Source organism: Pseudophryne corroboree, chromosome 2 (assembly GCF_028390025.1).
Source record: "Pseudophryne corroboree isolate aPseCor3 chromosome 2, aPseCor3.hap2, whole genome shotgun sequence".
Lineage (NCBI taxonomy): Eukaryota > Metazoa > Chordata > Amphibia > Anura > Myobatrachidae > Pseudophryne > Pseudophryne corroboree.
In genome coordinates this window covers 802144395-802216483 of record NC_086445.1, presented here as the reverse complement: position 1 = coordinate 802216483, position 72089 = coordinate 802144395, and the positions used below count along the sequence as shown (strand labels likewise).

General features: G+C 41.4%; 1 non-coding gene and 4 pseudogenes across 1 annotated transcript; 4 read left to right on the top strand and 1 right to left on the bottom strand.

Moving 5' to 3' along the window:
- Window positions 1-29022: 29022 nt before the first annotated feature.
- LOC135051781 (5S ribosomal RNA) lies at window positions 29023-29141 on the bottom strand (annotated as a pseudogene).
- Window positions 29142-32524: 3383 nt separating this feature from the next.
- On the top strand, window positions 32525-32643 carry LOC135052294 (5S ribosomal RNA; annotated as a pseudogene).
- A 5707-nt stretch (window positions 32644-38350) lies between these two features.
- Window positions 38351-38554, top strand: LOC135054076 (small nucleolar RNA U3; annotated as a pseudogene).
- A 10626-nt stretch (window positions 38555-49180) lies between these two features.
- Window positions 49181-49382, top strand: LOC135054075 (small nucleolar RNA U3; annotated as a pseudogene).
- A 315-nt stretch (window positions 49383-49697) lies between these two features.
- On the top strand, window positions 49698-49910 carry LOC135054056 (small nucleolar RNA U3). The gene has a single exon (XR_010243328.1). It is a non-coding gene; the product is annotated as a small nucleolar RNA U3 (small nucleolar RNA).
- The last annotated feature ends 22179 nt before the right edge of the window (window positions 49911-72089 follow it).

Sequence of the window (72089 nt, the reverse complement as noted above, 5' to 3'; positions counted from 1 at the left end):
TAACCCCAGTTGCTGCTATTAATAATGCATGAATAAATGTGCTGGAGAAATGGGTTTAATATATCCCAATATGATGTTAATCCACAATGTTTTACACTTTGTGTGTAAGTTAGTATTAGCAGCAGTCGTTACTGGTACTCAGCAATATTAAATCGTGTCCATGCAGGACATATTAATAGTACTTAAATATTGCTCGTTAAACTCAAGTAACTTATATTTTATATGGGTACCAGAGGATCATGCCCCTGTTTACCGACTAGCTGCGGTACACACACATTAGCACTAAATCTCCAATAGACACAGAGAAATTCTTGTATCTGGCATTAACCCCGTTGTTTCTCTTGTTTGATATTAATGTCAGCTATCCCACAGCATACAGATAGAATTTCAGGTGAATATAAATATGTTTAAAGATTCCTCTCTACAATGAGCAGGTTTGGCTCCTGATAATGCACCATAGGTCTCACATGTATGTTTGTATATCAATTGCACATTTTAAACAGTATTACTGACACGGGAACACATGGCTAAAGCCTATGGCTAAAGCCTATGCGCATTTCACTCGTAAAGAGCTTCCTCAGGGCAACCATTAGAGGAATTCCTAAGGGAGAACTGTTAAGAATAAAAAGAAACTGCTCCAATGAGGATACTTTTCACACAAGACAAATTGAATTGAGTGAACGTTTCAAAAAAAGAGGGTACAGTAATAGACTGATAAAAAGATCAATTCAAGAAGTTGAAACTTACCAACGGGACTCTTTATTAACACCAAAAATCAAATCCAAACAGGGAGAGCCTATTAGGTACGTGGGGACCTTCAATACACATTGGAGAGAAATCAATCATATTCTGGAGAAACATTGGCCTATTCTCCATACAGATAAAGATTTGGCCAGGATACTTCCTGATAAACCACTTACCAGCTGGCGAAGATCCCCAAATTTGAGGGATAAGGTGGTACACAGTCACCTATCCCAGATTTCATCAAACAGTATGACTAAAACGGGATCTTACCCCTGTGGGAGTTGTAAAGCCTGTAAATTTATGACTCCTACGAAGCATTTCCTTGATAAATACAACAAAAAATGGATTATATCCTCAAAAATCACATGTACCTCGATAGGAATTGTATACCATCTCGAATGTCCTTGTCATAAGAAATACATTGGCAAAACGACACGGCCATTGAAAGTCAGACTCTTAGAACATGTCGGCAGTATCAGAAATGCTAGAAAAGATCTAGCTAGATTTAAACCTCTCCCACCAGTAGCCAGACACTTTTTAAATCATCACAATGGAGACCCTATGGGCCTTAGAGCATTTGGCATTAAACATGTACAGCTTGGTATCAGGGGAGGGGATGTAGACCAAGAATTATTAAAATTCGAAACTAAAATGATCTTTTTATTAAACACTGTCCATCCACATGGCATGAACGAATTCAATAGTTACACTTCTTATTTGAACTGATCATACTATTTGGACTAATCTTTTCTAATTACGGAGGTATATCATTATAACCATTTATTATCACTCTATATATTAATCAGACAGGTACTCCTGTCCATAAAAGATACCTTCATCCTCCACACACCAATTTTTATTATTTTTTATTTATTTATTTTTTTATCAGTAAAATTCTTCTCACTGGTTTGTAGGCACATTTTTGGCTAACACTTTTTATGCACGTTTTAGTTGTTCACATTTTCTTTCATCAAAATGCTTTTCGTCATCTTGTTATATATCAGTGCGATCTCATGCACAGTGGATCTCTCACATATCACTATTTAATTTTTCACTCCCTTCTATTTGGGTTATCACGTATGTCTGCACATAACACTATGTGATAGTAATGGCTTTTTATTATCATGTATTCACTATACTGAATCACTGGGAATACTGTCCCAATTTATGTGATCATGGTCCTCCCAGTATCTAATATTGGCAATTTAGATTTTAAGATCCTGGAGATTATGATTATATATGGTGACAATTGATTAATATAAATATTCTTTACACTAATTCACACTTTTATATAACTGTACCTCCTTTATCTCCCTAACTGTCCTGGGATAATTATTTATGTGTGTACGTAATGCCATGTGATAATAAGGATTACTAACACTTACTGACCATTTTGAAGTATTGTCTACACCCCTATCTTCTGGAATATTGCCCAAAATCTGCATTATTATGACTCTTTATACTATTGAAAAATGATAGGTAATTGAATAAATCAAGCTGAATCATATTATCCCACTTTATTATCTCATCTTAGTATTACCTAAAGGGGATAATCGTATATGATGATAGGAAAATGGCTCCCCTACAGTGAATATATAATTCTTGGGAAGACACACTTCCCCTAATATTGAGATACTGTGAGAAATGAGTGAGGGATGGCCATTTTTCTTATCAACAAATAGACTATATGGGGAAACATTTATTTGGATACTTACCGCAGGAACATACTTACCTCCAGAACATACGTGATAATAGTTACTGCCGAATTTTATAATATCAGAAATAATTTTGAGTCCTTTTTACAACCACACATCTATATAGTGATGGGAGAAGGATGGACTGACCCAGGAATATGTATTTATTTGCTAATTAATTGTACCAACTACTGTACATAAGAATTGAAAAGATGATATCCGATAAATAAGCCGCTGTGAGAAATAAGAAGACAACGGGGTCACTTAATTTTGAAACATATAAAGATACTATAACTGGTCATGCAATGTAAAAATAGGATGAATTGATATACACAGATTCAGGGCCCAATTATTACTAAATCCCCTTCTTCCACGGTATACTACAAACTATCCCTTCACCCACAGGTTAGCACTATGATTGGTTAGCGTCGTCGCAAACTATCCACAAAGAGATGCCCAGTAATATGTGTTTATTTATGCCAGCACGCGTCACACAATGAAAGTAATAAATCCTAGACTTATAAAATATGATATTCGAAATGCAGTAAGATAGAGACATAGAAAGGGACAAGCAGTTTTTATATATATATATATATATATAACCTTCTATACTAAAACATGCTGCCGGACAACGGATGGATATATCATATACAGATACCGGGGTATGGTGATAGTGCGATCCCCATCCCCGTGGACCTAACATCAAAGTACCGCGATTGGCTTAGCGGTATGACGTGGTAATAATAAACACAAGCCGTAGGCTGATGGCTGCCTGTGACGTATCCCCATCTCCGTGGACTTTAACATCATAGTACTGCGATTGGCTTAGCGGCATGACGTGGTAATAACAAACACAAATCATAGGCTGATGGCTGGGTGTGACGTATCGAGACATAGCAGGAGTATGATAGGTGGGCGGGCCCACGTGACCTGAACATTAGTCGTTGATTGGACCAAGTGAATCTGATTTATTCATGCCTTCGGGAAGCGCTCTTGTTGCTCCCTGACGAAGCTGCTACTAAGCAGTGAAACACGCGTGTAGGGCACAGCGTGTCCACGTGTGTCTTAATGTCAAATGATTAATATAGATACTATGATTTGAGAATATCAGTTGGAAGTTTGTGTAATAGGGAACCTTTACCAATAGAGGGTTGAAGATTGAGATTCATTACATGCAGGGAAATGATGCCGCTAGAAGAATAATTATAGGAGGTCAGCCGCAAGTTCCCAGTGATAGGGATATGAGACTGCATAGGGCTGAATACATAGATTGTAGGACAAGATAAGTATTACTTAATATATAGATATCAATTTGAAATAGAGTGACAAATAACAGTCCTCAAGTTTAAGGAGACTGTATTAAGCTGCAGCTTAACCCACTCCAACTGCTTGGACAGCTGGAGATGTGTCAGTAATCTCAGACACTGTGCCAATAGCTACAAATCTCAGCAGCAGTTGTAACTGTTTATGATTGCAACATTTCTATCGAATTTAGAAGCTGAGATAAGACTAACACAATATTGCTACATAGAAGTGAGTTGGCAAATTTGTAAAGCCAGAAACAGTGATGCTTAACTCAATACATTGAATATAACATATTGTAGCAATTTAATTGGCAACACATAGGAGCCAGGTGATAGCTATATATTCCAAAAGATTAGTGAAACAGCTATCAGCAATAAAAGCTATGTTAAAATTCTAAACCCTATAACACACATGAATATCAGAACAGTCACAATGATCTGACTAGGATATAAGTGACAATTGAAATACATGATATTATGATACATATCTCTTAAAGACACCTATATAGGTCCTTTCACAGATTGGCTATATATCAGGATTTCCGATAGATGTAATAAATTTACTAGAAACGACTGATTAATTTTTCTATGTTAGAGGTAGCTTGAGTACAATCATATATATGTATTACACTATATGAATATTTAATAAAAACGCTATACTTGTCAATCTTTATTTTCATTCATATTGGTCTACTGTGTATGGGCCACTTTACATCCAGAGCTTTGATACAAATGTACAGGAAATAAGCTGCGTCTATAAGCAGATTGCTCTCTAGAAAATTGGGGTTGCTACACCCCTAAGAGAAGCAATTTCCTAGAAAAGTGGGGCTGCTAAACCCCTAGAATAGAATTGGGGCTAATATACCCCTAGAACATCAGCAATCCCTTATAAAATTGGGGCTGCCATACCCCTAATGTTTATATAAGTTATTCCTGGGAAAAGTGGGGTTGCCAAACCCCTAAACATAATTGGGACCAACATACCCCATGAACATCAACAATTCTTATATAAGTGGGGCTGCCACACCCCTAATGTACATTAGCTGCCTCTCATAAATTGGGTTATTATACCCTTAACATAAGTAACTTTTTACAGTAAAATGAGGCTGCTTAACCTCTAAACATAATCAAAGCTACAATACTTTTGAATTTCAACAACTTATTGTAAAATTGGGGCTGCCATACCCCTAACACATGTTGGCTGCCTTCCAAGGGGAGGATATCACTATAACCTTTGAGGGTGATCTGGCTCACATGTACAGTGTACTTTGCATAGGTATAGATGATTAATGTGAAGGACTCCTGATATATAGAGATCTATATCTTGCATAGAGACCTGTGATTCTAACTATAGGAAATTGAGATCATATCAAGAATACATGAATGTAACTAACCTCCTATATATATACACATATTTGACCCTGTAGTCTCCGCATCTGGAGAGTATCCTCTAGCTGATAACCTCTATGAAGTGAAGAATATACACACATGAAGTCTGCCTGTCTGAATTATTAATACAGTACAGTGGGTTCTAAACATTAATAACTTGTGATAAATCCTCATTATATTGGATAGAGATAATTAATACACAAGTTATTACAACAACTTCCAGCAATTAAATGAGAAACACACACGGACACGCTTTTTAACTCTTTATTCACTTATTTTTTCAATCTTTTCACTTATTCGTTGGTATTGTGATTTTAACTCTTATGTTTCACGGTAGCTCAGGACAAATATATAAACGTATTTTAATGTATATCGAATAAAGGTTATGTTTTAAATAAACTCATACTCTTTAAGTGCGTCAACAATACAGATTTCCTTTCTTTTTTCCTCCCTCCCACACTCTTGTCTCAATATACTGTAGTTGACAGTACCCCCTGACAATATATACTAAATAATATATGTGATATAATATTAGGGGTTCACCAAGTGAGTGGACGGTGATGAACCACCTACACTCACAGATAATATAATAAACAACATATTACGAGTGTGCAGATATCCAGTCTTTCCATCTAGGAGTGGCACTGCAGTGTCAGGCAGGATGGCACTTCAAAAAAATTGTCCCCAAACAGCACATGATGCAAAGAAAAAAAGAGGCGCACCAAGGTCGCTGTGTGACTAAGCTAAGCGACACAAGTGGCCGACACAAACACCTGGCCCATCTAGGAGTGGCACTGCAGTGTCAGGCAGGATGGCACTTCAAAAAAATTGTCCCCAAACAGCACATGATGCAAAGAAAAATGAAAGAAAAAAAGAGGTGCAAGATGGAATTGTCCTTGGGCCCTCCCACCCACCCTTATGTTGTATAAACAGGACATGCACACTTTAACGAACCTATCATTTCAGAGACAGGGTCTGCGTGTGGCTGTGACTGAAATGACTGTGACTGAAATGACTGGTTGGTTTGGGCCCCCACCAAAAAAAGAAGCAATCAATCTCTCCTTGCACAAACTGGCTCTACAGAGGCAAGATGTCCATCTCATCATCATCCTCCGATTCCTCACCCCTTTGACTGTGTACATCCCCCTCCTCACAGATTATTAATTCGTCCCCACTGGAATCCACCATCTCAGGTCCCTGTGTACTTTCGGGAGGCAATTGCTGCTGGTGAATGTCTCCACGGAGGAATTGATTATAATTCATTTTGATGAACATCATCTTCTCCACATTTTCTGGAAGTAACCTCGTACGCCGAATGCTGACAAGGTGAGCGGCTGCACTAAACACTCTTTCGGAGTACACACTGGAGGGAGGGCAACTTAGGTAGAATAAAGCCAGTTTGTGCAAGGGCCTCCAAATTGCCTCTTTTTCCTGCCAGTATACGTACAGACTGTCTGACGTGCCTACTTGGATGCGGTCACTCATATAATCCTCCACCATTCTTTCAATGGTGAGAGAATCATATGCAGTGACAGTAGACGACATGTCAGTAATCGTTGGCAGGTCCTTCAGTCCAGACCAGATGTCAGCACTCGCTCCAGACTGCCCTGCATCACCGCCAGCAGGCGGGCTCGGAATTCTTAGCCTTTTCCTCGCACCCCCAGTTGCGGGAGAATGTGAAGGAGGAGATGTTGGCGGGTCACGTTCCGCTTGACTTGACAATTTTCTCACCAGCAGGTCTTTGAACCTCTGCAGACTTGTGTGAAAGAGAGATACAACGTAGGTTTTAAATCTAGGATCGAGCACGGTGGCCAAAATGTAGTGCTCTGATTTCAATAGATTGACTACCCGTGAATCCTGGTTAAGCGAATTAAGGGCTCCATCCACAAGTCCCACATGCCTAGCGGAATCGCTCTGTTTTAGCTCCTCCTTCAATGTCTCCAGCTTCTTCTGCAAAAGCCTGATGAGGGGAATGACCAGACTCAGGCTGGCAGTGTCTGAACTGACTTCACGTGTGGCAAGTTCAAAGGGTTGCAGAACCTTGCACAACGTTGAAATCATTCTCCACTGCGCTTGAGTCAGGTGCATTCCCCCTCCTTTGCCTATATCGTGGGCAGATGTATAGGCTTGAATGGCCTTTTGCTGCTCCTCCATCCTCTGAAGCATATAGAGGGTTGAATTCCACCTCGTTACTACCTCTTGCTTCAGATGATGGCAGGGCAGGTTCAGGAATGTTTGGTGGTGCTCCAGTCTTCGGCACGCGGTGGCTGAATGCCGAAAGTGGCCCGCAATTCTTTGGGCCACCGACAGCATCTCTTGCATGCCCCTGTCATTTTTTAAATAATTCTGCTCCACCAAATTCAATGTATGTGCAAAACATGGGACGTGCTGGAATTTGCCCAGATGTAATGCACGCACAATATTGCTGGCGTTGTCCGATGTCACAAATCCCCAGGAGAGTCCAATTGGGGTAAGCCATTCTGCGATGATCTTCCTCAGTTTCCGTAAGAGGTTGTCAGCTGTGTGCCTCTTCTGGAAAGCGGTGATACAAAGCGTAGCCTGCCTAGGAACGAGCTGGCGTTTGCGAGATGCTGCTACTGGTGCCGCCGCTGCTGTTCTTGCTGCGGGAGGCAATACATCTACCGAGTGGGCTGTCACAGTCATATAGTCCTGAGTCTGCCCTGCTCCACTTGTCCACATGTCCGTGGTTAAGTGGACATTGGGTACAACTGCATTTTTTAGGACACTGGTGACTCTTTTTCTGAGGTCTGTGTACATTTTCGGTATCGCCTGCCTAGAGAAATGGAACCTAGATGGTATTTGGTACCAGGGACACAGTACCTCAATCAAGTCTCTAGTTGCCTCTGAATTAACGGTGGATACCGGAACCACGTTTCTCACCGCCCAGGCTGCCAAGGCCTGAGTTATCTGCTTTGCAGCAGGATGACTGCTGTGATATTTCATCTTCCTCGCAAAGGACTGTTGGACAGTCAATTGCTTACTGGAAGTAGTACAAGTGGTCTTCAGACTTCCCCTCTGGGATGACAATCGACTCCCAGCAGCAACAACAGCAGCAGTGCCAGCAGCAGTAGGCGTTACACTCAAGGATGCATCGGAGGAATCCCAGGCAGGAGAGGACTCATCAGACTTGCCAGTGACATGGCCTGCAGGACTATTGGCTTTCCTGGGTAAGGAGGAAATTGACACTGAGGGAGTTGGTGGTGTGGTTTGCAAGGAGCTTGGTTACAAGAGGAAGGGATTTACTGGTCAGTGGACTGCTTCCGCTGTCATCCAAAGTTTTTGAACTTGTCACTGATGAATGCGCTGCAGGTGACGTATAAGGGAGGATGTTCCAAGGTGGTTAATGTCCTTACCTCTACTTATTACAGCTTGACAAAGGCAACACACGGCTTGACACCTGTTGTCCGCATTTGTGTTGAAATAATTCCACACCGAAGAGCTGATTTTTTTTGTATTTTGACCAGGCATGTCAATAGCCATATTCGTCCCACGGACAACAGGTGTCTCCCAGGGTGCCTGACTTAAACAAACCACCTCACCATCAGAATCCTCCTTGTCAATTTCCTCCCCAGCGCCAGCAACACCCATATCCTCATCCTGGTGTACTTCAACAGTGACATCTTCAATTTGACTATCAGGAACTGGACTGCGGGTGCTCCTTCCAGCACTTGCAGGGGGCGTGCAAATGGTGGAAGGCGCAACCTCTTCCCGTCCAGTGTTGGGAAGGTCAGGCATCGCAACCGACACAATTGGACTCTCCTTGGGGATTTGTGATTTAGAAGAATGCACAGTTCTTTGCTGTGCTTTTGCCAGCTTAAGTATTTTCATTTTTCTAGCGAGAGGATGAGTGCTTCCATCCTCATGTGAATCTGAACCACTAGCAATGAACATAGGCCAGGGCCTCAGCCGTTCCTTGCCACTCTGTGTCGTAAATGGCATATTGGCAAGTTTACGCTTCTCATCAGACGCTTTCAATTTTGATTTTTGGGTCATTTTACTGAACTTTTGTTTTTTGGATTTTACATGCTCTCTACTATGACATTGGGCATCGGCCTTGGCAGACGACGTTGATGGCATTTCATCGTCTCGGCCATGACTAGTGGCAGCAGCTTCAGCACGAGGTGGAAGTGGATCTTGATCTTTCCCTATTTTAACCTCCACATTTTTGTTCTCCATTTTTTAATGTGTGGAATTATATGCCAGTATCAATGCAATGTCCTACTACTATATATACTGCGCACAACTGAAATGAAATCACAGGTATAGAATGTAGATGGATAGTATACTTGACGACACAGAGGTAGGTACACCAGTGGCCTTCCGTACCGTACTGCTATATATACTGGTGGTCACTGTGTCAGCAAACTGCAAAACTAAAATGAACCACAGGTATAGAATGTAGATGGATAGTATACTTGACGACACAGAGGTAGGTACAGCAGTGGCCTTCCGTACCGTACTGCTATATATACTGGTGGTCACTGTGTCAGCAAACTGCAAAACTAAAATGCACCACAGGTATAGAATGTAGATGGATAGTATACTTGACGACACAGAGGTAGGTACAGCAGTCGCCTTCCGTACCGTACTGCTATATATACTGGTGGTCACTGTGTCAGCAAACTGCACAACTGAAATGCACCACAGGTATAGAATGTAGATGGATAGTATACTTGACGACATAGAGGTAGGTACAGCAGTGGCCTACCGTACCGTACTGCTATATATACTGGTGGTCACTGTGTCAGCAAACTGCAAAACTAAAATGCACCACAGGTATAGAATGTAGATGGATAGTATACTTGACGACACAGAGGTAGGTGCAGCAGTGGCCTACCGTACCGTACTGCTATTTATACTGGTGGTCACTGTCAGCAAACTGCAAAACTAAAATGCACCACAGGTATAGAATCTAGATGGATAGTATACTTGACGACACAGAGGTAGGTACAGCAGTGGCCTTCCGTACCGTACTGCTATATATACTGGTGGTCACTGTGTCAGCAAACTGCACAACTGAAATGCACCACAGGTATAGAATCTAGATGGATAGTATACTTGACGACACAGAGGTAGGTACAGCAGTGTCCTACCGTACCGTACTGCTATATATACTGGTGGTCACTGTGTCAGCAAACTGCAAAACTAAAATGCACCACAGGTATAGAATCTAGATAGATAGTATACTTGACGACACAGAGGTAGGTACAGCAGTGGCCTTCCGTACCGTACTGCTATATATACTGGTGGTCACTGTGTCAGCAAACTGCACAACTGAAAAGCACCACAGGTATAGAATCTAGATGGATAGTATACTTGACGACACAGAGGTAGGTACAGCAGTGGCCTACCGTACCGTACTGCTATATATACTGGTGGTCACTGTGTCAGCAAACTGCAAAACTAAAATGCACCACAGGTATAGAATGTAGATGGATAGTATACTTGACGACACAGAGGTAGGTGCAGCAGTGGCCTACCGTACCGTACTGCTATTTATACTGGTGGTCACTGTCAGCAAACTGCAAAACTAAAATGCACCACAGGTATAGAATCTAGATAGATAGTATACTTGACGACACAGAGGTAGGTACAGCAGTGGCCTTCCGTACCGTACTGCTATATATACTGGTGGTCACTGTGTCAGCAAACTGCACAACTGAAATGCACCACAGGTATAGAATCTAGATGGATAGTATACTTGACGACACAGAGGTAGGTACAGCAGTGGCCTACCATACCGAACTGCTATATATACTGGTGGTCACTGTGTCAGCAAACTGCAAAACTAAAATGCACCACAGGTATAGAATCTAGATAGATAGTATACTTGACGACACAGAGGTAGGTACAGCAGTGGCCTTCCGTACCGTACTGCTATATATACTGGTGGTCACTGTGTCAGCAAACTGCAAAACTAAAATGCACCACAGGTATAGAATGTAGATGGATAGTATACTTGACGACACAGAGGTAGGTACAGCAGTGGCCTTCCGTACCGTACTGCTATATATACTGGTAGTCACTGTGTCAGCAAACTGCAAAACTAAAATGCACCACAGGTATAGAATGTAGATGGATAGTATACTTGATGACACAGAGGTAGGTACAGCAGTGGCCTTCCGTACCGTACTGCTATATATACTGGTGGTCACTGTGTCAGCAAACTGCAAAACTAAAATGCACCACAAGTATAGAATGTAGATGGATAGTATACTTGACGACACCAAGGTAGGTACAGCAGTGGCCTTCCGTACCGTACTGCTATATATACTGGTGGTCACTGTGTCAGCAAACTGCAAAACTAAAATGCACCACAGGTATAGAATGTAGATGGATAGTATACTTGACGACACAGAGGTAGGTACAGCAGTGGCCTACTGTACCGTAATGCTATATATTATATACTGGTGGTCAGCAAACTGTGCAAAACTGAAATGCACCACAGGTATGGATGGATAGTATACTTGACGACACAGAGGTAGGTACAGCAGTGGCCTACTGTACCATAATGCTATATATTATATACTGGTGGTCAGCAAACTGTGCAAAACTGAAATGCACCACAGGTATGGATGGATAGTATACTTGACGACACAGAGGTAGGTACAGCAGTGGCCTTCTTTACCGTACTCCTATATATTATATACTGGTGGTCAGCAAAATTTTGCACTGTACTCCTACTATATACTGTCTACAATGCAGCACAGATATGGAGTGTTTTTCAGGCATACAACGTATACTGGTGGTCACTGGTCAGCAAAACTGTGCACTGTACTCCTCCTATATAATATTATACTGGTGGTCCCCAGTCCCCACAATAAAGCAGCACACTGAGCATAGATATGGAGTGTTTTTCAGGCAGACAACGTATACTGGTGGTCACTGTCAGCAAAACTCTGCACTGTACTCCTGCTATATAATACAGCTGCTCCCCAATCCCCACTGCTCCACAATTAAGCAGTGTGAGCACAGATATATGCAGCACACTGAGCACAGATAAGGAGCGTTTTTTTCATGCAGAGAATGGATAAAACTGGTGGTCACTGATCAGCAAAACTCTGCACTGTACTCCTCCTATATTAATATACAGCTGCTCCCCAGTCCCCACAATTAAGCAATAAGTAAAGCAAGCACAAATATTTGCATCAACAATACACGGAGAGGACGCCAGCCACGTCCTCTCCCTAACATTTCCAATGCACGAGTGAAAATGGCGGCGACGCGCGGCTGCTTATATAGAATCTGAATCTCGCGAGAATCCGACAGCGGGATGATGAAGTTCGGGCGCGCTCGGGTTAACCGAGCCATACGGGAGAATCCGAGTATGCCTCAGAAACGTGTAAAAAGGGTGAAGTTCGGGGGGGTTCGGTTTCCGAGAAACCGAACCCGCTCATCACTAATTAGCATGTTTATGTTGTAATTTTTCCAACTGGGAGCTTGGACCTTGCAAGACATTAATGATTCATTTACTGTGTTGATGCTAGTAAAAATACTAATCCTGATTCACTAGACCAATAGAACTGCTGCTAGTATTCAAGAACTGAAATGCAAATTAATACAACTGATTTATTTTGATAGGAGATCTGCGATTGCTAATGTAGATTTACATGTTCTATTTAAAATGGAAATACTTTGTAGAATAGTTTACCTACAGACACTCAAAAACATATATTTAAATTTTTTGAGTCAACAGAGATTGTAAATGTAATTTCTGGATTTAGGTATTCTTGATATCTACAGGGTCCTATTTTTGAATATCAGACTATGATTAATATACTAGTTGATTCATCGCACCCTACGGGCGCTCTTCACACCGTCGTAAGGGGCTACGCCCCCTTAACCTTTGCATGTTCTACTGGCATGCAATATTTGTATTATATGGAGAATTACCTTCAATCATAATTGTGTGAGTGGTTAAATATTGCACGGACAAAGGGCGTGCGATGGTTAAGGGGTCGTAGCCCCTTGCAACGGTGTAAACAGTGCAACGCAGGGCATGATAAATCACCTAGTAGGTGCTGTGGTTGGGGAAGTGGCGTGTGTGGGGGTGATGAGGATGAGGGATGGGGTCTGGGGTTCCGCTGGTTGGGGAGTGGTGATTGCAGGGGTAATGCAGGTGGGGGAGGGGCTGGTGCAGTGTTGCCATGGGTGGGGTAGGGGCGGGTACGTGGGTGGGGGTTCGGAACCACCACGAGTGCGGGGGTGCCACAGGTGGGGAAAGGGTGGGTGCGGTGGTGCTGTGGGATGAGGGAGGGGGTCCAAAGACACAGTGCGTGGTGGAGGAGGGTGTGTGGGGGTGCCGCGGATGGGGCCCAGAGGTAGTACGAGTGGGGGAAGGGTGGGTAAGGCTTCTCCTGCTTCTCCTCCTGGAAGCAGCTAAGCTGCTGTTCTCCCTTTTGCAGTGGCTTTCCCGGAGACTTGCACAGCAGCCAAGCAGTCACTAACTATTGTTAGCACCGGTGTCCCAACGCGCCGCATTACAGGGAAGAAGATGCACTCAATAAACTACAGCTCCCAGCAGGTTTTAGCACTGGAATGCTTTGGCGCGAAGGGCTGCTGGGAGGTGTAGTTTATTTAGTGTGTCTACTTCTCTGTAATGCGGCATGTTGGGACACTGGTGCTAACAATAGTGACTGGCTGCCAGAACTGACTGACTCGCTGAATCAATGTAAAGGTGAGAGTGCTGTGCAGTGTTAGTGACACTGCACACCCACTGCACTGCACAGCACTATCACCTTTTACATTGATTCAATGTCCAGACATTACCCTCCATCAGTGTCGGACTGGTGCATGTAGGGTCCAGCAGGGGAATGCAGTGGTAGGGGCCCATGTTTAGGGGTGTATCCAGTTCTCAGAGGGGGTGTGGCCTGCCACCTCATTGGTTTGACTAACCATTAGAGAGTGCAACATCTGGGCCCCTTCATAAATATATACAGTAAATTCATCTGCTGGATGCATGATAATGTATCAGATTAATAACAGATTAATAACAGCAATGTACTGTAGAAAATACACCATAGTACAGTATAAGGTAACATATGTATGATGTATAATTCAAGTGCACAGTCTGGAACCTGATCCTTTGAGCAGGAGATGGGCCCCCAGGCAGTGGGACCCACTGGTGGTTTCCCCTGTACCCCTTTGGGCCAGTCCAAGCCTACCCTCTGTGATATCACCCACTCTATCGGGATTCATTAGCCATCCGGGAGGCTTCCAGGCTGGCAGCCCAGGTGCTGTGTTGCAGAGTCAGGGCCTCTGGGGATCTGGGCGGGGCTGTAGTGGTGAGGCACTTCTGTGACATCACGCGCAGAGGAGGCTCCAGGGCTCATAGTGTATGCGGCGCAGGGAGGGCTATGAAAGCCTTCTGCTGCGCCGTTCTCATACACATCTATGCTGGTGGCTGCAGCAGCTTTTTTTCCACCTGTACCGCGGCTAGGGAGTGGAGATTGTTGATGCCGGAGAGGGCAGGCAGACTGGCAGCAGGACATAGGATGCTGCAGTAAAAGGATTTTATTTTCCCTATCTACAGCGCAGAGACTTGCTGCAGATGCAATGGCATTCCCTCCAACTGTACCTTTTTGGCAAGTACAGTACCTTTTTTTTATGGTCTGTACCAATTTTTGGCTCTCCAAACTTCCATTGAAAGCATAGGAAAAGGTACGTGGCCTTGCCACTGTACCCATGGCTACACCCCTTTTCGAATTTGTACCAGTTTTTATGTGTAAATTGTTGGAGGGTATGTTGCTGCAGATGCAGTGGGCCTATTTTGGGGTGTGGACCTGGAGCTGCAGCTTCATCAGCCCCACTGTTAATCCTGCTCTGGGAACACACAGCAGCCAAAGGGCAGAGCCTCCCATTGGATGTAACCTGTGTGGGAGGGCGTTTCTCACCCAATCAGCTGTGGACTGGGTGTGATAGACATACTGCTAACCCAATGAGAGCTCCTAGCCACGCCCAGTGTTATCCACACAGTCACAGAGTGACAGATCTGGGCTATTATATAGGAGATGTTTTCACTTCGGACTATTAGTAATGACACCCCAAACATTTGGCATTATTTATCTGTATTTGTTGCTCAGGATGTCCCTTATCCATCCCCTCTCCCCTTATAATTATCCGGTATTGTTCCCCAATTCTCAAAGTTATAGGTCTCCTAGATAAGATACTCTATTTCTTATGTTCTTTTTATATGGGATATAGCCTTAATATAATTTATGCTTAACTTTATACTTATTTAGATACTACTCCCTACAAGATAATACAGAGCTGTTTTTCAAATGGCTGTTCCGAATATTATTGATATACTGTTATTCAATTTATGTACAGATAAGCCTTCAATATACATTGTACATGATAATTCATATTGATATTGTTTGCTTCATATGATATATGTGTATATCTCAAATGTTATGTACAACACTGAATGAAAACTCAATAAAATGTTTGAACCAAGTATTCCATGTAGCTACTACAAGTGCAAATTATCTTGTTGCTAAAAAATAAAAATAAAATAACATTTTATCTGCTATGAAGACTGGCTCATAATGTATACATCTGTCTATCCTCTCGGTAACCTACTGTAGTTGGTGAAATAATAAACCCCACAAACTATGTGCGCTCAAACTGGAAATTATTGTGTGCTTGTGTTGCTTTCTATATTACACAATAATGGGGGACTGCTTTTCAGGGAAATTTTTAGTACATAGATCTTTCATGTTCCAAGCATTCTTACAAGAGCACTGCTTTTAATATTATTATTGTTTATGTACAATTATATTTCTGAGATTTGACATACGATTTTGAATTTTGGATAAGGGATACTCAACCTGTATAATATTTTATAAGGCATCTGGTCCACACTACTGTATCTACCTTTATTTAAGTCTTTGCTGTTTTTTCATTTCCAAGTGCTGTTTTAGACTACATTTCTACATTTACGTTTGCAAGATGAAAAAAACTTGACATTCTCTTTTAAACAACTGCTACTATTAGCTTTTGGGTAGTGCCATCTAGGGGATCATCTTTTTATTTCCCTGCTCTGTTTAACCACTCCTCTGGTCACACTCCCAGTGAAAAGCCACACAAAGCACTTCTCTTTAATCCACATTTTCTTTAATACATAAACCTATTTTTTTCTCTTTAGTTTCAAAACCTTAAAATAGAATGCAGATTACCAGTTATACAGTAGTATATCATGGAAATAAAGGACATGATTCAGAGTTATCAGCAAATAAAATAGTAAAAATGTACACTTTGGAAAAACCACATGCCCTGCAGGTGGGCAGATTTAAAATGCTTGGGGATATAAAATTGACAAGTAATATGTTGTAGATTAATTCTGAATTTCAGTGTAGAAGCAAATCTGCACAGTTTTTCTTTCCTACTTGCAAATGCAGCCAGTAATTGCATTATTCCAGAAGCAAATTGCTCTTTCATCCTTTTTTGATTTAATCTTAATGATGAGTCAAGCCAAAGTTGGGATTTACTGAACATTCCATGTTTGTGAATTTCTATTTGACAATAAACATTATAACAGAAGTGCATACAGTATTACTTATATACAGTAGTGTAAAGTATTAAGAAAAGTGACCAAAAATGCATCGTGCCAATTGCTATTGATATACTGTATAAAATAGTTTACAGCTGTAGAATGTGGAAAGAATAGACAGCCTAATTTCAATTTTGTTCACTGCGGGAAAAAAGAAGGAACGGAAAAATTGATTGCCTATTTTTTCTATGCAAATCTATCATTAAGTATCAGCAGCTGCCATATTTCTGAAGCAGTACTTTAAAAATCAGTATCCCGCTTCACGTTTTCATTTGCTGTATAACACATTTCATTTTTGTTTTTGAAGAACAGATCAAGAGGTTGACTTGCTGTTCCTCATTTATGTTAAAGTTGGCTGCAAAGTGCATTTCCATTTTACTGAACTGGAATCCATAGGGGAAAAAAGAAAAATAAAACAATGAAATTCAATAATAACATTTAACATTATGACCAAAAACTGATAAATTTCTTTTCAGTGTTAACACATGATTCTCTGCCATTATTGTCTGAAAATAAGTAATCTGAGGATATTTGTACAGTAGCTTGGCATTGGTACAATTATCAGTATTATAAAATTTTCCATTGTGGTCGAGAAACATGATCTGTTGCTTCTAGTATAATTGTTTGCAAATTGCCTACATAACTCAATATGGATTATTATAAAATAGTATGCAAATGGTGAGGTTAAGAATTTATTGAGCATTATTTTATATTAATAGTATTTTAGGCTCATTCACTTAGTGCATGGCTTGCAAGATTACGCAGGATGTGAGGTCCATAATTGTTTTTATTCTGAAGAGAAGTGCTCAGCAGAGGGGGTGCACCTTCCTGCTGCAACAATGCACTTCATACTGCACAATAATACAGAGACAAGATTTTGTGTTGTGGAATAAGGTATTTTAACCACTTGCCTGGCTTTGTTGCATGTGATGTGACCAGATCCAGAAGTATGTTACATGAACAAGTCATATCATATGTGATGTGCTGCCCCGCTGTGTCCCTGTCTTTTAGATTAGGAGATCTGTACGGCACAATTGCAGAAAGGATCTTCTCTGGCTCCCAGGATACTCTGCAGTGATGCGGTAGTCTCTGACCATGGACATCACTGCCGCAATCGCACACCAGAATGCCGTGTGACTGGCATTCTGGAGTGAATGCACCAGGAGCCACACTGTGGGTTCCTTCCCCGGCACAATTCAGCTGATCTCTGCAGTAATAATCTGTTAAATAGTTAAATGATGCTAGAGGGGGGATAAAATAATAAAAAAAAAACATTGGTTACAGGGCATAAGGGAAGTGCAAAAAAGGGCTTTGTACAGTCGAGGTTATAAAACATGGATTTATTTTGCTACTAAGGGGGTGTGAGAGTACTATTATTAGGATTTAAGACCCCTGGGGTGTCTATTGCCAATGGGAGGTGGGAAGATATTTTATAATGGAGGCTGAAACGGGAAGGATGGGGGGGGGGGTGCCCCTAGTTATATATTTTTGAAATCTAATATTTTAATATATTATAAAAAAATACTTTCTAAACTATTAAGTAATTTAAAAAACTACAATTTCTAAGCAGTTTTGCAGGGGGAAAAATCATCAGTTAAGTGGTTAATGGGTTGAGAATGTTTATTTATGGATGTTGCTTGAGAGTGCCTTTGTTAGCTGGTCTGGACTGTGGCAGCATGCAGAACTTATCATCAGTCTGTTCACAATATTTTTCAACATCTTGCCAGGACAATTGGGCTATGACAGTTTGGTGTTTCTAATAATAATTTAGGACGAGTAATCACCACTGTAAGGGCCTGATTCAAATATGGGTGCAAGTTGATTTTGTATGCAGTTGAGCAATTTACTGTCTCACTGTGCATGTGCCGCGAAGGTCTTCAGACAGTCGTCACAGAGTGGATTTATTTGCAAAGTGATTGACACTCACGGAGCATTTGGGGGAGGTAAAAGAGGAGTAGTGATCCAAATTAAGGTGTGTCACAACCAATTTGGTGGCATGTGTCATCCTATGACTGCAATCCTGTATGCAGTAGAAATGGCTCCAGCTTCTTACTTCAATCAGCCGTGCTGTTTGACAATAGGGCTACTCAAATGGTCGATATTCATCTGAAGTGCAATCTGATAGTTGTGTTTTTGCTAGTGGTGGACCATAGATGCCAATTTGGGGCATCTGTACACAGGGTCTAATTCAGACATGATCGCTGCTGTGTGTTTTCGCACAGCGGCCAATCAGGTCTGAACTGCGCATGCGCCGCAGTGCGCCGGCGCATGTCAGATGGCCGATGGACATCTCAGCCCTGCGATCGCCTCTGCCTGATTGACAGGCAGAGGCGTTTGCTGGTCAGGAGGAGGCATTTGGCAGCTGTTTTAGGGGTGCAGTTGGTGCAACGGAGGCATGCCCAGACCGTGCGGGGGGCAGGCCGTGGTGGCTGCGTGGCGTTACATGCAGCCGTTGGGCCCCGGACAGCGATGGGTAGCTCCCTGCCAACGTGCATGAGTTGCACTGGTAGGGAGCTACTCGTGAAGTACAAAAGCATCGCTGTTGTGCGATGCTTTTGTACTTGTGCAGAGGGGGTAGGGCCTGACATGCGGGGTGGACTAGTCCTGTGCTGGGCATCCCCCTGCATGTCTGTGGGCCCACAGTGCCTAGTGACTGCAAAGCATCAAGGCATATGAAATAAAATACCACAACATGGTTTGTCCCCTTTTGGTAAAGCATCTACCTGATGGGGTGATTGGAAAGCAAATCTAACAGCTATGTCCTGGTAACATGTAGCTCACCACAGGAGGGTCCCACTTGGTAAGTACATATAATGGAAATAGACTATCAGGTCCATATTAATACATTCGACATGTTCTTTAACAAAAGTGATGATAAATGATAAATTAATAATTGCTAAATTAATTTAAATAAAGCACACTGGGAAATAAACATTCTCTGGGATCCAAGATTACCATGGAATTTAACTGGGTTAGAGACTATTTATGACATTTAATATGAAGTTGAATTACACCAGGAATTAAGTAGAGCAGTGATTTTCAACCTTTTTTTTACTCGCGGCATACAGAAAAAAACAAAAACACACACATTGGCCCTCACAGTAAAAAAAATAAAAAAATCCACACATACATTGGCCTACACAGAAAAAACATCACATTGCTCCCCACATAAATCCTATTGCTCTCCACATGAATTATTCACATTGTTCTCCCAATAAATCCATACATTCTTAGTCTCCCCACATAAATCCTATTGAAATCCTATTGTTCCCCACAGGAGAAATAAAATAACAAATATTATCAGCTGTCCTCCTCCCTGTCACTCAGTGGCGGGGGTTGTTCATAGTGGAGTGCTGCGAATACTGAGCAGTGGGCGGTCAGGCAGGTGTGGATGTGGGTGGGAAGGAAAGCTGTGTATGCAGGCAGGAACTGGAAGATGTATATGCAGGCGGGTGGGCTGGCTGGGTGGTGAGACGCGGCGGCTGTGACCTATGATATCAAATCGTTTTCAAGGCATAGGTCATGGCCAGAGCACGACTGATCCTCTAAGAAGAGTCTTGGCCAACAGGTGCAGGAAGCTGCTCTGGCTCCGCGGCACACCTTGCAACTGGTCGCGGCACACTAGTGTGCCACGGCACACTGGTTGAAAAAGCCTGAAGTAGAGGCTGGAGATATTGAATAATTGTTACGCACACCAGTGCTAACAGGAGTATACCGGTGTATGAACAGAGAGGGAAGCGAAGCAAACGAACTCACAGACAGTATGACATAACATACACAGGAGGTGATGGAATAACTAATAAACACAAAGTGAACGGAGAAGCCCAAAGGCTCAGGAATTGGGTGTCTCCCTAGTGTCAGGAATGCTCAGATGGAATAGAGCGGACAATGAAGCGATGTGTAGTGATTTAACATGTGGAGCACCTGAAATGATGTTGCTAAGAGCAACAGAAAAAACCCCAAAGGGTTACCAACGGGTGTGGGAATAAACTCCTTGGTCAGAGATAGAAATATAGACACAAGGAGAGTATCCACAATCCTAACCCCCACTTGCAGGGCACAGGTTCAGCTTACTGCCACTAAACTGACACCTGGACGCCCTGCACAGTGAGGGAGGATTAAGCAGGCAGGTCTGAGAGTACAGCCGCAAACCTGCTGGGTTCACAGAATAGCAAAAGAACCCCAGCAGGTCAAACAACTTACTCCAGTCTTACTGCTAGGTCCGGATTGGCAGAATGAAGTACCGAATCCCAAGGCCTATTCGCAGTAAGCAACAAGTAAATACAAAGTCACACAGTACTAGCTAACTCTCTGGAACTGACTAACAAACAAAGATTCAGCAGCATTTGCCTAGCCTGAGAGGATGGTTTATATAGCAGGTGCTGTCCACGCCCCACTCAGACCTTACAGACTGTGAGCACAAAACCAGCGCCGGATTCCCTGCCGTGCACAGAGCCTGTAACCACTACACAGTAAAAACCCGGACCGGAGTATAAGCTGCGCTCAGGTTACTTCGCTAACACTTGCCTCCCGGTTGCCATGGCGACGTGGCAGCACAGAGCAGGAGATCCTAACAGTACCCCCCCCTCTGACGAGGGGTCAAAGAACCCCTACCACCGGGTTTATCGGGGAACTGCGAGAAGAAAGAGCGTATCAGTCTGGGGGCATGAAGATCACAACTGCGCACCCACGACCGCTCCTCCGGGCCATACCCCTTCCAGTGCACCAAAAATGACAGCCGACCCCGAACCATCTTGGAGTCAAGAACCCTTTCAACCACAAACTCCCTCTGACCCCGTATCAGAAGAGTAGAAGGTCTTCCACTGGAAGAAGGATTACTAACTGCCAGTTTTAAAAGGGAACAATGAAATGTTTTATTGATACCCAATGAACGGGGCAGATCTAACTGAAATGCCACCGGATTGATAACCCTGGTGATCTTATAAGGGCCGATGAACCGGGGGCCAAACTTATGAGATGGCTGTCTCATCTTCAAATTCTTGGTGGACAACCAGACGAAGTCTCCTAATTTGAAGCTGCAGGGTCTTCTCCGCTTATCAAAAACCCTTTTGGTCACTAATGACACAGACACAAGGGCTTTCTTCACTTTCCTCCAAATACCCCTAGGGACCGAAACAACAGAGGAACCACCAGGCGTGGAATCCAGGGGGTCAAAAGAATTGGCCTTAGGATGATGCCCATACACACAAAGGAAGGGAGAGATCCCTGTAGCAGAGTGAGCCGCGTTGTTATAGGCAAACTCCGCCATGGACAGATGAGCAACCCAGTCAGTATGACACTTGGAGACATAACACCTGAGGAACTGCTCCAAGGACTGGTTCACCCTCTCAGTCTGCCCATTAGACTCTGGATGGTAGCCTGACGACAAGCTCACAGAAATCTGGAGATCAGAACAAAATGCCCTCCAGAATTTGGCCACAAACTGGGATCCACGGTCAGAGACCACATCAAGTGGCAACCCGTGGAGGCGCACAACATGCTGCATAAATAACTCAGACAGGCATCTGGCCGATGGCAACCCAACCAGTGGAACGAAATGCGCCATCTTCGAAAACCTGTCAACGACAACCCAAATGGCTGTCATCCCCGAGGATTTGGGCAAGTTTACCACAAAATCCATGGAAATGTGGGTCCATGGCTTAGACGGAATAGAGAGTGGATGTAATGGGCCGACAGGAACCCCTCTAGGAGTTTTATTTCGGGCACAAACGTCACATGCCCGAACCCACTGATCCACATCCCTAGCCACCGAGGGCCACCACACCACCCTAGACAGCAACTCCCGAGTTCTGGCAATACCCGGATGCCCTGCCGACCTCTTGGCATGGAATTCCAGGAACACTCACTGTCTTAACCTAGGAGGCACAAACAAGAGACCTACCGGAAGGTCTGGAGGAGCCTGCTACTGTGCTCTAAGGACTAATGACAAGAGGTCCTGGGTAATGCCCACTTTAATACATGATGGGGACACAATGGGCAATGGCTCCTCTGTGGTCTCTTGAACTGGAGCAAAACTCCGCGAGACTGCATCAGCCTTGATGTTTTTTGACCCAGGGCGATATGTTATCAAAAAATTAAAGCGAGCAAAAAACAAAGCCCATCGTGCCTGCCTGGCATTGAGCCGCTTCGCTGACTCTAAATATGCCAGATTCTTATGGTCGGTGAGAATTGAGACCATAAACTTAGCCCCCTCAAGCCAGTGTCTCCACTCCCCGAGTGCATCCTTTATAGCCAATAATTCCCGGTTACCCACATCATAATTCATCTCGGCAGACGAAAATTTACGAGAAAAGTAAGCACAGGGATGAAGGCGATTATCAGACACCCCCATCTGAGAGAGCACTGCCCAAATACCTATCTCAGAGGCATCCACTTCTACCACAAAAGGACGCTCTGGATCAGGGTGTCGCAGCACGTTGGCCGAGACAAATGCCCTTTTGAGACGGGCAAAGGCCGCTTTGGCCTCACAAGACCAGTGAGCAACATCCGCCCCTTTCTTAGTGAGTGCCACCAAGTGGGCCACTATAGACGAAAATCCAGCGATAAACCGTCTATAAAAATTCGCAAAGCCCAGAAAACGCTGAAGCGCCTTCAAACTAGTGGGCTGCACCCAATCCAGGACTGCCTGTACCTTAGAACCCTCCATTTGGAAACCTTCTGAGGAGATAATATACCCTAGAAATGTGATTTGCTGGACTTCAAACTCGCACTTCTCCAGCTTCGCCCCAAGCTGGTGGTCTCTGAGTTTCTGGAGGACTAAGCGTACATGCTTCCGATGTTCCTCCAGGGAATGAGAGAAGATTAGGATGTCATCTAGATAAAAAACTAAGAATCTATCCAAATATTCCCTGAGCACATCGTTCATGAATTCCTGGAAGACTGCCGGGGCATTAGAGAGCCCAAAAGGCATCACCAAATATTCATAATGCCCTGAGTGGGTATTAAAGGCAGTCTTCCATTCATCCCCCTCTCTTATTCGGATTAGATTGTAAGCACCGCGTAGGTCAATCTTAGAAAAAATGGTGGCAGTACGAAGCTGGTCAAACAAAACCGAAAGGAGAGGCAGTGGGTACGAGTTTTTAATCATGATACGGTTCAATTCCCTGAAGTCGATGCAGGGTCACAACGAACCGTCCTTTTTACCCACGAAAAAGAACCCCGACCCAACTGGGGACTGTGAGGGTCTGATAAATCCCTTAGCCAAGTTCTCCTGAATGTACTCTGCCATAGCCTGAGTCTCAGGACGTGACAGGGAGTACAACCTGCTCTTGGGAAGCTTAGCATCCGGCAACAAATCAATGGCACAGTCATAGGGGCGATGGGGAGGTAGTACCTCCGCAACTTTTTTGGAGAACACATCCGCAAAATCTGCATAACATCCTGGCAATCCTGGCAAACTTAGCTGCGAGAGCCTGACTGGAAGGCTCAAGCAACTCCTGAAACAATCACTACCCCAACTAAGAATCTCCCCAGAGACCCAGTCAAATTGAGGGTTATGGGCCCTTAACCAGGGTAACCCCAAAACCAATGGGGCAAAAGAACAGACAGTCACATAAAAAGACAATTTTTCAGAGTGTGTGGCTCCAATAAACAAAGGAATTTGGCTGGTGCAGGAGGTCATTTTACCCTGGGACAATGGTTCCCCGTTTAACCCACAGATCTCAATCTCTGATGCCAAAGGTACTGAGGGAACAGAGTGTTCCAGGACGAATTGACGGTCCATGAAAACCTCAGTCTTGACAGTTTGACCGAGGATCTCCAAAGTCACCGGAATGAGAAAAGTCTTTTTAGGAAATTCTGACTTCTGGCCTGACAGGATATTTCCCATCACCCTCAGGCCCTGAAGTTTTCCGGTTTTTCTGGGCATGATACTACAACATGACCTTTATTCCCACAGTACAAACACAAACCCTGCTGTCTCCTCCGCGTCTTCTCACGCGAGGAGAGGCGGGTAGCCCCAATCTGCATAGGCTCTTCGGAATATTCCTCAGAGTCTGAGGTTCCCTTGGGAAAAAAGGAAACTGCGGTCTCCCTTTCAAGCCTACGCTCTCTCAGCCGTCTATCCACCCGGATGGATAACTGCATGAGCTGATCTAAGCTATCAGGCGAGGGATATTGTACCAGTTGGTCCTTTATCTGGTCAGAAAGGCCCCTTCGGTACTGGTTTCTCAGGGCTGGGTCATTCCACTGGGTATCATGAGCCAACCTCCGAAACTCCGTACTATAAACCTCAGCTGGCCGTCGCCCTTGCTTAAGTAGCGTAATCTGAGCCTCGGCTGAAGCCATCTTGTCAGGGTCATCATACAAAATGCCCAGTGCCGTAAAAAAAGCATCAACACTTTTAAGCGACTGACAGTCAGGCTGTAACCCATATGCCCAGACCTGTGGGTCTCCTTGTAGCAAGGAAATCACCATGCCCACCCGCTGAATCTCCGACCCAGAAGACTGAGGCCTAAGCCTGAAATATAGCTTACAGCTCTCCTTGAAACAAAAGAACTGCGAGCGATCTCCAGAAAAACGATCCGGGAGATTTACCTTCGGCTCCTTAACCCCTGAACTTGCCGCTGCTGCTGCGGGAGCTCCGCTAGCGGCCTGCGGGGTGTTCATTTTAATGGACATCTCATTAAATTGTCGAGTCAGGACCTGCACCTGATCGACCACCTGTTGCAAAGTATTTTGAGGGGTATGCTCCATATTCCCACAAAATTTCAACAGGAGTAAGGCTGCTGAATATGTTACGCACACCAGTGCTAACAGGAGTATACCAGTGTATGAACAGAGAGGGAGCGAAGCAAACGAACTCACAGACAGTATAACATAACATACACAGGAGGTGATGGAATAACTAATAAACCAAAGTGAACGGAGAAGCCCAAAGGCTCAGGAATTGGGTGTCTCCCTAGTGTCAGGAATGCTCAGATGGAATAGAGCAGACAATGAAGCGATGTGTAGTGATTTAACATGTGGAGCACCTGAAATTATGTTGCTAAGAGCAACAGAAAAAACCCCAAAGGGTTACCAACGGGTGTGGGAATAAACTCCTTAGTCAGACATAGAAATATAGACACAAGGAGAGTATCCACAATCCTAACCCCCACTTGCAGGGCACAGGTTCAGCTTACTGCCACTAAACTGACACCTGGACGCCCTGCACAGTGAGGGAGGATTAAGCAGGCAGGTCTGAGAGTACAGCCGCAAACCTGCTGGGTTCACAGAATAGCAAAAGAACCCCAGCAGGTCAAACAACTGACTCCAGTCTTACTGCTAGGTCCGGATTGGCAGAATGAAGTACCGAATCCCAAGGCCTATTCGCAGTAAGCAACAAGTAAATACAAAGTCACACAGTACTAGCTAACTCTCTGGAACTGACTAACAAACAAAGATTCAGCAGCATTTGCCTAGCCTGAGAGGATGGTTTATATAGCAGGTGCTGTCCACGCCCCACTCAGACCTCACAGACTGTGAGCACAAAACCAGCGCCGGATTCCCTGCCGTGCACAGAGCCTGTAACCACTACACAGTAAAAACCCGGACCGGAGTATAAGCTGCGCTCAGGTTACTTCGCTAACACTTGCCTCCCGGTTGCCATGGCGACGTGGCAGCACAGAGCAGGAGATCCTAACAATAATGCCTTCACTTCATCCACAAACTGTACAAGATGTTCTTGAAAATTCAGTGGGGGGATATTCAATTGTTTGAAAAGTCAATTGGGTATCTAATAGACAGGAAAAAACAGACACCCAACCGACTTTTCAAACTTTTGAATTCCCCCCAGTATGTTTTACCTCTTACGGGATGTCAACTTTCAATCTCCCAACAGTGGTATCCCACCCCCCAGAATGCCGGCAGCGGGGTGAGCGCTAGGAGTACCCTTTGTGGGCTCGATGTGCTTGCCACACTGCTGGCTTCATGGCTTGCCACTTCCCCATGGAATCTATTCCCATTCTATGGGTGTCGTGGACACCCACAAGTGGGAATAGTACTGGTGCACCAGGATTCTGGCTAGTGGCATTGTCGGATGTTGGCATTCCGGTGTCAGTATTCTGACCACCGGGATCCTGACAGCCAGCAAATTAAACGTATCTCGTTCTTGACACTTGCTGATGCAGAAGTGCAACCATATAGGGCAGGGAATCAGTGAAGATCTGCAGGTGATTGCAGGGCCAAAATCTGGTACCAAAAAGAACTGGTGGTAACCTCAGGCAAAACAAAAAAGAGCAAAGCTTTAATGATCAACCAAAGAGATGTGAAGGTAGGAATTTTTGAAATGCTTATTTGCTAGATATCCTTCATAGCCTAAGATTTTGGAGTGGCTCCCTCTTTTATCTTGACTAAATTTAACGTGAGCTTTGAAATTCTAGTCATCTGATTTGTCAGAAGATCAGGTAGCTGAAAACTATGTTACAATGTGTTTATCCAGTTTCATGAATCGGACATACATTTTTACCATTACTTAACCACTTAACTACTAATATTTTTCCAAAAATGCTTGAAAATTGGCATTTTGATGATTGAATTATGTCAAAAACATCTATTTAAAACTTATCTGACCTAATTTTATAAAAAAAAATTCTTTTTTTTCTGAAACACATTATACCATAAAAATAGTAATATTTATGGCTTACTGCATACTGTGCATGAACTTTTCATTTTGAACACTTTTATACTGTTTCATTATCCCTTTATAAAGGATAATGTAGAGGGATTCCCTATAGGCGCTCACAAAGCAGATTCTATCTTATATCGTGGTTATACCCTATAACCATAAATGACACTATAAAAGAGGGGTAGTGACAATAAAGATAAAGCGCTAATGTTCATATACTAGTAATGTAGTAAATAGTGTCAAGAAATCACAATGATAACTATTTGTGACTATTATTCATTGAAATAAAAGCCAAAAATCAAATACAAGTATATTTGTATAAAGAAAGATGTCCAACTTCCCTTGTTCGGATGGTATCCTGATTCTCTATGTCATGCAGATTAAAATATAGCAGATGGTCAGGTATATATGGAAAAAAGGAATGGTATCCCACACAGTATAATAATGTTTTGATAATTTATTCCACATGCATTATAAAAGCAAGTGTATGTAAACATACATATAAAAGTGTATACACGGGTATGATAAAAATGGAGCATTACCAGATCAATATGCAACAGGAGCATGTAGATGGTAAAGAGTACCAGGTTCCGGATACCTTGGTGCTCGGCTCACTTGCAGTGAATGAAAGACAACACTTCTACCGTATGTCCAGCTGTCATAGGCCAATGCGTATCGAGCCAAGCACTCTTTGCCAGGGCAGTATGACAGTGGAGCTGCAGAAAGAGCATGGCAGTCAAGTCCTTCTAGGTCATGGGTCAACAAAGTTAAAAACTTTTAAACATAATAAAATAATATGAAATATACACAAATAACACCTAATATACTTATAATGTTATCATACAATATTCAGCTGAGAAAATTATTTCTCCAGGGGCAATCTGAACCTGGAAGTATCAGTCCATATACAATGTCCTAAGTGCCCCAGGGTGAAGACTATGTGCCATAATCATCATGTTTTTAATAAGGTTGGTCCTGAATTCGCTCTGTTTTCCAGTGGACCACATGGAAATGGCCATGGAACACATGCCAGAAGCCCTGGAATGCATCTGCCCGAAAGTGATGTTCACTTTTGGTAATTGGCTAGCTCCAGGTTTATACAGCTTCTTCTAGTTCCCCTTCCCTCAGGATGTGATTCTTTTGATAGGGATCACTTCTCAACCAAAAGATATAAATCTGCACTGGATATGACAATTGTAATTCAGTAAATAACAAATATAATCAAACCAACATAAAAGCCTACTATGATAATTAATTCAGCAAATGGTTGGTGGTGCTCCCGAAAAATAGTTATAACAACTATGAAACAGGTATGGTCCTTTAAAGAAGAAAAAGGACAAAAAAGCAACTATATGCCTTTTCCAGGGCACACTTGAAAATTTAAAATGATGAATATATTAAAACATAACTTTTATTATTATATACTTAAAAAAGGGAAAGCGAGAGCAAGCGTCCACATTCAAGGAACATCAATGTTCACAAGTACTAGTGTACTATAATGTAGGCGAAATGAGCGAAAATAAGTGGTCCCTCATTCAATGAAATTATATATTATACTTATATCCTCTATAATAGGAGTTTTAATGGAATGAGGTCACTCCCTCAGGTCTAGATTAGTCAATAGATGCCAGGAACCTGCAATCAAGTTCCTGCCGTGGGTCCCAGAATTGTATTAAATATTGGAGAATAAAATACCTACAGTACCTAGTATTCCCTGGTAGTTTCCTATCCAGGTACTGACCAGGCCCTGCAGTGCTTGGCTTCCAAGATCAGACGAGTTTGGGCATACTCAGTGCGGTCTGACCATAGGTAAGTTTATCTCCTAGGCGCACCGTTTTCCGATTGTATTGGGACCCAGGATATGAATCACAGAAAAAATACATATAGGGTTTTGAGTAGTCAAAAGTCAGTCTGCCAGAATGATAGCTGTAAAATATCATTTACCATTGCATTTACTGAAGGTTGCGTATTTCCCTCATAGATGGGTGTATCAAATATACACATGCAGTAATATTAAATTGATGCTGAAAATACATTCATAACATAATTGTGGCAAACAGCAGGTACCACTGGAAATGATTTTTTAAAACACTTTGACATAAAGCAATAGCCTGGGCAGAAAAAGGGCCAGTGATAGTCACAATTATTTGAAAGTAAAGCAATATTTTACAATCCTATATAGTTCAAGTACTGAGAATCCCTCTGCTGATCATGCAATTATGACAGAAATACCACAGGCAATGTATGCCACAGGAGACAATTTAAATTGAAGTCATGGTGTAAGCAAAAAAAAGGAGAGGGGAGAGAGGAGGGCTATTTAAGAGCCACAGATATTTGAGAGTAAAGCAATATATCAGTATCAGATAATAAAATTCAGTATATTACCCAGTATAGTAAATTCTGAGATTAATTGCTACATAAGTGCATCTGTCCCTTGCATACAGATTCCTCTTTTATCCACTCTTGCGTTATAATCATATATTGATAGCAGTTTTAACCATGCAGAACCATAAATAGTATAAATGCATCAATATTAGAAGCCTCCACCACATCCCTAATAGCTGGGAAGTATGTGGGGAATGCTGTGACTGAAAAGGGGAAAAGTTGAGGCTGGGCGAGGGAACCCGTTTTACGGCCTGAGGCCGGTGGTGTCTTACCCATCTGTGAGCCGGGGGACAAGCCTGGAACCGAGGAGTGAGGCGCCGGCGGCCGCGGTCCGTACGACCGGAAGTTTGGGCACCGGAAGTGACGCGCGTTTCGCTCTGAGAGCTTGGTCACATGATGATTGAAAAAAGAACAGAATAGGTGAACAACTGTGAAGGGGAAGGGGGGGGGGTTTTGGAGAAAACGGACCTTTAGAAGGAGAGTGAATGGACCTTTAAGTTAGATACCTTGGCTCCAAAGGGGCTAAATGAATACCTTAATTTCAGTGTTTTTCTGTAAAATATCTTCACCATAACTCTTCATAAATTGGCTATACCGACATATGTCCTCCCGTTTTCTCCAACCCCCCCCCCTTCCCCTTCACAGTTGTTCACCTATTCTGTTCTTTTTGCACTTATTAACATTCAGTTGGTAATATTTCTTTTCACATTTTTACCTTATTCACTCATTTCACAGGATACCAACGTCTCAATCCACCATGTCATTTTAACCCTTGCACCCATCTGTTACACACATTCCACCAGCTTTACATCTCATTATTTTTTCATACATTTAGTGACACTACTCCTATTCCAGACACTCAAATTCTTATACACTCTTCAGTTCACTTGATCTAACCCACACACTTAATCTCTTGTCCTTAATATCTTTACTACATATTTCCTTCCTACCTTTGCTGACTGTTTCCTACTTTTGCCCCGCTATTCTATCTTCATCTCACTTTCTCTCCATAATAAAACAAGTTTTTCCCCCCCTTCTCTCCTTTCCCCCCCCCAATCATCCCCCATTTCCCCTTCCATCATTTATCTCCTCCCCCCCTCTCTTCCCTTTTTAACCTCACTCTCCACACATTGTGTCCCCCATTAGTATGATCACTTCATCACATAGCCCCAATCTTTAAGTTATAATCAATCTATTCATGAACCCTATATTCCACATATTCTTACTGTTTTATTATTTCATAATTTTTTTCCTGTTCCATTTCCTTCACTTCACCTCTAACCTTTCCCTTTTAATACCGTATTCATGGTCCCTTCTTCTGTTCTCCCCCTCTTTTCATTAATTACCACAATTTACCCCACAATTCACCTCACATTGGTCCTCTTTCTTCAATCTAACATTACTATTTACTATTTAGTATCCATCACATTTAATTATTAATTTTTACAATTTATAAAAAAAATATGTTTATTTTTATTTTTTATTTTTACATTTATATTTATTTTTATTATTTATTTTTTATTTATTTATAATATTGTTTTATTTTTCATCAACATAATATACTTCTCCTCTGCGCATTATATTATATATTTTCAGCTCCTTTGTTCTCCAAACTAGAAACAACATCAATTGTCTATTAATAAATAAATCAATAATGTCTTGATAATCCCTTTCATCAAACAGCTCCAGCTCCGTTACATTCTTTTGTTAATTCACACGGAGGTCATACTGGGAGGGTCATTGACACCAACGTTATCAATTATTGGCTGCGCATTTTCTTATAGTAAGGCAGTGGGGAGCTCGGAGAGCAGGCGATCATGTGACCAAGCTTTCAGAGCGAAACGCGCGTCACTTCCGGTTACAGTGCCCGAACTTCCGGTCATAAGGACCGCGGCCGCCGGCGCCTCACTCCTCGGTTCCAGGCTTGTCCCCCGGCTCACAGATAACCTCGTTAGGTTGGGTAAGACACCACCGGCCTCAGGCCGGAAAACGGGTTCCCTCACCCAGCCTCAATTTTCCCCCTTTTCAGTCACAGCATTCCGCACATAATTCCCAGCTATTAGGGATGTGGTGGAGGCTTCTAATATTGATGCATTTATACTATTTATCGTTCTGCATGGTTAAAACTGCTATCAATATATGATTATAATGCAAGGGTGGATAAAAGAGAAATCTGTATGCAAGGGACAGATGCACTTATGTAGCAATTAATCTCAGAATTTACTATACTGGGTAATATACTGAATTTTATTATCTGATACTGATATAATGCTTTACTCTCAAATATCTGTGGCTCTTAAATAGCCCTCCTCTCTCCCCTCTCCTTTTTTTTGCTTACACCATGACTTCAATTAAAAAAATTGTCTCCTGTGGCATACATTGCCTGTGGTATTTCTGTCATAATTGCATGATCAGCAGAGGGATTCTCAGTACTTGAACTATATAGGATTGTAAAATATTGCTTTACTTTCAAATAATTGTGACTATCACTGGCCCTTTTTCTGCCCAGGCTATTGCTTTATGTCAAAGTGTTTTAAAAAATCATTTCCAGTGGTACCTGCTGTTTGCCACAATTATGTTATGAATGTATTTTCAGCATCAACTTAATATTACTGCATGTGTAGATTTGATACACCCATCTATGAGGGAAATACGCAACCTTCAGTAAATGCAATGGTAAATGATATTTTACGGCTATCATTCTGGCAGTCTGACTTTTGACTACTCAAAACCCTATATGTATTTTTTCTGTGATTCATATCCTGGGTCCCAATACAATCGGAAAACGGTGCGCCTAGGAGATAAACTTACCTACGGTCAGACCGCACTGAGTATGACCAAACTCGTCTGATCTTGGAAGCCAAGCACTGCAGGGCCTTGTCAGTACCTGGATAGGAAACTGCCAGGGAATACTAGGTACCGTAGGTATTGTATTCTCCAATATTTAATACAATTCTGGGACCCACGGCAGGAACTTGATTGCAGGTTCCTGGCATCTATTGACAATACTAGACCTGAGGGAGTGACCTCATTCCATTAAAACTCCAATTATAGAGGATATAAGTATAATATATAATATTATTGAATGAGGGACCACTTATTTTCGCTCATTTCGCCTAGATTATAGTACACTAGTACTTGTGAACATTGATGTTCCTTGAATGTGGACGCTTGCTCTCTTTTTCCCTTTTTTAAGTATATAATAATAAGTTATGTTTTAATGTATTCATCATTTAAAATTTTCAAGTGTGCCCTGGAAAAGGCATATAGTTGCTTTTTTGTCCTTTTTCTTCTTTAAAGGACCATACCTGTTTCAGGGATCACTTCTCCCAAGTTTTCCTGTAACTAAGGGAAGGTAGGAATTCTATCAATATTAACACTGAAGCGCTGAATTATATTAGTAGCAGTGTGCATAATAAAAAAAAAACAATTAAAATATAAAGACAATGAAAACATTCATACAGATATTAGATCAAGCTGTACATATGTCTGTTTCAGTAATTATTTTTTTTATATATTTAGAACATCTTTTAACTTGCAGGGGGGAACTTAATCCATATCAATTTATGTAGGGATTAAAGATCATAGTGATAGCAAGACTGGTAAAGGTATGATGACAGAGATGGCACATTTGTAAAATAGGTCTGTTTTTTAACCATTTAAGTTCTAAGTCCTGGTTTAGTCCACCAGGTGTTATAGTCTTTAATCTGTGGATCCATTGCATTTCTGCTTTAGCCAATATTTTCTCTTCATTACTGTCTAGCTAATTGCTTTTAATGTTGTCTGGCCATAAAATTTGTGATGATAGACGTTGAACACTTGTGGACATCCTTGAAGTTTTTAGACCAGTGATTCTCAAATTGTGTGCTCTGGCACCCTGGGGTGCCTCTGGACTCTTGCAAGGGTGCTGTGGATGCAATAGGCAAAACCAGTGCTGGTGCTGCCAATAATAAAATATGTGGACAAACAGAAGCAAATCTTGACCCTCAACACACAATTAAACCTAAGCATGATTTACAGGTATAAACACAATTTACTTAATTTAATATTTATTTCTAAATTTCTCAATAACATGCACCTGCACTTTCTCATAGAAGCGCACCTGCCCAATTCACATGAATGGGAGCATCTTTGTGTGCTGCCTCGGTGTGGCTAGGCACCAGATCGCCTAGCCAAGCCAGCAGTGCACTTTGCGATGTAGCTACTCTGAATGAGCATGTCTACATCTGTAGATGAAGCGTGGTGCATTTGGAATGCAGTCCTGTAAGACAAGGTAATTGTTTAGTAAATGCCATTGTTTCTTGATTACCTTTTATGTTGGCTAGTGTAGCCTATAATGAATGCCCACTGGTAGCTGTCATCATCTTTTCTTTTTATTATTTTTCTTCAGACGTTGTCTTCTATAAAGGATTCAATTTTTTTTCCTTCACAGTTTTTGTATTTTTTCAGGGTTATAACCTTTTTTAATTAATCGTTATCCCATTGTTGTTGCCTTTACTGCAGTTTATCCTCAGTCTTTAAAACTGGCTCCTTGGTCCACTATTGATTCACTTAATGTGGTGTTCACTTGATGTTGTTATATAGTTGTTAGCATCAGTAGGTTTGCATTTAATCTCTTAAGTGTCATTTTCTACATATATTTGTAAGTTTAGGAAAATTATGCTTTCTTGACTTGTAGAGAAAGTTAGTGATATATTGATATATTTTTGATAAAATTATTGCAGAATACTTGTACATCTTCTTCGGATCCTCTCCACAGAGAGATGATGTCATCTATATAGCGCATCCAGGCCACCAAGTCCTTGCCCTAAGCTATGTCCTTTTCCCAATATGCCATGAATAGATTTGAATAGCTTGGGGTGAAATTGGTACCCATTGCTGTTCTTGTCCTTTGTATAAAGTAATGTCCATCAAAATAAAAAGTTATTGTGGAGGATGAACTTGGTCCCTTCTAAAATTAAACCTTCTTATCTTATGAATAGTCACTCTGATCTAATAACCATTTGACTGCCTCAATGCTTTTTGGTGGGGAATGCTGGTGTAAAGGGCGGATACATCTGTTGTGGCAAATGTTATGTTGATTTCCAAGTGGATGCTGTTAATTTTGGATAGCACATCAGTGGTGTCCTTTAGATATGATGTCATCTTGACTACGATTGGTTGAATGTGTGCATCAATAAATTCAGTTAAATTGGTGGTCAGGATGCCCACACCTGCCACAATTGGTATCCCTGACAGTTTTGATGTATTGTTCTATACCTTTGAGAGGGTATAGATAATTGGGATCATGTTTTTTTTTTATGCTCAGGAAGTCATTTTCTGTCTTCATAATCTCTTTTTTGTCTAGATGTACATTGAGTAATTTTGTTCAGTTATTTCTGATCCAGGATGTGGGATCAGATTTAAATTTGCTATAAATTGTTTCATCTTTCAGATGATGGTAGATTTCATATTTGTAATCCTGAACATCTATAATGGTGACTCCATCGCCCTTATCACAAGGTTTAATTCCAATTTCTTCATCTTTACTTAAATTCTTCATCGCCATTCTCTCTTTCCGGGATAAATAGCTTTTTCTTATGCTTTTTTTCCCCAGTCCTTCTATGTCTTCTGTTATAGCTTTTTGTAAGCAATCTAGCATACTTACCTTAAGATGTTTCTGCTAAAAGTTGGATTTCTTTTACATTTCTTTGGTTCAGACTGGAGTTCTGATTCACCACAATTGTTCCCCTCTTTCTCTTTCATTTCAAGATTTTTTTATGGTGAGTTTTCTAACTACTTCTCAATATCTATAAAACTTTCATACTGGTTAATCTTAGTTGAGGAAGCAAATTTAAGATATTTTAAGAGTATATTTCCTCTTCTTCTGTGAGTATCCATTTGCTAAGGTTGAAGATTTTCCCTTGTTTACTTTCTGGATCAGTATTGGTTGTGTGGTCTCTTTCTTTTTCTCTTTATCTTTTTTCTTCTTACTCTTTGGTTTTTTACAGCTGCCCCTTTCCCCCCCCCCTCTTGGACTTGTTTGTAGGTGCTATTGCCGCTATCCCCATCTTTCCATGCTTCTTCCTAAAAAAGGGGAGTTGACATGTTCTCTATTATATTGTGGGTAGTGATGTCTTGAGATGTATAGAGGTCTATGGTCTTCCCCATTCCATCCAAAATGTTGTCTCCAATAGGGTATGTGATGGCACCACAAAATCAGCAACAGGACCCACGTAAGCATGCACAGGTCCCATCCTGTGCATGTGCTCACAGTTAATGCGGGTGACCCGCAGTAATTGCAAATGCCTCTGCCTGATTGACAGACAGAGGCATTTGTGGGGTGACAATCCTCTATTATCTAGGTGGAAATGGAGCATCATGGGGGGCAGTGCTTAACTAAAGGGGGCATTGTGGCACTAATGGGGGGTGTCATCATATGCAATTGCTCCATAATAGAAAATGGCAGTCGGTCTCCTGCTATTGCAGCCAGGTTGCGCCGGCAGGAGGCATCCACAATTTCAGTGATCACACTGTAATTGCGGCGCAATCACAATTTCAGCATTATTTCAGTGGGTTGCATGCTGGGCGGCCTTGCCATGCGATGAGCGGCCTCCAGCATTGGATTCAAAGGATTGCAAATTCTGCTAAAAAGCACAATTTGCAATGCTTACTGAATAACCCCCAAAGTATTTTTGTGGTCTTCTTTCTATATATCTTCTATTTTGGGGTTCCCAGTTACATCCTTCACATATCACTGATCATGTGGGATCTCTTCCTTTCCTTTTTCATAATGGTGTGAAGGAGAACAAGAAGAAGCACTATGCCGCTGTATAAAATTGGAGCTATCCGATTACCGGAAGTGAAAGTCACTTCTGGGCAGATGCATTCCATGTGCATTCTAGGACTCCAAGTGTGCACTCCATGGTCATTTCCATATTGTCCACTGGCAAATGTTGCGCTTACAGACCTTTTTTCACCACAGGAATCCCCAATGTACAGTAAACCTGGAAAGGGAGGACCAACCCTATTAAATATATGATGATTACAGCACACATTCAACACCCTGGGACACTTAGGACATTGTATATGGACTGATACTTCTGGGTTCAGACTGACCCAGTAAAAATAATTTTCTCAGCTGAACATTTTCATATTATTTTAAGTTTAAACGTTTTTAACTTTGTTGACCCATGACCTGGAAGGAGTTAACTGCCATGCTATATAGCTCTTTCCTGCAACTCCACTGTCACACTGCCATGACAAAGTGCATTTGGCTCAATATGCATTGGCAATATTGACAGCTGGACATATGGTAGAAGTGGTTCCAGTGTTGCCTTTCATCCACGGCAAGTGAGCTGAGCACCAAGGTATCCAGAACCTTGTACTCTTTACCACTTACATGCTCCTGTTACATATTGATCTGGTAGCGCCTCCATTTTTCATCATACTTGTGGATACACTTTTATATGTTTACATACACTTGCTTTTATAATATATAATGTATGTGGAATAAATTGTCAAAACATTATTATACTATGTGGGATTGCATTTCTTTTTTCCATACATACTTGTCCATCTGATATATTGGAGTCTACATGACTAATACCCCTTTAACACCGCACAAATAACCTGGTATCGACTCGGTATATTGCCGGTTCAATGCGGATCATTGTGCAGCGTGAAAGGGGTCACTGCCGAATTCCTGGGTTACCTGACCTGGTATTTAAACCGGGAATTGAGAAGAGTTATTCCCGGGTTATTACCAGATCTGGTGCAGTGTGAAAGGGTTCCTGGGTCCCGTTCACAGTATGGACAGAGGTGGCGTGGAGATGATGTCATCTCCCAGTGCCACCTCCGCACCCGACCCCGATGCTGCCTCTGTCCCCGCCCATGATGGGAACCCGACCCGGCATATTACCGAGTCGGGAAGTCAGTCTGAAAGGGTCCAATATTGGGTCGTACTGGGGAAGCATCTGTTTCCAATTCCCTGGTGCGACACAGCATTTTGATGTGAAAGTGGCAATCAGGATACTACCCAAACAAGGGAAATTGGACTTCTTTATTTATACAAATATATTTGCATTTAAATTTTTGCTTTTATTTCAATGAACAACAGTCACAAATAGTTATCATTGCATTTTCTTAACACTACTACATTACTCCTATCTGAATCTTAGTGCTTTGGCTCTTTTGTCTCCACCTCAATTTTATATTTAAATATCCCTAACTGGTAGTCTAGTATCAATATTCTTGATTGATACAGAATCACCATAATAAAAAAGACACAAGGAATCAGAAATAATATTCATATAGATTTTTTTATTATAAACTTCGATTTCCAATAGATTGAATATTAATTTTACTATTATTATTACCCTTTATGTATATGGTGAAACAAGGGTCCTCTCTGCAGCCACTAGGTATTCGATGGAGGACTGAGGGGCTACATTATGTCAGTTGTGATCAGCTGCATGAACAAGGAGTGATATGATGATATCATGGGCATTTCTTACTGGTCACATCATTGGTGACCATGTCAGGGAAAGCCCGGTCTGACATTTTTGCAAACAGTACAATCAAGCCAGGTGAGTGGTTAGAAAAGTAATTCATAAGGTCTGGCTAAATCATTATCAAAACAACATTAAGACTATACCTATATATCAGAGATCATTTCTATAGAAAATGATAGGATATATGTTCTTAAAAGTGTGCAAACTCGCCAACCACCATGATGAGTTAGACTCTCTCTTCTCAGGATGACAGTAGTTGGCAGCTATGTTTAATACCGATGTTTACTTTTGATGGAGGTGCCTCAACTTTAAATAGAAGTGGTAGAAGAGAGATCATTCAGAGTGGATAACACTTTTCTTTAAAATCAATTGTTCTGTGGGTATTTTAATTGTTCTCTAAAACAGAACTTTAATGCAGGTAAATATACTTGGAAAAGGCATGTTTTGATTTGTGAACTTATGAAATTAGAAGGATTTCTAGTAAGAAAAAAATATGCCTAAAAAACAATATTTTATTTCCTACGATTATTTACCCCAGAACCTTATAGTTTTATGAGGTATGAAGAGTTATATAAATATGTGATTTTCAAAAAAAAAAATCTTATTGTAGTACAATATATTTTTTTTATTGTGCATAAATTGTTTTGCAAAACCGCAAAGCATGTTAGTGAAGCTTAAGTTTAAAAACCATAAAAATAATAGTGCATTACTATTTTGCTAAATATTCTACATATACAATAATAATTTCAGGCCAAATAAAAGTACAAACATTTGATAAATATGTACTGTAATAAAAATCTTAGTGTGCACAGAAATCCATTTGATATTTATATACATGTAATAAAATTTGTTTAGAAAATCAAGTAGTTAAAAAGTTTTTGACAATGTGCAGAATTCTTGTTTGCTGCAATGGCAATGTTCATGCAACTTATCATAAGACTGAGTGTCACGAACTTGCCGATTGCTTCTCCAGATACACCAATCTGAGAATCATAGCCTGTGATGTGGGGATCACTTTGGACACATGGCATTATACAAACACATTCACCGCCACCAGCAAAAGTCCCTTTTAGCACTGAAATGCATGATAAGCTTTTGCTCTTTACTGCAAACACACTGCTATACTTTGAAAAATCGGTAACTTGGGCCACAATAGTTTTTGAGTCTTAAGAAGCACCTAACTAGAAACTTTAGAGCTTCAGAGCTTTAGTTAAAAAAAGTGTTATAGAGATTATTATGAATATTTTAAGAATACACACAGAGTATGGTACAATTACAAACAAAAATAATAGGAGATAATAACTCAGAAGTCTAAACTTATAGATGGTGCCGCTTATCTATAGAGGCTATATTGCAAATGAGCACTCCCAGTGTGACTAGACGATCCATCCGCCTAGTCACGCCAGGAGTGCACAGAGACACTCCCATTCAGAGTGTCTCTGTCCGGGCCCCCGGATAGAGATGCTCTCCATTCAAGTGATTGGGGCACGTCTTTGTTATGGTTGCACCTACCCAGTTGGAGATGGAGACGTTGAGTCCTAGGCGCAGCTACGCAGGTGTGCCTAAGCACAGACAGAGCCATGACTAGCATGTACACACAAATTTAGTATCCTGCTGTGGGGTATTAAACAGGTTAGTTTATCGGTTCACTTCTAGCCGTAGCTACAACCCATGAGAATGAACGCACAGAAATTCCATGCCACCTATTCACCTTGCTGCAAGAGTCCATCCACTTTACTGTGTTTTGCGCCCTTTCTGTGCTGAAAGGTAAATGTGTACTGCTGCAAAGTGAAACTCCATCTTAAGAGTTTCCCATTATTTCCTGAAACTTTATTAAACCATAAAATTGCCAAACCCTTTATTTCAATAGTGTCATAAGCTACTCCTCTGGGGGGGAGTCATTTCTTACTTAGAAACAGACAGGATATTCTTCCCCCTGCTCATCAACCCGACTGAGCACAGCACCTAACCCGTAGTTAGATGCATCAGTCTGTACCATGAACCTCTTTTTAAAGACTGGGGCCTGCAGCACAGGGGACTGGGTTAATACAGACTTTAAAGCTCTAAAGGCCTTCTCACAGTCCTATGTCCAGCTAACCACCTGCGGCAATTTCTATTTTGTTATACTTTATCTGTCAAGGGATTGGCTAGTTTGCCATAGGGCAGTACACATTTTTGGTAGAAACCCTACAGTTCCTAAAAAATACATGGCCTGATTTTTAGTCCTAGGAGTAGGCCATGCAGTGTCTCCACTTTGTCTGGTACTAGGTGGAGGGCACCACTCCTACACGGAGCCCTGGAAATTTCACCTCCCCCATGCCAAGCTGGCATTTCTCTGTTTTCCTTGTAAAAGGTGCCTGATAGGGGTACATTGCATCAACTACCTGTCACCTCTGCACATAAGTTACTTCCTCGCTATAGTGGCCAATGGTTAATGTGCCACCTGTCAGGGAAAATATGTGTTTTGTGATAGGAACACTCTCCTTCATGCTCCCTGGGTTGCTATCACTACTGATATTTTATGAGTTATAGCTGCGTAACAGCTAGGGCCTTTATTCCTCTTCCCCATCTCTACAAGACTCGGGTTGCTCACCTCCATACACAGCCTCTGTAAATAAACATTGTACACCTCTACTCCCCTGTTACCTACATCCAGAGAGAGAGTACCATCAGACACCATATTTTTAAATTTGTGGTCATCATTCAGGGTTGCCAGTGAGTCAGGCTTTTACCTGTGCAAGCTTAAACTCTGACACAGACATTCTCCTTACAGCAGTACCTGATGCATGGTCATTAACCCCTTTAGCACATGGGAACATCTGACCATTTGCGGTGTCTGATATCTCTGAAGTTCTACATCCCCCAACAGGAACATATTGGGTACATAACATGTTCAGCATAGGGTCGGACATTATAATCAGGCCCCTCTTTCCCTATTTTTACACCAGCGATCTCCAAATAATCAAGGGAAGATTCTGACCCAGGACTAACCATGCCAAGTTCCACAGTACCCCTGGTATCCAGCCTAATGGGCTCTGCTCTGGGACGTAGAGGGATGGAAAGAGCATGCTCTTTCCTAACAGCCTAGGCCTTTGTCTGCTGTTCCTCAGTAATCCCAATTTTTGGTAGCTCTGCGGCATCTCTCTCCCTTTATACATTATTGAAGAGTGTAACATATTCCTTTCCTGCCTCAGCCTCAAGGAAAGATTGATAGGCCCTCCCCTCCTCCTCAGAGATTCTACAGCATCCAACTGTGGCTCTCTCTGAAGGGCTCCACCCCTCCCTGGCTGCTCTCTTCCAGGGAAGAGGGGGTTTTGCATGGCATGACTTGCATCAGACTCCTATGCCAACCTCTTGTTCATATTACCCTATGGCACTTGTAAATTGTCATGATCGAGTGCAATAAGAATGGGAGCAATTTCATTATCAATGCATACAGTGGACCACATGGATATGTCATTTTCCCAAAAGTCACTTTTAACACTGAAGCACACTGTAAACTATTGCTCTTACCTGCAAATACACTGCAATACTTAGAAAAATGAGACATTGAGTCTTAAAAAGCACAGAACCATAATCTAGCATTTTAATTTTAATTCCAAGAATACTTTAGACCTTCAGTTACAAAAAGTGTTACAAAGATTGTTAGGAATATTTTAAGAATACACACAGAGTATGATGCAATTTCAAACAAAAATAATAGGAGATAATAATTCAGAAGCCTAAACTTACACACAAATATAGGATCCTGCTGTGGGGGGATTACACAGGTTAGTTTATTGGTTGCAGTTCTAGCTGCAGCTACACCCCATGAGAATGAACACACATATTCAGGGAGAGAGACAGTTATACCCTCAGTTGCACTTACTTTCTCCCCCCCGTTTTCTTGTTTTAACCCGCTCATTGCTGGACAATGGACTTAAGGTATCGTACACTCCCTCCACCTTTTCTTGCAAGTGCTAGAGAAGGGGGGGGGGATTTAGCACACACGGACACCTAAATTACATGACTCTTTGAGGTGAACAGATTTATAGACTCTCCTCAGGAAGTATAGTTGCCTGGTCAGATGCACTGTTGGGGTCAGTGATTACTTCTTAGCCCACCTGGAGTTATGTCAACAGTCCATTTACAACCTAGCAGAGGAGACCTGTTGATTCCCGGATGGAATGCAGTTCAATAAATAACATTTACCACTCAGACAATACAATCATACCACATGCAATTTGAAGAAAACAATATTCTGGGTTCCGCTCATATGATGGATCCTGACAATGAGCATACAGCACAATCCAATAGCACATGTGTAAAGGTGCCATTGCAGTTCTGCTCGCAGTTGTCAAAGTTAAGTTGTCAAGCAACAGAGTATCTGTAAAAGAAAAGATTATTGTAGCTGGAGAGTAAGTGAACACACACACACACACACACACACACACACACACACACACACACACACACACACACACACACACACAATTGTGGTGTCCTAGCAATACTCTGGGCCAAATGTAATAGAGTGAGAGTTTCAGAAAGTGAGAGATTTGGTAAGGTTTTTCAGTTTATTTTAAAGTGGCATCCATTTACACTGCAAAACCTGGTTGATCTTGCTGTGTAAATGATTACCACTTTAATAAAAAACTGCAAAACCTTACCAAATCTCTCACTTTTTGAAACTCTCACTCTATTATATGTGTCCCTCTGTCTCTTTTAGTTATAGATGGGGTTTATATAGATTCTTCATTGATTATCATATCATATTCAGAGCATGCATAAACTTTTGTGAAGAGTGTACACACTGAGCTCTTCACACTGAGCTTAGAATCACGTACACACTGAGCTCTTCCTGAATTAGCAGTATTGCATAAATCTATATATATATAAAAGGCAAATACCACTGACTGATCACAAAATTTCCTGAACCATAAGGATTAGGAACTTGAAATTTGGACAGTAGCTTACTTTTGTGACGTAGGCACCCACTAAGAACGTATTTTTCAAAATTTCACCCACAAAGGGGTTAAAATGTTTGAGATAATCCACCCTCACAGAGGAGAATTAAGACAATCCAGCCTGCTGGGGCTATAAAGAATGCATGGTGTCAGCAATACCAAGTCGTGGATCGGGGAGGACACAATGCTCTGTTCCTGGACTTCCTTGCCAGTGGCAGTTTTAGAGCAGTCCATAATTCAATTATGGGAGTTACATCAACTGCCACCCTTAAACATTGTCCAATATCGCTAAGTGTGGCTCCCTTATTTGAATAATGGACTGCTCTAAAACTGCCACTGACAAGGAAGTGCAGAATTATGGTTCAGGAGATTTTGTGATAAGTCAGTGGTATGTGCCTTTAATATTTATAGATTTCAGATATAAGTACTTAACCAACCTATTTCCAGTCAAGAGAGGATAGTGTCTCAATTATCAGAGGTTAACCTGTCACTTGAACTACTCATTGCCAAACTTCTCAGAGAGCAATAGGAGGAAAGGAGACAGATAGTTTGACTCTTAAATGCATTAAAGGAAAGCTTGATAGTCAGCAACTGCTTATCTGCTGTGTAAAGGGTACCAACAGCTCTTCCATTGACCTTAAGTGTTGTGTGAAAATCTTTACCTTTTTACCTCAAAGTAGGAGCTCTTTTGAGAGTGAGAAGCAAAGCAACGAGACCTAGGGCCCTTTGGAATAGAGTCAGCCTATCCCTGAAAACCTTACATATTTATCATACAGCGGGCTGAGCTTGGCCTGTCGTCCCATCATTTACAGCACTAAGCAGGGCAGCATCAGAGGCGGGATGGGACAGAGAAGGAGGTATATTAATCTCCCCAGTGCCAGCCTTATGTTAGCATCAACTAGGTGTGGCCTGACAAAGATTGCCAGTGGCAAGTGGAGCTTGTCCTATTACAAGGTACAAAAAGTGTGCTGATTGTGCGCAATAAAATATACAAGTGCAGTCAGTGAAAAAATACAGGGGAAAATTCACCTTATTTCCCAAAAGGATTGATGCAATACATAATAGATGGTAGAGTTCCACTATGGCGCTTTCATATATTAACTTGTAGTCCCAAGTCCAGTATAATCAATAGCTATGCTTCAGTTGTATTTGCATAGATTGGATTTCCCTTCCTTTAGTATCCAGCCGTAGGGATACATGTCTCTCCATCTACCTCAATCACAAACCAATTGAGGAGGCAGAGGCATAAACAGTAGACAAAAAATAGTGCAGAGACCCTTTAAAATAGGGAAAAGTTTTAATTAAAACAGTGCACTCACATAAATACATAAATAACAGGCATATAATAATTAGACCGGTCCTCAGTTCCCTGGAGCACAAACTCCCACATCAGCCATCTGAGAAAGTTGGTAACAGTCAGCAGAGAATGATAGTTGAAATTCTGGCTTTTCAACCTGTCAGCTGTGGAGTGAGCAGATGATATCACCAAGGTCCCGGTCACAAGGTCACACAACTTAACGTGTTTCGTAAAGAGTCCTTTTACAAAAGCGAATGGGGCTATCAGTACATTGCAAAACAAAGTCAGATACCTGCGACTGTACACATCCCTGGGATAGTCAATATAATCGAGTAAAGTTCAATTTCAGTCTTGGTCAAGTTAAAGAGACACGGTGGTATCTAGGAAATCTTATAGTCAATGTTCTTTTTCCATAAATTCTCAACACACAAATATCCTTTTCCTTATAGTAGTATGACCTTATTCATGCTTTTTGGTCTACACTCATCAAAGTAAAAGGAAAGAGAAGATTTAATAGAGAAGTATGCTTAAGTCATGCAAACATAAAATTCTACAGCATGTAGATCAAATCCAAATCCACCAATGAGAAAATACAGCATGTGTACCAGATTTTGTGGGGTTTAAAGGTACTGGATTACTGTTGAGAATAGCACCTCCTGATTCTCCCCACAAAAGAGCTGGTAGGTCTGTCTGGTTTGATTTCTAATCTCTTGGAGCCTTTTTCAAGGTGTATTTTAAGGTGTTGGTGACCACCTCAGCATTTGTTGTCACACTGTTGTTTGAAGCACAAGTTTTTCATTTTCTTATATGTGGTTATCAGTACATTGGTCCCTTTTATATCCATAGTGCTTTCCACCAATCCAAATTAAAGGAAGAAGCTGTATAAAATTAATACATTTAAGCTCTGTATTCCGGAACTCCAATCGCCACCGCTATTTCCTGTCCTGCGTTTAAAACATTGAAGGTTCCGTCTTGCGTTCCATGGTGTGTTCCAGATTGCTGTGCACCTTGAAGTTCAATGGAAAGTGCCAGTGGCGTTGTTTCTTCAAGTATAATTCATATATAATCAACATAAGCTTTATACAAAAGCTACATATGGATAGAATTCCATATTTTCATAATTAAGGCAGGCATATGGGTATAAAAATAATTTTTTTTATGAGCAATACAAAGATATATAAAACATATATATGCCATACAAATTTAAATTTAAAAACCATTTCAACTCAAACTCGCCATTTAAACCTGCAAGTACTAATGATTTTAATTTATGAATCCAGCGCATTTCTGTCTGGGGTAATCTAACTTCATTATTTTTATGTTTCCAGTTTCCAATAACTTGTTCAATCCCCCAGAAGATTTTAATCTCACATTCTCTACAGTGATGGAAATGTTTAAAGTGATTCAAAAGCATGTGCATTTCAAGTCCCTTCCTAATACTGTATACAGTATATGCTCGTTATCTTTCCAACACATAAAAGACCACAATTACATTCCATAACATAAATAATATTTGTAGAGGAACAGGTAATGAATTGGTTTGTTTTGTATGTTAATCCGTTAACCATGAAGTCCTTATATAACGACATCCTGGTTTTAACGGTCCTACATACAAGACAGGATCCGCATCGATGGAACCATCTTATATGTTCACTTTTCCTCTTTTTTTCTCCCAGGGTACTTTTAACTTATTTTTCTTTCAGTGATTTTGATTTCCTGTAGATAAATGATGGTTTGGGAGGAATTTTACTTTTTAAAATAGTATCTTGTTCTAATAATTTCCAATTTCTTTTAATAATACCATCAATTTGTCTATGAAGGGAGCTATAGCCAGCTATAAATGCCCATTCCAAGTTATTATTTGGTTCCTGTTTGGCCTTATCCTTCAAAAATTCATCTCTTTCTTGTAAGTTAACTTTCTCTTTTGCTGAAGACAGAAGAGACTTTTTATAGCCTTTTTGTACAAAACACTGACATTTCATTGTTCTGTTCTTGATACACATGCTGTTCTGAGCAATTTTGTTTTACTCTAACAAACTGGCTGAACGGAATTCCATTCAGCCAGTTAGCATGATGTTGGCTCTTAGCTTCAATAAAAGAGTTATAGTCAGTTTGCTTCTTATATATCTTTGTTTCAAGACTATTACCCTTAACATAAATATTCAAATCTAGGAAGTTTACTTCCTCATGTCTAATATTAAACATTAAACATATATCTCAATCATTGTTATTAAGGTAACTACAAAAGACTTCTAAGCTAGCCTCACTCCCCCTCCAAAAAAACAAAATATTGACGATAAATCTATGCCATGGCATCAGGCCCACCCCCACTGTTTCACCATGCCAAACAGTCTTATCCTCCCAATAGGACATAAACAGATTGGCGTAGCTAGGGGCGAACTTGGTGTTCATGGCAAAGCGGAACTTCCAGTGCTTGAAACGCAGGACAGAAAATAGTGGTTTCTATTGGCGTTCCAGAATACAGAGCTTAATTGTATTAATTTTAAACAGCTTCTTTCATTAATTTGGATTGGTGGACGGCACTATGGATATGATAGCCACATCCGCTTTTGAAAAAGGACTCTTTCCGAAGCGTGTGAAGCAGTTATCTCATTGTGTGACCTTGTGACCGGGACCTTGTTGATATCTACTGCTCACTCCACAGCTGATGGGTGAAAATCTAGAATTTCAACTTTCATTCTCCACTGTTTCCAACTTTCTCAGATGGCTGATGTGGGAGTTTGAGTTCCAGGGAACCAAGGACAGGTCTAATTATTATATGCCTGTTATTTATGTGAGTGCACTGTGTTTTAATTAGAAATTTTTCCTATTTTAAAGGGTCTCTGCACTATTATTTTTTGTCTTCTCTTTATGTCTCTGCCTCCTCAATTGGTTTGCGATTGAGGTAGATGGAGAGGCATTTATCCCTCAGGCTGGATACTAAAGGAAGTGAAATCCTCTCTATGCAAATACACCTGAAGCATAGCTATTGATTATACTGGACTTGAGACTACATGTTGATAAATGAAAGTGCCATAGTGGAACTCTACCATCTATTTGTATTGGAGCTTGTCCTGTTGTAAATCTAATCAGTTAGCTTTAGGTATATCCAATTGTCCAGACAATTAGACACAGAGACTACAGATTCCTGTACAATAAAATTTGTTTATTGTTTTGGCGTGTTCTCGGATAGTTTAATGGCGGGGCACTTTGATGCTACCAGATCTCAACAACATCCTACCACAAGTGAGCCTATTTTAAAAGCAGTAAAGCAGTAATAAATTTGCTTAAATACCAGCACTCTACATCTCTTTGTGATTATATTTGAAATTCTGTAGCGAAGCACGGGTATTGAATAGTTCTACTGATACTGTTAACATGTTAACTGGGAGTGGCCGCTTTTGCTGCCCTATCTGCCAATGCAATCCCTCTTAGCTCCATAGTATTGTCTCAGTTGTGCACCTTTACCTTTATATCAGCCACCTGCTTAGGTACACACAGAACAGCAATCTTCAATATTTAATAGGCTTACCATATCAACTTCTAATTTCTAGACTTTTATACTGTCCATGATAAGGTGCAGATAGTAACATTCCAACAAATCTATACAATTTCTACAAACAATAGGTACATAGAAATGTATGAAAATACGTGATATATAACTTTGTCAGCATAAATGACAATAAATGATAGTGTGGAAGTGGTAACAGGGAATGGCATAAAAAAATGCATGCATGTAATGCGCATTTTCAGGGCATGTTTATGCAGTCAGCTTCAATCACGTACTTAGAGAAACATGGATCATGCGTGGCTATTTCCATGTCCAGTCTGTATAGCCATAGGGTTACCATAGCACTTAATATTAATCATTAATGCATATAGGCTGCATATGTGTACACAGAAGCAAATATATTTGCAAAGGCTAAGGTGGATATCTGTCTTCTTTTCTAGAAACCAGCTTCTTCTTAGTATAAAGGCAGTTGGTTACTGTGTTTTACACAGGTGTTTGATTTTGATGATTGAACTACTTCTTTAAAATAAAATAAGTGGTAGAAGGGAGCTTTTTCAGAGCTGCATTATTTAATTTCAATTATGGATACCTTATGTGTTATTTAAAATCAAATTTGAACTAAGGTTAATGCAGTTAAATATACTACATCGAATGTGCAATGATTTCTTAACATTCCTGAATCAGAATGTTTTCTATGATGAAACAATAAAAGCAATGTCTAAAATCAATATTTTACCTTCTAATTTTAACTTTCCTTAAGTTGCTCAAAATTTTTAGGACTTACAAAATTTAAACTGATGTGTTTTTCTAAAACAATAACTTGTTTGTAGTGAATTTGTTTTATAATTGTTTTTTTAGCAAAGCACTTATGCAAGCCACTAGTTATTTTTCTAAAGCAGTATAGGAAATTATTACGTTAACAATAATATTAGTGCATTATTTTCATTGTTAAGTATTCTATTTAATACTATGGTCCAAACAAATTTTTATATAAAAAATGATAATAGGTTACCTAAAACTATCTTAAAATATCTCTACTTTCACAGAAATTCATTTAATACATGATAATGTATGTATTGTAGTCTGAAGTTTGGAGGTTATACAACTGAAAATTGGTTGACAACTTCTATATGAAGTTTCATGAATGTGTCCAAAAATGGCACCATGACTTAAAAGAGGATTTCATATGGTCTAGCTAAACCATCAACAAAATGTAGTTAAGACTATATTTTCTGGGATAATTTTTATAGACAATGATGGGAAAAATGTGTTTGAAAGTGTCCAAACTCGCCAACCACCATGATGAGTTTAAGGGTTTTGTTCTTAGCATGAAGTCAGTTAACAACTCTGTTTCATGCTTTCAATGTCTGTGCTACTTCTTTAAAAAGAAGTGGTAGGAAGGAGAACTTATTCAGAGTGGCTAAGTACAAACTTTATATTTTGGCCTAAACAAGTTTATATATGTGAAAATAATAATAGGTTACCTAATACTATCTTAAAATGTCTCTACTGTCACAGAAAATCATTCAATACATGATAGTGTATATATTGTAGTCTAAAAATTTGTAAAGAGGGTTATACAACTGAAGATTGGTTGACAGCTTCTATATCAAGTTTCATGAATGGGTCCAAAATTGTCACCATGACTTAAAAGAGGAATTCATATGGTCTAGCTAAACCATCAACAAAACAGAGCTAAGCATCTATTCCATCAATCATCAACAAAATAGAGTTAAGCATCTATACTCTCAAGGATCATTTCTATTTTCAGTGATGGGAGAAATGTACTTGAATGTGCCCAAACTCACAAACCACCATGATGTGTTTAAGGATTTGATACTTAGCATGATGGCAGTAAGCAACTCTGTTTCATGCAGATGTTGTTAGCTTTTGATGACTGTGCTACTTCTTTAAAAAGAAGTGGTAGAAAAGAGTTCATTCAGAGTGGCTGACTACACACTTTAAAATCAATTATGGATATCTCATGTGTTCTTTTAAACTAAGTTTGTACCAAAGTTTAATGCAGTTTAAATCATTAGAAAGAATGAGCATTGATTTCTTATCATTCTTGAATTGGAATGTTTTTTTATGACATAACAAAAATGTATAAAGTGTCAGAAAAAGTAAGCTTGCACTCGCACTTTGTGAATCGAACCTGGGACTGTAAGCATGGGAAGCTGTAAACTTTACCACTTGGCTATGAAACCTCATGACATGTCTATAAGCTCATGAGTACATGTAAGCAGTGATCCCCTCCCATTGGTTTGTGATTATGGCGGGGCTTCGGGACTTGGATGCTCATACTGTACAATACAGTATATCCCTAATGTCAATGGAACATAGTTTGTAAAATATTCTACAGCTGTGGCTCTAACATGATTTGCATCTGTATACAATATTTATATCAATCGCTCATTCTACTGGAATTACATATAAATTCACAGAACCATAATGTAAAAAGAACCTTTGTTTTACACGATCGCTTGCGTCTGTATACACTATTATAATTTATTGATTTATTGGTTAATTTTTTGGGGTGAATGAATAATTTCTGCAGAACAGAGAATGAATAATTTCTGCAGAACCTGGTATTTAGTATGTACTTGGACCAGTACAGTTTCTATAATGTCAATGAACTACAGTATTGCTTTAACACATTACTGTTTGCCTTAATGTACTGTACAGTAAATGACAGTCAGGTGCTGTATGGTGAGGTCACTGTGTTCTAAGTGGCATTCATGTTGCAGATTGTGTTCTAAGGGACATTTGTGTTTCAGATACTGTAGTATTCTAAGGGCATTACTGTGGCAGATTGTATTCTAAGTGTATTACTGTGGCAGATTGTATTCTAAGGGCATTACTGTGGCAGATTGTATTCTAAGGACATTACTGAGGCAGATTATATTCTAAGGGAAATTTGTGTTTCAGATAGTATTTTAAGTGTCTTACTGTGGCAGATTGTATTGTAAGGGAGATTTGTGTTTTAGATAGTATTCTAAGGGCATTACTGTGGCAGATTGTATTGTAAGGGAGATTTGTGTTTCAGATAGTATTATAAGGGCATTACTGTGGCAGAATTTATTCTAAGGGATGTTACTGTGGCAGAATTTACTCTAAGGGACATTACTGTGGCCTAATGTGTTATAAGGTGCATTACTCTTGCATAATGTTTTATTACTGTGGCAGATTTCTACTTTGTGATGTAATGTGGATATTCTACTGCATTACTGTGATGTACAGTAATGTGAATAAGGTGCTCTACTGTCTGACACAACATGAATCAAGGGCAGTATTGTGACGTGAATAAACTGCACTACTGTAATGTAATGCAAATAAGATGGATTCAGGTGAGTCCTGCATCATCTGTGATGAGATCAATTTATACTGTAATGTACAGTACTGAGATGGTTAAGGGTGGGAGGGCCATATGTTGATGTGTGTTATAATGTTTATAAGGGCAATGCTAAAGTGTCACAATGTCTTTTAAGGTAGTTCTGTCTAATACCCTGGACCTAATGTAATGAGTGTACTACTGTACTATAGTGATACTGTAAGTGTATGTCACATTTAAATATTTGCCCCTTAAGTTTTTATGACAGTACAGTACACTATGCCTTCCTGAGTGATTAGGTGCAGGGTCTAGAATGAACAATTCCATTGATTGTGAAGTCATAAAGATGCTGTCTATGTTGAATTTCATTGGCTGTACAGTATGCTACCATTATACTGTATACTGTATATATTTATTTACAGGGCTGGCAGAACGATGCCAGAGAAGGCTGAAAAGGCACCACCAAGCTTGTAAGTATTGTAAAGTACAGTATAGTACTGTACATTGTGATTTTTACAGTATTTTCCATGTGTCCCACCCCCATGCAGTGACCAGCTCAGATAGCTCACCGCAATCAGGATGGGAGGGAGGGTGTGACACTTCCTGTGAAATCTGGGGGCCGGGAAGTGCAGGGCAGTGGTGAGGTCCGGTGGGTGGCTGCACAGTGTGCCCATCTGGAGCCAGGGGAGGTGATCATGGGTAGCCGGGCAGCGTCTCTGCCTCCTGAGGACGCTCAATGCTGGCCGGCATATAAAAAATTAGGTTGCTGGCAAATCCCGGGATTGAATCCTGTACAATTTTAGGTCAGGATCCCACAGATCCCGATCTCGGGATTGGGCACCTTTGGTGGACCATTACGTTTATTAGAAACAGTACAGTATGTTACTACTGTATGAGTCTATTTCAAAGTGGTCAGGTCCAATGACAGGGGCATGTGCCCGCTCTTTTGGGTCCAGCTCTGTTACAGGCAGTTACGGGACATGGCAGCAGCTGCGCTGGGCAGGATTCTTGTGGCCTGCACCGGCCACTTCTGCTGTGCCATGTTCAGGTCTGGATACTGGGGAGTGCAAGCAGGGATGGACTGACCCACAGGGGAATCCCCCCAGTGGGCCCCACCCTCCCCTAGGGAAGAGGTTCCAGACTGTGCACTTGAATTATACATTATGCATATGTTCCATTATAATTCACCAGGCTATGGTGTATTTTCTATCATGCATTGCTGTTATTAATCTTCTACATTATCCCGCATATACTAGCAATATAGACTGTATATATATATATATATATATATATATATAGGGCCCCAGCCCATGCAGTCTCTAATGGTTACATAAACCAATGTGGTGGCTGATGACACTATGCATGGGCCCCTACCACTGCATTCCCCTGGTAGGCCCTTCATGCCCCAGTCTGACACTGAGTGCAAGGGGAGGTGAGTTTCTCACTGGAGTAAGAGTGGATTTGTGAGGGGGATACAGGGCTTCGGGACAGTGTGGGAGGGCTGGCAATGCATGAAACAGCTTGTGGGCTGTGTGGGGTAGAAGGAGAGATACTGTCCTGCATACTGTACTGTACATACTGTATGTATAGTATATACTGTAGAAAAAATAAATAAGATATACTGTATACAGTACTGTATGTACTGCACTGTATATTGTCTATATTTATTTATTAACTGTCTCTTACTGTACTGTATTTACTGTAGCACAACAAATTCAGCTGTGCAAATATTTACGGTACTATACTGTACATACTGTATATTTTATACTGTATAATTCATACACTACAGCGGTACTGCAATTTTTTTTCACAGTAGCACTGCCACCAGCCCACCACCAGCCACCCCAGTCAGCGGAGGAGGAACCAGGCTCCAGCTCAGCTGGTAAGCACACTACTCTCCAATTTCTGCCTCGCTACCCAGTGGTATTGTGTAATGAGAATTCTAGTGTGACTGTCATTGCTATACTACTGTACATGTGTCCTGGATACTGTACAGTACATGTTACAAATTGACATCTTCACTTACAGTACTGTTATTTTTGTCACATTACTGCCACCACCTGCCCGCCCGCAGCCACCCCAGGCCCGGGAAGTAGAGGAGGAGGAAGCGCCAGGCCCCAGCTCAGCCGGTAAGCACACTACTCTCTGATTTTTGACTCTCTTCCCAGTGGTACTGTGTAAAGAGAATTCTGATGCGACTTTTATGACTTGGGATCCCGGCAGTCAAGATCCCGGTGCCGGAATCCACATGACCCTGAAAATGGCAGTGACGATGGCTCTAATTGGGTGGGAGACCGGTTCCATGATCCCAATAGACAGCATCATGATTGTAAGGATGCTGGATGAAGTGAGTATACAGCCAGGGAAGGGAAAGTTAGGGTTAGGAACCAGCAGGAGACACTTAGGGTTAAGCACCATGGGGGATGTTTAGGTTTAGGCTGCAGGAGGGGAGATTTTGGGTTAGAGGTGAGGAGGGTACTCAATACATTACTTAACAAACCCCTGTAGGGATTTTTGTATTTGGTATTTTTGCATTCAGGATGCCTTCGTCGGGGTACTGATCGCCGGCATCATGAATGCTGGCGATATCATATGATATTTTATGTTTTATTGTTTTTCATTATTTACTGTACTGTATTTTATTGTACTGTAGCTTACATTACAGTGTTATTTTTCCACAGTACCTCGTGCCCCACCCCCCAGGAGCATGCTGGTCAGGAGGAAGAAAGCTCCGGCAGTGGTAATCATTATTATTATTACAAGCACACTATTTTCCTATAGTATTAGTGTCATTTCTTTATTTTACAATACTTGTTATCTTTTACACAGTGACCACCTGGTTATCGATACAGAGGTGAAGGAGGAGCCTTTTGCCCACCTTGGTAAGTACTGTAATCTACAGTACTATACTGTACATTGTGTTCTACCAATGGGTTGGGTTCGCGTGACCGACAGTGGCATTCTGAATGCTGGGATCCCGACAGCCGGTATTTTAAGTACATGTACAGTACTTTACAGTTCATCTCCTACCAATGGACAGCCATTCTGCTCCTATTATGAATGTCTCTCTGCCTCCTGTACTCTACTCCATGTAGCACTGTACAACTGTAAAGTACTGTACAATACTGTAGTACAGTAGTACTGTAAATGACAATGTAAAATTTGACTTTTTGGTTTATAATGTATATTTTTTTATATTCAACACAGATATCGTTTACATGGAGACAGAGGAGGAGGAGGAGCCCCAGTGTAGTAAGTACAGAAGAAATGTATCTAGCCCATTCTTAAAAGTATTGACCGAGTCCATCTTTACTACTCTCTCAGGCAGGGAATTCCAAACATGTATTGTCCTTACTGTGAAGAACCCTTTTTGGCCTCAGTGTATGAAATCTTCTCTCCTCCAACCTGAGCAGATGTCCATGTGTCCTGTGTTGATCTTATAGAAACCAGATCCTCCACAAGCTCCGTGTTTTGTCCTCTTACTGTATATATTTGTATATGTTAATCATGTCCCCTCATAATCTCCTCTTTTCAAATGTAAACGTGCCTAGCCTTGCAAGCCTTTCCTCATATTCCAGCTTCTCTATCCCCTTGATCAGTTTGGTCGCCCGCCTTTGAACCTTTTATAGTTCCACAATATCCTTTTTGTAGTTTGGTGCCCAAAATTGTGCACAGTATTCAAGATGTGGCCTCACTAGGGATTTATATAATGGTAGTATAACACTCTCATCCCTTGCATCAATTCCCCACTTAATGCATGCTAATACCTTTTTTGCCTTCTTAGCTGCAATCCTACTATACTTTGGGTACTACTGCTAAGTTTGTTATCTACTGTATGTGAATGCCTAAGTCTTTTTCTAATACAGAATCCCCTAATTTTACCCCATTTAGTGTGTACTGTAGGTGGTATATTTATTCTTGCTTCCAAAGTGCATTACCCTACTTTATTGTCTGTATTAAACCTCATTCTTTGTTTTTGCTGCCCATGCTTCCAGTTTAAATAAGTAATTCTGAAGAGACTCAGCATCTCCCTCTGAATTTATAACCTTACACAGTTTGGTATTGTCTGCAAAATTTGATACCATGTTCTCTAGACCTACTGTTAGATCATTTATGAAAATGCTGAACAATAGTGGTCCAAGTACAGACACTTCTGGCACTCCACTTACAGTAGTACTTCAGTCCAATTTAAAAAGGTTCCATTTACCACAACTCAGTGCTCCCTATTATCTAACCAATCCCTAAAAATACCTTCCAGTACTTTCCCCACTATGGATGAAAGACTAACTGGTCTATAGTTACCCGGTTCAGATTTACTTCACTTTTTGAATATCGGCACTGCAGTACTTCCGTTATACGCCAGTCTTTGGGAACCATGCCTGCAGAGGTGTAGCTAGGTGCTATGGTGCCCGGAGCAAGGATATGTTTTGGCACCCCTCTCTTGTACTGAATTCGGTGGCATGTTACATTTGAAAATAACAAAAATTGAAAAATCCTAAATCGGTGACAGGGCTTGTTCTAGACCTTGTGGATCTCAGGGCAAAAGATTCCTTTGGGTGCCCCAAATGTTTAAATTAGGTATAGTGTGCGCCAAAGGTGCACAACAAAAATGTAGGGGTGTGGCTTCATGGGGAAGGGATGTGGCCACAGAATAGTACCAATTCAGATTACACTGCTCAGCATTGTCCATTATTCACTTTACACCACACATTAGTGTCCGTTAGTCACATTACACCACACAGTAGTACCTCTTATACACTTTGCACCACGCAGTAGAGCCCCTTGTACATGTTACCCAACACAGTAGACCCACTTACACATGTTATGCCACAGTAGAGCCGCTTATACATGTTACACCACATTAAAACCACTTATATATGTTACACCACAGTAGAGCCTCTTATACATGTTACACCAAAGTAGAGCCATTTATACATGTTATGCCACTGTAGAGCCTCTTATACATGTTACTCTGCCCCTTATAATGCATAGAGAGGTGCTCCAGCAGCGGAATGGTCAGAGAGAGTTGCTGCAGCATTAATGTAGAGAGAGGTGCTGTAGCAGCTGGGTCAGAGAGGGGTGCGGCAGCAGCCAGGGCAGATAGTGATGTATCAGGACAGGAGTAACTCTGCTGCACAGCTACAAGCAGACAGTGAGACATATAAAGAGGGCATCAGGTGCTGGCTATCAGTGTCTCCTGCTGTCTCTTCTGGCCTGTCATTTTCCCTACCTAGTCTCCTAGTCTGAATCAGTGCACACCTCTCTGCTTCTCCTGCTCTTCGGCTGCCTGTACAGAAGCCCGCGTTTAAGCGGGCAGAAGGAGGGGGTAAGCAGGCAGCGCGCCCTCTAACTTTTCTGGTGCCCAGAGCTTGCGCTCCACTGGAGCCACCCTTTCTACACCCCTGCATGCCTGATGTACAGTAAGTGAGTCAGTGAAGATCAAAAATAGCAGTCTTGCTAGTTCGGAGTGTAGTTCCATGAGTACCCTAGGGTGAATTCCATTGGGACCAGGTGACTTATTAAACTTATTTTTTTTTATCAGTCACAGACTACTTCTTCTCTTAAATAAGCACTTAGCAGTGGGACATTATCATTGCTGATGTTACAGTACAATATGTGTTTATCCCATCATCTGGTTCTCTCTTGTAAATTTAGAAAAGAAAAACTAATTTTATTTTTCCACTACTGTATGTCATTATCATCTTTCATTAAGATGCCCAACTTGTCTTTTAAAGGGCCTACAGTATACTCTCCTTCTTTAATCTTTTGCTGTTGATGTATTTAAAAAAACTTTTGGGGGTTTGATTTACTTTCCTACTAGCTTTTCAGTTTCTATTTTAGCCACTCATTTCTTTATTGCATATTTTGTTACAATCCTTATAGTACTGGAATGACTCTGTACATTGTGTTCTACCAATAGCTTGGGTTCGTGTGTCCAGCTGTCAGGATTCCAGTGGTCATGTGACCAACAGCGGCATCCTGATTGCAAAAATCCCAACAGGGTGAGGTACTTTAAGCATCCTAACCCACCTCCGCTACCCTAACCCTCCAATCATACTCTGATTCCGACTTTGGCATTCTTAATGCTGGGATCTCGATAGCCGGTACTTTAAATACAGGTACAGTACTGTACGTCCCCTACCAATGGACAGTCATTCTGCTCCTATTATGAATGTCTCTCTGCCTCCTGTAGCACTGTACTACTTTAAACTACTATGCAATTTTGTAGTAACTGTACTCTATTTTGTTTATAATCTTTTTTTTATTTTCTGTACATTGTGTTATACAAATGGGTTGGGCTCACGAGACCAGCAGTCAGGATTCCAATGGGCTGGTGACCAACAGCACCATCCTGATTGCAGCAATCCCAGCAGGGTGAGGTACAGTATCAAAACCCTCCTCCACTACCCCCTGATTCTGGCCTCGGCATTCTGAATGCCAGGATCCCAACAGCCGGTATTTGAAATACAGGTACAGTACTGTACGTCCCCTACCAGTATACAGTCATTCTGCTCCTATTATTAATGTCTCTCTGCCTCCTGTACTCTACTTCCTGTAGCACTGTACTACTGTAAAGTACTATACAATACTGTAGTACAGTAGTACTGTAAATAACAATGTAAAATTTGACTTATTGTTTTTGGTTTATAATATTTTTTTATATATGCAACACAGAAATCATTGACATGGAGGTAGAGGAAAAGGTGGAGGAGGAGCCCCAGTGCAGTAACTACAGTAATCTACAGTACTGTTCTGTACTGTAACATACTGTATTACCTTAGTTTCTGAAGTTGAAAAAAGACAATTTTTCCATCGAGTTCAAGCTATTTGTGGTCTCCTACACTGTATTATTTTTAGGACTAATTTTATCTGCTGTGGATAATGGCCGCTGTGTTTATTCCTCTTTTTTTGACTATAGCGCGCAATCTACCCACCATAACCATATATATCCTTATCCATTAGGAATTTATCTAGCCCATTCTTTTTAATTTAATAGTTTTTATTGAATTTTATGAATATCAATCATAATAAAAGAGCAGAAAAAAAACAACAGTATAGTAGATATAACATCTGCAGTGAAATCGATCACATAAAATAAAATAAAGGGGGTGGGGAGCCAAACATGTCAACATGTATATCATACATCATAGTCAAGTACAACACATCGACTTAAGTACGTAAAGTTAGGAAGTCCATTAAAAGAGGCCAGTGTGGATGAGCTCCAATACAAGATAAAACTTAGAGCTATGTATGTAAAGGAAGCAAATCAAGATTATCAACAGTAATTTATTGAGTACGAACCCATGATGAATTGCTCCGCTTTACATAATCAGACCATTTAAGCCAGTTATTAAAAGTAAGAGAGCTGGACGGGGAATATAAGCTACCAGTCATTTCAAAGATATGATGTTTGTGGGTTTTAGTTTTAATGGTGACAATGTCTGGGATCTTCGCTGATTTCCAGAGTTGGGCTATGGAAGCTTTCGAGGCTATCAGAATATGTCCCAACAAATACTTGTCTGAGATAGCCACATGTAATCGGGAGTAGTGAAATAAAGCTAATAGGGGATCTAAGGGGATAACATACCCTAACACATCAGAAATTAAAACAAAAACCTCTCTCCAAAGGGGTTGTAAGATCGGGCAGGACCAAAAATGTGCATAATGTTCCCTATCTGCCCACATCCTCTCCAACAGTAAGGAGAGACATTCGGCCATATTTTATGAAGACGATCTGGGGTGAGATATGTAGAAAGAAGGATTACCCAAAGTTCTCGGGCGCTTAGGTATGGGGTGCTATGTCAAGCAGCAGCCTTAAAAATATGGGTAGTCACTCCCACAAAGTACAGACAAAAAAAGCAGAATGAGGCTGCGCTAAATTGTTACATATAACAACAATGATATCTGGTAATTGAAAATGTAATATTAAAAATAAATACGCTAGAGTATATAAATATATACACCATATATAGCATACACCAATAATAAATGTTAAAAAGTACACATGGTGCAATAAATAAAACCAGGGTTACCCAATGTGCCAGGAATGGAGATATTAATTGGATTAGGAAGTCCGTTCCAAATTTGTTTCCCCCAATATTGAGTAAGTCCAGAATAAACAGATTTATAGGAGGTATGCAAGTGTCCAATAGTGTAACTTTACCACTAGAGGGTATGTTGCTCCAAGATAGTGGATGGTGAGCTCCTCATGCAGTGCAGTAGACAAAGTTCATCAATTCAACTTAAGTGCAAAGTCCTCCAAAGTAGATATTGTTCTGGATTGTAATAGGGGATGGTCCGGACTTTCAGATGAAGATTCCTGGCGTGGGTCCCTGTAGCCTGACGCGTTTCGCTGCACTCAGGTAGCAGCATTTTCAAAGGTATCCATGAATAGAGCATGTGGGGTTTATATACCCATTTCAATATGGTGGCTAATTGCCACCTGGAGCTGGTGTTATATAATTACCAAACAATATGCAAATAAATAAAGCATATTTATATAGAAGACAGACCTACTTCTCTTATAATGGGAACATGTAAACATAATTATATTTTTAATCACAGAATGTAAACTTATAAAATGTATCAAATTATAGCAGCTGGGGGAACCAGGAAGTTTAGTGAGTTAGCAGCCAATCAAGGAATTTGTTGTGGCTCATGTCACTATAGAAACACTTCTATGTACACTCCAATTGGGTGGGGACATGGTTTGGGGAGACACATGGTTTTTCCTATAGATGGTATGAGTTCTGGGACCCGGTCTCATGACCGCCATCACTCCACGCGGCCGGAGGTCAGAACCCATCCACCAATAGCGCAAGAGTACCGGGGGACCCGATCATGTGACCTCCATCACATCACGTGATCGGGACTCTATCAGTGTTCGTCACTGTATCGAGGGACAGCCGCCGGGGAGATTACTTCCGCCCTCAGTGCGGCATCACTTCCGCCCTCAGCAGTCATCTAAGAATAGGAGAGCTGGGGGCGGTGTTACCGTAGCGATTCCGCCTTCACTGCCAGGACTCTGCTCGCATAGACCCGGCATTGTGTAGTCAGTGTATATTAAGTGAAAGGGAGGATCACCTGACTGCAACTAGCTGCAGTACTGCATAATTTGGAAGTTTAAGATAAGGCCATACTTCAGCCAAAAGAGTCACATTAAGGAAACATATAATACTCCTATATTGAGTGATGGAAAAAAAATAGAAAATCTATATGGCCAACATTATGGAACAGCATAGAAACACATAATAAATGTAATGAACAGAGAGGTTATCCGGACGCCCTCCTAAAAAAAGCATTTGAGGACACCAAAAGAATGGACAGGGACATATTGTTATCCCAGAAGAAAGAGAGAAATAACGAATTAGGGGAAAGTAGACAATTAGCCTTCATTTCCACTTACACCAACCACTGTTCTCAAATCAAACAGATTATAAAGAAAAATCATAAAATTTTAAAACAAGACTACTTATTAGCGCCTCTATTACCAGCGGAACCAATATTCATTTTCCGAAAGAATAAATCCCTTAAGAACACACTCGCACCTAGTTTTTTTGATGCCAGAATCAAAAACAATATTGCATAATCACTCATGGCTTCAAACAGAAACTAGAGGATTTTTTAAATGCGGAGCAGGTAGATGTATTACCTGCAATCACATTGACAATAAAATTAAATATGTCAAAATAGAGAGTAATGAGGAGTCATATGAAATTAAACATTTCATTAATTGTAATTCTACTTATGTTATTTACATTCTTGTTTGTGAATGTGGCCTTAAATATGTGGGACGCACAACAAGGAAATTAAAAGTCAGGTTCCTTGAACATTACAGGAACATTATTAAGAGGCTTGAGTCACGTGTCTCTCAGCATTTTCATACTATCCACAATGGCAATCCTCAAAACCTTAGAATCATTGGGGTGGAACATATTCCAGTGACCAGTAGAGGGGGTAATAGATATAAGAAACTTTGCCAACAAGAAGCCTACTGGATGTTTAAGATGGGTACAATTTATCCGGGAGGCCTAAATGAGGCTGTTGAACTGAATACTATAATTTAATAAATTATTATTTTGATGCCACATCCTTCCTCTCCCCTTTTTCTTCCCTTCCTCTTTTTTTTTCCATATATTAATTTAGTACTGCAAGATAATCGTTCAAGCTACAGAATGATATTTGTTTGTGATTACCGAATATAATACCAATATCTGATCTAGATTCACATTTTACATAGAATATTGTTACCATGATAATGTATTACATTTATTATGTGTTTCTATGCTGTTCCATAATGTTGGCCATATAGATTTTCTATTTTTTTCCATCACTCAATATAGGAGTATTATATGTTTCCTTAATGTGACTCTTTTGGCTGAAGTATGGCCTTATCTTAAACTTCCAAATTATGCAGTACTGCAGCTAGATGTGGTCAGGTGATCCTCCCTTTCACTTAATGTACACTGACTATACAATGCCGGGTCTATGCGATCAGAGTCCTGGCAGTGAGGGCGATAGCGCTACAGTAACACCGCCCCCAGCTCTCCTATTCTTAGATGACTGCTGAGGGCGGAAGTAATGCCGCACTGATGGCGGAAGTAATCTCCCTGGCGGCTGTCCCTCGATACAGTGACAAACACTGATAGAGTCCCGATCACATGATGTGACGGAGGTCACGTGATTGGGTCTCCCGGTACTCTTGTGCTATTGGTGGATGGGTTCTGACCTCTGGCCGCGTGGAGTGATGGCGGTCATGTGACCGGGTCCCAGAACTCATACCATCTATAGGAAAAACCATGTGTCTTCCCAAACCATGTCCCCACCCAATTGGAGTGTACATAGAAGTGTTTCTATAGCGACACGAGCCACAACAAATTCCTTGATTGGCTGCTAACTCACTCAACTTCCTGGTTCCCCCAGCTGCTATAATTTGATAAATTTTATAAGTTTACATTCTGTGATTAAAAATATAATTATGTTTACATTCTTCCCATTATAAGAGAAGTAGGTCTGTCTTCTATATAAATATGCTTTATTTATTTGTATATTGTTTGGTAATTATATAACACCAGTTCCAGGTGGCAATTAGCCACCATATTGAAATGGGTATATAAACCCCACATGCTCTATTCATGGATACCTTTGAAAATGCTGCTACCTGAGTGCAACGAAACACGTCAGGCTACAGGGACCCATGCCAGGAATCTTCATCTGAAAGTCCGGACCATCCCCTATTGCAATCCAGAACAATATCTACTTTGGAGGACTTTGCACTTAAGTTGAATTGATGAACTTTGTCTATTGCACTGCATGAGGAGCTCACCATCCACTATCTTGGAGCAACATACCCTCTAGCGGTAAAGTTACACTATTGGACACTTGCATACCTCCTATAAATCTGTTTATGCTGGACTTACTCAATATTGGGGGAAACAAATTTGGAACGGACTTCCTAATCCAATTAATATCTCCATTCCTGGCACATTGGGCAACCCTGGTTTTATTTATTGTACCATGTGTACTTTTTAACATTTATTATTGGTGTATGCTATATATGGTGTATATATTTATATACTCTAGCATATTTATTTTTAATATTACATTTTCAATTACCAGATATCATTGTTGTTATATGTAACAATTTAGCGCAGCCTCATTCTGCTTTTTTTGGGGTGAGATATGCCCTATGGATCAATTTAAAAAACATTTCTGATTGACCAACACATCTTGAAATTTTAAAACATGAGTGATAAATACTCGACCACATTTCCTCCCTAAAGACATTGGGCAAATCTTTCTCCCATCTACCTTGGTAACCAAAAGTATGACTCATCATTTCTGAAATGAAATATCTATACCATTTGGAGATATTACCTCGACTATGTTTATTGCGAATAAGGAGAGGGAGCATCTTGGGAAGGCAGGTAGGTGCTGAGGGATTGGGGCGGTATTTGGAAAGCCAGTTCCAGATTTGGAGGTACTTATAAAAGTCTTGTTTCGTAATGTGGAAGTGCATTTGTAGATGTGTAAAGGAGACTAATGTATCTTGTAAATGGATATCTTGAAGGGTCTGGAGACCACATTCAGACCAAGAGAGTAAGGACATGTTGGGAATCGTAAGAGCTATCGCCCTCAATGGAAGCTGCAAAAAAGGTAGTGACTGTTTAGCTTCGGGTGAGAGGAGATTATGCCAGACAGTCAATGTAGATAGGATCGCTTTACATTTATTGACTGACGCAGGGATAGCAGACATTGGGTGCCACAATAGATCTGCCAGACGGTAAGGGGATATAGCTGTCTGTTCTATAAGCACCCAAGGCTTCGCTGTATCTAAGTCTGGGTTGATGTGACTCAGAATGCATGCCATGTGGTATTTTTTTAAGTCTGGATAAGCCACTCCTCCCTTAACTTTCGAAGCTGAAAGGGTAGATCTAGCTATTTTCAGTTTCCTGATATAGTTAGAAAGGATCTTGAAGTCATTACAAGTCTTCTTTGGGAAGGGGCGAGGTATAGTTCTAAAGAGGAACATCAGTTTCAGTAAAAGCACCATTTTAGCTGCTGCCATGCGCCCAATCCACAAAACATCCTGCAACATCCAGTCTTTGGTAAGTGTTCTGAATGCTGTGAGAAGTGGGCTAAAATTACATGACAGGAGGTCCGCTTCTCTAGAGAGGTGAACTCCCAAGCATCGAAGGGACTGTGATTGCCAGGAATATTTATATAAAGTTTTCAAAGAATGGACCTCACTGTTGCTTACGTTTAGTGGGAGAGCTTCGGTTTTAGTGGTGTTAAGTCTGTAGTATGATAATTTTGCATAACGGTCAAGCAGGGCATGTAAGTGGGGGAGGGAAGATTCTGGTTGTAGAAGACACAATAAAATGTCGTCCGCGAATAGACTTATGTAGTTTCCCACCTATGAGGGGGCCCATAATCATAGTGTCTCTTCTAATACATTCCGCTAACGGCTCAATTGCAAGGGCAAATATCAACGGGGATAAGGGACAACCCTGACGGGTCCCATTGGTTACATCAAATCTCGCAGAGTGGCACCCATTAGTGAAAACCTTAGCCGATGGACAGGAATACAAAGCTAAAATGGAGCTAAGAAAGTTACCTCCAATACCAATCCTTTGCTATGTATGCTGCATATATTTCCAATGAAGCCTATCGAATGCTTTCTCAGCATCGAGTGATAGGAGCAACAGAGGTTGATCTGACTGTTGGCAGTGTTCGATAATATTAATCACTCTTCTAGTGTTATCAGAAGCCTGTCTGCCGACTACAAAGCCAACCTGATCTGGGTCAATTAGAGTGGGTAAAAAGGGGGCAAGTCTGTTTGCTATTAATTTCGCAAATAATTTGACATCAACGTTACGTAAAGCGATGGGGCAATCATTTTGGACAGAAGTAGGCGATTTCCCAGGTTTTGGAATTGTTATAATTTGGGATTACAGCATTTCTTTAGGGAAACAAGAAGTATTAGAGGCTTCATGAAAAACATTTAGTAAAATAGGAGCCAGTACGTTATGAAATTGCTTATAGAAGTTGGATGTATAGCCATCGGGGCCAGTGGCTTTATCTAGAGGAAGGGAGCCAATGGCCGCCTCAACTTCCTCAAGGGTCCATGGGGAGTTAATAAGTTTGGCGTCTTGAGCCGATAGTGATTTCAGAGGAAAATTCTGAAGAAACTCAGATTTCTAGAGGCTAAGGTTGGGGGGTATTAGGGTCGTCCTTTAAATTATACAGTTGGGAATAGTAGTCCGCAAATGTGTTGGCTATATCGGAAGGGTCCATAACCTTGGCACCTTTGGAATTGTATACTGCCTGTATTCGTTCTCGAGCTCTGCGGCCATGAAGTTTGCAGGCCAAAAGTCGACCTGCCCTATTGCCTAAAGAGTAATATTTTTTATTAAGCCACTGAATGTTACGGTGAACTTCAGCAAGCGCAAAAGAATTAACTTTGTCAGGCTGCTAAAAGTCTAGTAAAAATAGCTTTATTTAAGGGGTCTACTTTATGATCCATCTCCAAAGAAGCAACTTCCTGCTAAGCGGAGGCAAGTTGCAGATGAGATTCACGTTTTAATTTGGCCGCGATTTGTTTTGCTGAGCCTCGAACAAAGGCCTTCAGCGCACACCAATGGGTGAAAGTAGAGGTATCCAATGGCTGATTAGTATTTAAGTACAGCTCCAAGGATTTTTGTATCACCTGGAGGCCTTCCGGTCTTTTCAAAAGGTGAGAGCCCAGTCTCCAGGGGCCCAGGGGGCATTATAGGAAAAGATATCCCAGCACATAAATAGGGGGGCGTGATATGACCAAGTCATTGGCAAGATATCAATCTTGCTTAATGAGGCTAATGTCGGTATATCTACAATGGCCAAATCAATTCGGGAATATGATCTATGCACATGGGAGTAAAAGGTATAATCTCGCATCGATGGGTGTTTGACCCGCCAAGCATCATACCAGCTGTATTCAGCTAATAAGTTTCTAAAAGGACCTGAAGATACACAGGGTTTTACCGGATGAAGAATCATAAGTGGGTTGGACCTATCGATGTAGTATCCGGAGCTAAATTAAAGTTGCCCAAAAGCAAAACAGCACCCCTAGACTTTTCCTGAAGAATATGAAAGAGCTTTCTGAAGAAAGGGGCCTGCTTGGTATTGGGCACATAGCAGCAGGCGATGGTAACCTCCACATTTTCCAAATGACCTATTAATATTAAATATCTACCTTCGGGGTCCGAGTGTTGGACCGAAAGTACAAACGGGCAGTTCTGAGCAATAAGAAAGGCTACTCCATCTTTTTTTACAGGGCCATTAGCCGTAAAACACTGAGGGTATTTACCATTAGTGAAACTCGGGGGGTTAAGATTTGGAAAATACATATCTTGTATGGCTACAATATGCGCTTTCTGTTTAGAGAAGTAGGTAAGGGCCAATTTTCTCTTATGGGGGGAGTTCAGCCCCTTAGCATTAATTGAAATAACATTCACCATGGATCAAGAAAAAAAAAATCTGCGTGGTTCAAACGAGTTAGAGGACCTAGAAACTGCTTACTTGACAGTAATGGAATCCTAGAATGGCTCACAAAACAGGAAACAAAAAAGAAAACACAAATAAAAGGGAAAAACTGAAAGAAACAAAACACATTAAACAACGTAACTGGTCTCCCTTGAGACCAAAACCAGACGCCCTGTCCCGGCATCCATGTAGAACAGTTGGGGGGTAGTGGCGCATCTCCCACCCACCATCCCAACCCAGAGATAAAGTAGATCCAGCTGGCCCCCAAGCATCCCCCCAGCAAACCTCCACTGCTACATACTTTCATGAAGTTACACACTGTACCGAGGAGGGGAAGGGGGCCCTCAGAGGGGAGGCCGGAATGACAGCCCAGTAGCAACAAATAAATATGGTATGATAACATCAATTCTGACAACCATAACAAGAAGGGTAATACATTGAAAGCGGCAGGTCAACAGGAAAAGAGCTTCACGGCCACCCACATTATCAACTAACCTCCAAATCTTTCAAAAACCAAAAATAAATAAAAGACAAATAAACATATGGAGGTATTATAGAAAGGCAGATAACAGACCAATATATAATGAACACAGTATTGGGTGAAGCACTAGAGTAAAGTTATAGGCAGCAACAAAAGAAGTAGCTACAGCCTAAATCAGCCACCTATTCCACCATGGACCAGTCCTGCTGGAGTCTACGATGAGGAGAGGTGCCACTACTAGATGCACACACAATGTTCCAAGAATCTAGGAGTTTCGATCCTTCTTCGACGTTGTCAATCACGATCATGGAACCTTCGCGCGCAATGAGAAGCTTAGTAGGAAATCCCCAGTGGTAAGAAATGTTAGCCTTTCTCAAGGCCAACGTAATGGTCTGAAGTGAACGTCTCTTGAAGAGGGTGGTTTGGGACAGGTCTCTGAATAGCTGCAGATCACCAAGAGCCGCTGCCGTATCCGATGAGGGTCTGGACGCCTTCAAAATCACTTCTTTAACATGTAAATAATGCATTTTCATAATAACATCCCTAGGAGCATTGGCCCTCATTCCGAGTTGTTCGCTAGTTAATTTTCTTCGCATCGCAGCGATTTTCCGCAAACTGCGCATGCGCAATGTTCGCACCGCGGCTGCGCCAAGTAAATTTGCAAAGAAGTTTGGTATTTTACTCACGACTTAGCGAAGATTTTTCTTCGTTCTGGTGATTGTAGTGTGATTGACAGGAAGTGGGTGTTTCTGGGCGGAAACTGGCCGCTTTATGGGAGTGTGTGAAAAAACGCTGGCGTTTTCGGAAAAAACGCAGGAGTGGCTGGAGAAACGGGGGAGTGTCTGGGCGAACGCTGGGTGTGTTTGTGACGTCAAACCAGGAACGAAAAGGACTGAACTGATCGCAGTTGCAGAGTAAGTATCGAGCTACTCGGAAACTGCACAGAAATTTTTGATCACTATTCTATTCGCAATTCTGCGAATCTTTCGTTCGCTATTCTGCAAAGCTAAGATTCACTCCCAGTAGGCGGCGGCTTAGCATGTGCAAAGCTGCTAAAAGCAGCTAGCGAGTGAACAACTCGGAATGAGGGCCCTTGTCCGGGGCTGCCTTGGCTTTAGGGAGTCTGTGGATTCTGTCAGTAAGGAGATCAGCAGAGGACGCTCGTGGTAAAAGTTTTCCAAATAAATTGACAGCGAAGTCATGGAGGCTACTATTTGACACCACTTCTGGGACTCAACGCAATTCAAGGTTACTTCGTCTAGATCTGTCTTCGAGATCCGTGAGCTTATCTCTAAGCTTATGCACTTCGGCCTCTAAATTGTCATGAGAGTCAATTAAATGGTTATGAGACCCCACAACCTCTTCCATCTTTGTTTCCAAATGGTTGGTACGATCTCCAATCTCGTCAATGGATTGTTGGCACGCCAGGAGAGTGGAGTGTAATTCCGCTGCTATTTCTGATTTGAACTGCGACATTAGCATTTTCATTGTACCTACAGTTATTGCAGCAGAGTCGCTGACCACGTCCGTGGAGAGAGAGGGCGGTCTTGGGGATGACAAGTCAGAGGCAGGAGGAGGAGGTCGGGGGTCAGCATTCTTCAATTGAGGTTTATCTCCCATTGTTTTGGAAGGTTGAGGGGCAGATTTAAAGAATGAGATCTGAGATACTGAAATGGAGGATTGCTGGCATTTGGGAGGCATAACAGAGCTTGAGACGCACTGGGGAGAAGGTCAAAACTGCAGGTGTTGAGAGCGATGATTCCACAAAAGAAGATACCAATTAATACATATCCCGGGCTAGGACGGAGGCGGAAAGAATAGTAATCAGATCAAAACCATCATGTGTGGGCAGAGTATCCCATAAGGGAAAGTGTAATATAACAAAGCGGACACCAGATGGAGCTCCATATAGCAAATATGGTATGGTATACAATGCAGTATATGTCAGGAGCTAAAAGACAACTCTGGGGGCTGCTCTGATGCAAGAAAGGGGGGTCAGCGGGGCCCACAGCTGCAGGAGATGCAGCTCTGGAGCCTACATTTCTGGCAAGTGTATTGAGCTGAGGGGGTAGACACGCAGAGCAGGTCTGTCTTTACTCACAGGTCTGGGAGCAGGAGCAGTGGCCACTAGTCGAGTGGGGCAGCGTGATGCAGGATCCAGGAAGTAGCAGACACCCTGCCAGGGACGGAGCACCAGGTACCCCGCAGCACAGGCCACCACTGCCCGCAGAGATCGTCTGGACCAAGGAAAGTAGACAGCGCATCCCTGAGCAGAGGATCACAGCACCTGGTGCAGCAGAGATGAGCCAGAGGCGCGTCTGCCGCCGGGCTCCCGCAGCTCTCCCCGGCCAAAGGATCTTCGGTCTCCAGCCGCAGGGGGGAACACAGCCGGACAGCAGGTGATAGTCTCTCAGAGACCAGGGTCCCAGTAGGTGGCAGTGAAGTGGCAATGAAGGAAGGGGGTCACCACGGCAGTCGAGGGCCCACAGTGGGGATTATATAGAAATTGAGCCTGTGGTCACAGGTGTAGGCCGCAACCTGCAGAGGCCAAAATAATGACCTCCCGGCTCCACAACCTACACTCCGGGGCTCCAGAGCATTCAGTGGAGCCAAGCCATGTAGAATGGCACTGTTAAAGCTCCGGTATATGGCAAATTTTAAAGCTGGCATGCAGGAGCTCCTCCACCATACGTCCTGCTGTATCCACAGTCAGGCCACGCCTCCCTATCTAGCCCATTCTTAAAAGTACTGACCGAGTCCGCCTTTACTACTGTCTCAGGCAGGGAATTCCAAACACATATTGTCCATACTTGTCCTTTTCGCCTCTGTGTGTGAAATCTCCTCTCCTCCAACCTGAGCGGATGTCCATGTGTCCTCTGTGTCGATCTTATAAAAAACAGATCCTCCGCAAAATCCGTGTATTGTCCCCTTACTGTATATATTTGTAAATGTTAATCATATCCCCTCTTAAGCTCCTCTTTTCAAATGTAAACATGCCTTGCCTTGCAAGCCTTTCTTCGTATTCCAGCATCTCCATCCCCTTGATCAGTTTTTAAGGCATTGATACTGTACTGTACTGAAGATGTGAGGATACTGTCCAGCATGTGTAGACTTTGTAGAGGGGATGCAATTGAAAGTTTCATGTACTCTACTGTATTTAGTCGAAAAGAGTATTTCATGGAATGAACCTTTTTTTTGTCATTCATTTTTGTTTTCACAGTTCCTACATTGGTACAGGCCATCAAAGAAGAGGCGGATGAGGGTGAGGCAGCATTTAGTAGTGGTAAGAATTAATGATGAGATTGATCTGATGTGATTGGAGGAGCCATCCGATGTGACACCTTTCATCAGATTTTTCGTGCAGATGCGTCGAAATCGGATGAAAAGTGCACAAATCGGACTAGTGGATGGGGGACTTTAGATTTTTTTTTTTACATACATAGTAACATAGTAACTAAGGTTGAAAAAAGACAATTGTCCATTGAGTTCAACCTATTTGTGGTCTCCTATGCAGTCTTATTATAGGACTAGTAATTTTTATGTTAGGACTAGTTATATTAACTATAATGCGAGCCTATGCACCATAACCCTGAATATCTTTATCCAATAGGAATTTATCTAACCCATTCTTAAAGGTGTTGACTGAGTCCGCCATTACTACTCTCTCAGGCAGGAAATTCCAAACACGTATTGTCCTTACTGTGAAAAAACCTTTTCGCCTCAATGTGTGTAAACTCCTCTGCTCTAACCTAAGCGAGTGACCACGTGTCCTCTGTGCTGATCTTATAGAAAACAGGTCCCTCCCAAGCTCTGTGTATTGACCCCTTATATATTTGTAGATGTTGATCATGTCCCCTCTTAGTCTCCTCTTTTCCAATGTAAACATGCCTAGCCTTGCAAGCCTTTCCTCGTATTCCAGCGTCTCCATGCCCATGAATAGTTTGGTCACCCGCCTCTGAACCTTTTCTAGCTCCAGGATATCCTTTTTGTAATATGGTGCCCAAAATTGCACACAGTATTCAAGATGTGGCCTCACTAGTGATTTATATAATGGGAGTATAATACTCTCGTCCTTTGCATCAATTCCCCATTTTATGCATGCTAATATCTTTTGAACTTGTGATGTTGCCTATAGCAACCAATCAGATTCTACATTAATTAACATTTATCTACCTACATAAAGAGATGATAATGCTATAGATAGAATTTGATTGCTCTGGGCAACATCACTGGTTCTAAAAAAAACCTCCTATCTTACTAAATTTACCTGTGTCTCTCTCTCTCCCTGATGCTGTCTCTCCATTCATCTCTTTCTCTCTAGCTACTCTCAGTGGTGAATTTCCCATTAGGCATGAGAGGCATGTACTGTACCTACAGTAGGGGCAGCATCTGTTTGGGGGCCGCATTTGGATGTTTATGCAGGTACTGTCATCCCAAAAATTATAAGTATAGTAACTGCAAAATAATTTCACTGTATGGCCCTCATTCCGAGTTGTTCGCTCGCAAGCTGCTTTTAGCAGCTTTACACACGCTAAGCCACCGCCTACTGGGAGTGAATCTTAGCTTCTTAAAATTGCGAACGAAAGATTCGCAATATTGCGAAAAGACATCTCTGTGCAGTTTCTGAGTAGCTCGAGACTTACTCTGCCAGTGCGATCAGTTCAGTGCTTGTCGTTCCTGGTTTGACATCACAAACACACCCAGCGTTCGTCCAGACACTCCTCCGTTTCTCCAGCCACTCCCGCGTTTTTCACAGAAACGGTAGCGTTTCTTCCCACACGCCCATAAAACGGCCAGTTTCCGCCCAGAAACACCCACTTCCTGTCAATCACATTACGATCACCAGAACTAAGAAAAAGCCGTGAGTAAAATTCCTAACTGCATAGCAAATTTACTTGGCGCAGTCACAGTGCGAACATTGCGCATGCACACTAAGCGGAAAATCGCTGCGATGCGAAGAAATTTACTGAGCGAACAACTCGGAATGACCCCCAATATGCCATCTTGAATGGAGTGTAAATGGGTATCACATGCACATACTGTACAGTACTGTCCCTGTAAGCTGCCCTACAGTACTAAGTAAATATGTATACAGAATTCAAAATTAATAAAGTCATAGTTTATCTATTTTTCTATTAAATTGACTATTATCAAATGGAGGTTTATAACCAAACAATTAAAATAGTAAAATTAGGCAGGTGGTGGGGCAACCATTACTGTTGTGCCTAGGGGTGCCCTCACATCTAAATCCACCCCTGGCTACTGTACTGTAGCACTGTCTTTTCTCTTTTC